Here is a 72,089-nt window from a genome sequence, read left to right on the forward strand (position 1 = left end):
TTGGAATACCTTGCTTGTCACTGGTTAAACACTTTATTTGCTGATCACAGGGAATACCTTTGACCTGTTCACCCAACATCCTATATCTGTTGTACTGTTCACGAATTGAAATATACCAAATCTTTGTGTTTCTGATGGACCCCAAAGCATGTTGATTGTTACCAACTCAGGGCGCTTGTTGTTCTTTCCTGACTTATGATACTGATGTGCTGGCTAGATCCCATTTTGTGCAATTGGGAAGCTGGTGGCGAATTTTGAAATCATTTCTCACTTATTTTGACCAAACAGACTCAGGAAGAGGAAGTAAACAAGAGTAAAGGAATAGAGTAAAGGACAAAAGAAAGAGATGATTCCTAACAAGAAAACTACAAAGTAGAAACCTATCAGATGTGGATACTAACTCTAATGACCATGACATGCACCTGTGGCCTATTCTGTTGAGCAAGTCTGATGTTCAACTCCTGTTATACCCCCTTAAACCGTGAAACTGTGCTTCAATGCTCCGATTATCCAATCTGATTCACAATCCTTATTCGACTTGTAGTGCCCGAAGGGTTTTCACCATCAAGCCTCTATCATTTTGTTCTTTCTCTCAACTTATTGTCGCCTTGCCGTGCCTGTGAGGGTTTTCTCCAATAGGACTCTCATTTTTAACTTCTCTCAGCTCCCGTCACCTTACGGTGCCCGTGAGAGTTTTCACCAATAAGACTCTCATTTTTATTTTCCTTCTTGAACCAGAGTATTGCCCCTGACATGAATTACCTTTACTTGCTCGACTTGGCATTTCTCAAAGACTGATCAGGAAGTCTTTCTTTGGACCGTAATGTGGGTTTTTGGACAGTGTTAGAAGGAAAGGGTATAAAAGGCTCAAAACAATTCAAATGGGTTTAAGTTACAACTTTCGGAATCAGGTTTCTCACAACAAACACAACTTCTGCCCCAGTTTCTTGCATGGGGTACTTTTTGATTTTTGTTTTGATGAGACCGAACCGTGAGGCTGCCTACGTATCCTTAAAAGGAATTAGGTCGAACGTAGTTCATGTCATAGAAATTACTTTGTTGTTGTGATTTTCTCTTTTCTCTTTCTTTTCTTTCTCTTTCTTTTTTTGCTTTCTTTTTCTCTTTTTGTTGTTTTTCTTCTTTTTTTTTCTTTTTCTTTTCTCTTTCTTCTTCTTTTCCATCTCTCTCTTTTCATTCTTTTTGTTTTCTCTTTTTCCTTTACTCATCTTTCACGCTTGTATTTCTGATCTTTGCTATTGATTCTGAAAAAGGGGTATGGAAGAAAATAAACAAAGCTCAAAGGGGTAACGAAGGATAAGGTATTTAGATAGCAGAACAAAATGCCTTCGTCATTCCAATCTTCAAAACATGCCAATTACAAACAGCCCAATTAAACAAACCAAAGAAAACATTCGTAACATCTTTTGATTGCGCCAGACTTGATGACCATATCCACACATCCGCATTCTACATCTGTTACATACAAAGCACCATTGGACAACACTCTCACTCTCATTATCATGAACGACTCCTGTCAATTTGGGAAAAACTTGCCTTTAGCTTCAATCCGATGCGGCATAATACATTTCAATAAGGTTTTTTTATGCTCTATCTGCCCCAGCTTCACACAATTCGGGCTTGAAGTGATCTCAAAATGCCTTTACTTATTTCCCTCAAATGTCCCTACATCTTCAACATTGTTTCATTGCTTCGGGATTAAACTAACTTTTAAAACCAGGCCAAGAATTACGCGTGCATGTCATATCACTAGAGTCAATCAGGAAAAGAAATATAAAAAGAAAAGAGAACAAAATGAAAATGACTAGAAATTACAGAAAACAGAAAATTGCATTAGATAGATGGTGAAAGGGATTGAACAAAACAGACAAACTAAATTGGGGTCACAAACCTAGAACAAACCTAGACAACACTAGACGGGCTACTATGACTAAACAAACTAGGCAAAATAAAAGGATAGAAGAGTTTGAGCCACGAGACAATGTATGGATTACAACCCTGAAATAACCCAGACAACATAAATGACAACAAAATAAACCACCAAAACTCCTCCCTGGCTAACCAAGATAGGAGCGTCTTTCCAATTGTCAAGCTCGGCATCTTAGCCACTGAATTCCGCATCAACATTATTAGGATCTTCACAAACTTCCATCACATTGTTCTTAACAAATTGCTTTTGGGTTCCCTTTGCTGGATCGTTCTTAAGATCAACCTCTGATAGCACTGAAAACTTTGCAGCGCGTGGGCCTTCGAGGATCTCAGAAGAATTCTCATATTCCTTTTCAAAATAAATCATACTCACCATATGCGTATCATTACGACCAGGCGATGGAATTTGGCTAGTGTCTGCTGCATCTGGATTTTGCACAACAATGTCACCTACATCAATAAACTTCTGAATTGCTTTCTTCAGATTCCAACACTTCTCTATGTCATGCCCCGGGGCATTTGAGCAATATGCGCACCTTTGAGAAAAATCAAACTTCTTTGGAAGAGGATTTGGCATTTTTATCTAGATCGGCTTCAACATGTCCAATTGTTTCAACTTCTGGAGTAAACTGGCGTATAACACTCCCAATAGGGTGAAAGCCTTTTCTTTTTTCAGCAACCTGTCATTCGTAAATGCTTGATTGGGCCGGAAACCTGATCTAGGGGGTTTTCGATAGGCTCGTGGGGGTGGATAGCATTTTGTGGAGCTAGGTACTGAGAGAGTGATGTACCATTTTGGGAGTTCCGTGGAAAGAAGTGGCATTGGGGAGGATCACCTGGTGCATCAGGATATCCATGGGGACGATGTCGAGGCTAGAAGTGTTGATCGAGAAAGCCCATCGGATCATCTTTTTTGTTTCTCTTTCTTCCACCCAAGCTTACTGGGGTGTTCTGAATGTCTTTCGAACAACTCATGATTTTGCCTGACTTGATTCCATCTTCTACTAGCTCCCCCATTTTTAACACATCTTTGAAAGGCTTCCCAGGGCCGGGATCAAATGACTGAAGTAGGTGGGCCCTTGGGCTCATAGGAAAAGCTCAACCATTTCTTCTTCACCAATCGGGGTATTGACTCGAGCAGCCTGTTCCCTCCATCTGAGCCCAAACTCTCTAAAGCTTTCCTCCGACTTCTTTTCCATTCTAGATAGGGAGGAATGGTTTGGGGTAACACCTGATCTGTACTGAAAGTATCGAACAAAATCTTGAGCCATGTCACCCAATGTAGGCCACTTACCAGCATCTTGACGAATATACCAGTCCAAAACTGCCCCAGTCAGGCTCTTACTGAAATATGCCATCAGCAGGTCATCTTTCTCTCCAATGTTTCTCATTTCACCGCAATAGACCCTTAGGTGGGCTACCGGATCTCCACACCCATCATACAAGTTAAATTTTGGCACTTTGAACCCCGCGGGCAGGCGAACGTCAGGGGACATAGATAGTTCTTTGTAAATCATGCTAACTTGGTCTTCCCTTCCTTGTTTGTTTTTCAAGGATTGTTCTATGCCTTTCAGCCTCCTGGGTATCCCATCTTTCCCTTCTCTTCCTGTGAACCTTTCATTTTCAACATGAAAATTATCCCGAGGGCCCTGCCTGTATGAGTTATAAACCTTGTGGGCAACCTCTGAGGGGTAATATTGGTCATCGTGAGCTTTGAGTGGGTGTTCATTGTTAGCGACTGTGGATAAGACAGGAGGGCAATTTTTGGGAAAGGTAATTGGAAGATGAGTGACGGAGCTACTGGGGTGGTTGGGAAAGCCATAGTAAGTGGGTGAATCTGGAGAGTATGGGGGATCATCTGGCACTGTGACCGGTGTTTGGGTAAGGGCAGCATTTAGGAAGCTAGGTGGTGCCTTCCCAGTCATCCAAGCCTGATACATGTCCGCCATGTGTTGTCTTAGCATCTTTACCTCTTCAACCAACCCATTGTCCTGTTCGACCAATTGCCTTTGGGCACCTGTATCAACCAACTTAGTTTTGTTGTTGTCTGCCATTGCCTTTTGACTTTATGTTGTGGAGAGGAGTTACTACTTCGAGAACCACAAACCAACCACCTTTCTGTTTGAAGATATCAAAAGAACGAAATGGGGTCATCCCGTTAGCGTTATGGCATTTAACAGCGAAAAATATCACATTGCGTGCAATGCGCCTAGCAACAATTAATGGTTCTAGAATGACTTCGAGAATCATAAGGTCACTTGGCATCATCCCAATTTCTCCATTTGAATCTTCTATTTTCTTTTCTAACACTTCATGGCTTGCTCATTTTCCTTTCTCTTCTCCTCTTTTTTTTAACCATCACTCTTTTCCTTCTCTCATTTCTCACATCCCATAATTTCATCTTTTTTTCTCTTTTTTTCTTTTTTCTTTCTTTTTTTCTTCTTTTAATAAATAAAAAAATGATTCGATCGAACCCTATGTAGGTTGTCTACGTATCATAACGCTGCATGAATCAGATCTTTGCGTAGTTCTGGAAGATCAGGAATAAAGGAAACAAACTGACGTTCTTCGTTTCTACCTTAATAACTCTGACGAGAAAAGGGAAAGAAACAAATCTCTTTTTTGGTTTTAAATTTTCTAGCCTTAATGTTCTATAACCTATTCTAAACTCAAGCTTAACGAGCATATATATATATATATATATATATATATATATATATATATATATATATATATATATATATTTTGGCTTCTTTTTTTGAAACAAACATTCCATGGGAAATTATTAAGGGAAACCCTAGAAGAGAAAACAAATATTTTTTTTTGATTCGTTTTTTTTAAGGAGGAGATCTAAACAATAAACCACAGAAACATATTTTGAATTTTTCATTTGATATCCTGACGCGATATTTCGAAATGAGCAAGATAAAAAAATATACTTTTGGGTTTTAATTTTGATTACCTAAAAAAATTCTAATGATAAACAAAAGATAAAGTATTTTTTCTATGTACAATGTCCTAAAGTTCTAATGAAAATAAAAGAAGTTTTTTCATTTTTCACTAATTTCCCAAAGAGACGCCTCAAAAGAAAATCTTTTGGATTTTGGAATTAACACCCTAAAGAAAGCTTTTAAAGAAGTATTAAAAGAAAATTCTCCTCTTCTTCTTTTTCGAATTTTGGTCCTAATATACTAAAGGAAACTTATAAACACTTCATTTTAAGTCCTAGATATTAATTGCCTAAAGGAAAACAACCTCAATATTTTCTCATTTCTAGAATTAGCATTCTAAAGAAAATTTATAACGAAATATAAAATGCAACATCTCTTTTTTTGGATTTTGAGTTACAACACATTTTTCAAACAGAAAATAACAATAATAAAAAGACTTGACATTACTGTACAAAAGTAGAAAGTAAAAGACAACATAAAATGAGGAACAAACTCAAAACATAAAAATAAAACAAATCTCCTTAAGCAACTTCTGACTGAGCGATCCTGACCGGATGGTCACGGGGTATCTGCCATGCTCAACCTTCGGTAAATAAATCCACACCTGTATGAGAAAACTTTAACCAGCACTATGTGAGATAATAACAATCTCTATTAAACACATGCAAGACATAACTGGGACTATTTTTGCAAAATGACTTATTTGGCCAAAAGGTGGCTAGAAGTGCAAAATTTGGCTAAGACCCCACAAAGCCAAGAACTTAAGATTTACTAGGAAGACCGGACCCTATGTGGGTTGCCTACGTATCCCGCCCCGAGAGACGAGAATTAGGTTCGCGTAGTTCGGGCAGATTGGATACGGGCGAGAATAATAAAAAAACTGACATATAGAAAACACATTTTTTTTCGAAAAATGATGAAACATATAAAATCTTTTTGGATTTTATTTTCTTTTTTTCTGATTTTTGAAAAAAAAAATGGTAAAAAGTGCAAAATCTTTTTGAAGTTTCCATGCTTTTTTTCTTAATAAAATGTAACAAAAATATAATTGGGCCCTACTCGCTTCATCCTCACACTTCAACCTCTTTTTTTCTCCTTTTTTCTTTTTCTTTTTCATTCGCCCTCAATTATCATTGGTCCGCCAAATGACCCTTTTACCCTTGAATAAATGCAATACGTAGCACATAGGATGCCTCAAGATGGTCTGTTATTTCGGGAACACCTATCCTAGACGGACCCAACCCCTGTGTTGAGTCCCCTAAGTCAAATGCACATGATGCAAGAAAACGTTCCTACTAGGGATCCGGCATGAGGTCTTGTTATACTAGGTTCAAAACCTGGGTTTATTGTTCTAGACCTAGCTTACCCGAGCGGACAGCTCGAGCCGGGGGGGTAGTGTACCGGGAATACAGAAGCTTCACCGACTTTGCAACTTGTCCGAACCTCGTTCTAAATTTGGAATATGACTCTAACAGAAAAGAGTCACACGAAGTGCACACTTCTTCACGATTTAGAAGACTCAGAGAGAAGAGGGATTTCACAACAGTTTATATATAGTTCACAGAATATCAAAGCGGTAAAAGCAATCAATTAGCACATTAGGCCCAAATCATGTAACAAAATCAGATAATGGATAAAGCCAACTATAACAGTTATTCTAAGCTCGAATTTCTTGAACCCTAAACCAGAGATTTTGGGTTCTAATCCCCAGCAGAGTCGCCAAAGCTGTCACACCTCCTTTTTACTACACCCTGCAGAGAGTATAAATACAAGAGAGTTTTTCCAATCAAAGGACAATCGAAATGGGATCGTTTATTTATTCGAAATCAGAGTCGCCACTTGGGATAATTTATGGTGTCCCAAGTCACCGGTTGAATCCCGAATCGAGGAAAACTTGACTCTATTTAACAGTCCGCGAACCAGAAATCTGGGTAAGGAATTCTGTTAACCCAGGAGAAGGTATTAGGCATTCCCAAGTTCCGTTGTTCTAGCACGGTCACTCAACTATTATAATTGGCCTAATTATCTGATTTTAAAATACTTTTAAACCTATGTGAATTTTTAACTTTTGAAAACCGCTTTTACTTATTTAAAGAATTAATTCAAGGTCATTTAAAACATATCGCAAGCCACACCACATGAAATGCACCCGTGGTTCACGACACGCTCTATTTAACCTTGTTAGAAATTAGAACCGGGTCACATGAAATGCACCCCCAGATTTTAAGATGCTTATTTCATTATTATTATCCAAAATTATGGCAGGGTCACATGAAATGCACACCCGAGCCCATTTAATCTAATTGACATAGTTCAGCAATCCAGTTTCTATACTGTGACAAAATCACGCTCAGTTATAACCAATTTAAGTAAACACGAGCAGATAACCGAGCGAGCAAATTAAAAATCATGGAGATCAATTACAGAATCAACGGGATCATGTCATTAAACAAATAATTAATACCAAACTTGCATAAAACAAATAGAGGGTGAAAGAGGTGAACCTCTATATAGCCGGTTCATTATTTTGAACTCAAAAATGTGACGAGTCGTGGACGGGACTCGAATTAGCACCGGAAACTCAGACTCGAATGCCTCAATAAATCTCACCCCAGTCAAACTCGAATTCAATTCTACCACCTATCTCTTTCCCTCGCTCACTGCTGATACACTCTTTAACAAGCTTTACCTTCAAATTCAATTCCCAGAACATGATTCTATTCAAACGATGCATTGGCTGATAAATGAACATCGACATGGAAATGAATGGTAATGTCCTTTCCCTTGGTACTGTTTTACATTTTTATTTGTCATTTTGTGTAAGCTCAGGAAAAAGGAAGTCCTTACAAATGGTTTTGCATTGTCAAGCAATTCATATTAGTGTTCTTTACAAGAATTTCATCGAACAACATGGCGGCTCTAGGTAAACAATGTGACTTGGCACACAAATCAACCAAAACAGAGAACATATACACGATTAAAACAAACCAGAATATCCATACAAAAGGGCGTGAATTACCTTCGAATTTGTAAGAACATGTTGCCCGTTTACAAAGAAACTCAGGCCTATGAAGCTAAACACGGACAGACCTGACCAGGAACCTCAACGAAATAAACTCGACTCTTCTGCGATGATTGAAACCAGATCGGACTGAACTCAACAGCGAGTTCAACAATTAACAACAACAAATTTTCGACTTCAATAGCTTTTGGAAACAGATCGCGACCGAGATTTTCGAATGGCAGAATCTTCGATATCAGTCGCTTCTGTCTGTCTTTTCTTTGAGTGGATTCGTCGCTGCCAGTTATTGTGAGAGATGGGAGCTCCGTTTGGTTTCTGTTAAGAAGATGAAGGGCTGTATCAGATTGAAGATAGGGGGTCAGGGGTGTGGTGGTGACGACGTTGGGCTGCTGGTTGGTAGCGTTAAGCTTCTTACATGGCTGTTTCGGGTGCCTGAAGAAGAAGCAACGCTGGGGTCGTCTCTGTGTTCAGCGACTGATTTTCTTGGTTGGATTTTTGAGTGTTTCCAGTGAAGAAGGTGATGGGTGTCTCGACGGAGACCAGTTCAGGGGGGTGGGTTCATTTGGGGAAGACGATGCGCGTGGGGGGGGGTCTCGTTTGTGCGTGCAGGAATCGTCGGAGGCGATGGAGTCGGAGGGGTGGGGTCGTTTTCTGTCAAGGCTGTGCAGCCTTTGTTTTTTCTTGTTTTCAGCCTTCCCCTTCGTTATTTTTTGTTCTTTTTTTTTGGTGTTATCTTTTTTGTTTTTCAGATATCCGATGGAGGGGAGGGTCATTTTTAGAGGTAGGGTCGGTTGGAGAAGATGACGCGCAGTGGGGGTCTATTTTTGCTCAGCTTGTTTTGTGTATTTTTTTGTCCGTTCCCTAGTCTTAAGCTTTTCTTTTTTTTTTTATATTGTAGGTTTTTTGGTAGGGTTTTAGGTTAAGGGGTATGGGCCTAGGAATTATGGGTTTGGTCATTGTGGGCTAGGTCCAAAATTAGGCTTAAAAAATGGGTTGCTCGAGCCCAAGTTCTATTCTTTCGCTGCGAACGAGATTAAAAATACTGGCCCATTTATTAATTATTCCTACTATTCAAATAATTATTAAAATAAAACTAACCATTAAAACAAATCTATTTTTGGTATTTTCAAATATCATATTAAAATAAAAATACGATACTATTGTTGTATATATTTTTTTTAAGATTTTTTTTAGATTAAAAATGACTACAAAACATTAATGAACCTATTTTTGTGATTTTGTTTTCTTGTAATAAAATTAAAGTAAAAGTGTCAAAAATACTTAAAATATCTATATTATGCCTAAATTAAATATTTTATCCTAATATATAAAAAATTTTGGGGAGGGTCAAAAATCACATGTCTACAATTATGATGGCATGCAAGTATGCAACATATATATGGCAAAGTGCCACGGTTCACGTATGGTGCGTCCATACCAAGCCGCCCACGTATCCTTTCCCAAAGCCATATGCAGATTCTAGGTACAAGTATTTTGTTAGTAATTAACAACATTAATATTCGAATAATATTTCAATATCAATGGATTTGTCTTCGTATTTTATAATATCCTGCAAAAATCAAGTCTCTAAACTATTCTTATTTTGTTTGATCCACAAGCGAGTGGTGGAAGAAAAGTATTACTGTATCTGAGTAATATTGCCTCTGGACCTGAGGCAATATTAGTAATCTCATGCTTTCACTGTAAATGAGCCTAGTGATCTTAATCCTTGCTCAAAAAATGGTAGGAATCCACTCACTTACAATTAATTTATTCCAACTTTAATACAGTATTATGGTTAGCTTCTCGACATGGAGTGTAATATACATGTGAAGAATTATTAAATTTTTAATAAATATTAAATTATAAATTCATATTTCCAAACGTGCAATGAAGTTAATGATAATGATTAAATGGTTAAACCTATCAAATTTAAATTATAAATTTGTCTTTGCTAAGACTGCTTCTACGGTCCACCCGTGGGAAAGGAGGTGCAGAAACAAGGAAAATGTAGACAGATACTACATGGAGGCAGCTCAAACATGCCTCCCCATCGTGTTAAAGGGCGGGAATAAATACTTTTAACCGGTGAATATCAAAGTCGGATGATAGAAATATTTTAGAGCTGATTTGGGGAGGGTAGTGTGTATGCAGATTTTACTCCTACCCGAGGGGTAGAGAGGCCGTTTCCGAAAGACCTTCAGCTCAAGAAGACGAAAAGAAACACTATATCAGTACCATCAACAGAAAACCAAGAAATAATGACAGAATCATAAGAACCAGAAAATAGATGCAAAGCAATAACAATAACCAATAAATAAGATCCGGTACAATGAAAATGGGAGAATAACATGAACACAACATTAACTACTAGCAGTCGAAGACAAAACCCTATTAGACTAGCCTCACACCGTACGAAGTAGAAAAAAATTCCCAACTACCCCCTAACCTACAATCCTAATGCGCGACCTCCACACCTTCTGTTGGCCCAAGTAAATGTGCAGTTTTGAAGACAGACAAAAGAATTCAGACATTGACCAGGTCCAGCTTGTGAAGCATAGTCGTGATCAACCCAAACATGTGAGATGCACGTGAAGGAGTTAAATCTAACTTATCAAAAGTAATATCTCCTGATCTGATCGAAAAGGTTGCATATTGGATAAGGAGAGAAAGACTCCTTACACGAAGAGAACACAGTTTATGAAGAGGATAAAGTTAGAGTATGAGATCAACTAGAACTCTTCTACCATTGAAGAGTAGCATATGTATCCCAGTCAATCTCTAATTACTAACCCCTTAAATATCAATGTTGTTCTCTTTTACAGGTAATGCACATAAGCAGAAGTTAAGCGTGAATTGAGAGCAAAATATCAAGGAAATTTTGCAAGCAATTTATGTGTGATTCAAGCGTGCAATCCTGAAGCTACTTGAACCAGATAGAAGAACTAGTTCCAAGTGTCTATCTTTTATTCTAGTTCAATTGTAATAGGTGATTTTACATTGTACCTTTCAACTTTTATAGAAGCAATTGTATTAGGTACTTAGAGTGTTCAAGTTAGAGTTAACTTGAAGTTGTCGCAACAATTGAGACTGTGTCCTACAACGGGATTAGAGTTTTTGTAGGTTTACAAAAGAGTTTTTGTAAATGCAGTTTTTGGCTCAGTGATTTTAGTGGAAGTTTGGGAAAATTCTACTAAGTAGTAGGTCGTGGTTTTCTTACCTTTTGAGCCAGGTGTTTTCCACGTAAAAATCTCTGTTTTCTTTATTTTCTTTACTTATTATTCCGAAAACAGTAGTAGTTGGAACACATAGAAGAAGTAGGTCCTTCTACAATCAAGTTAAGCGAAAATTTGGTACTACACAAATCGCCCCCCCCCCTCTTGTGTGGTATTGAAGTATAAAATATCAGTTGGTATCAGAGCGGATTATCCTTGAAGAGGTTAACACCTTAGGAACAGATCAAGATGAGTGCACCACCTAGAAACTGGGAAGGGCAATCCACTGCTAGGCCCCCACTCTTTAATGGTCATGTTAGTTTATATGAGTCCACCAAACTATAGAGTACCTGGTCCTATATGAGATGATGCTGAGAATGCTATAAAGACTGAAAGTAAAGAAGACACGGGATTTTTACATGGAAAAATCCCACACAAGGGGATCAAAAAACCACGACCTCCTCTTGTAGGCTTTTAACTTCACTAACTTGATCTCTCTATTATAAGCCACTTTCCAATAACCCTATTGCAAATACTTCAACTAACATGTGATGCACCCACCACAAGCCACTTTATAACTATCCTAGTTACAAAGACTTTAAACTTATGACTATTCCTAGTCACAACATAAACTCGAAAGTTTACGAATTTTTGGTTTGTTCCTAAGACAAAGCTTCTAAGAAAGCAAACTAGGAAATACAATGAAGAACAAATGACAAGATTACAACTCAACTACGGATGTACATAAACTCAATACGAATTTGATCTTTAGTGGAGTTGTCTTCTTGTTCTTGACACACCAGTGACTTCAATGCCGGATGAACACTGGTATGCTTGAGAGAATATCACTGAATGCCCAAAGATGTTGTTCCTTGCACCAGGTTGTTATATCACAAAAGACATCACAATGGATAGTGGTGTCAATTCTTGATACACGTTTCTTCCCAATGAGAAGTGACTGATGTACTGTCTGCACAGCCACTTCTGTGCATTTACGTTCCAGCTGGATACTCGACTTGTACTTTTTTCAGAGAACACTGACGGACCAGGTCCTAGTTATGTTCCTCTTCTGTAACAGTTGCGAGATTGTCACTTTCTGCTGCTACGTTCCAGGTGTACAGTTGACTTGTACTTCTGTTAGAGAACCCTAACGGACCAGGTCCATGTTGTGTTCCTCTTTATAATGATTGCGGATAGTCACTGACTTGTACTTGTGTCAGAGAACCCTAAGGGACCATGTCACCAGGTCCCTATTGTGTTCCTCCCTGTGGTCGTTCATTCATTTGCTGATTTTCAGACTTCGACCAGGTCACATGAAATGTATACCCTGTGGGCCAAGTTCTCTATCTGGTTCTTCACAACAAGTTTGTTAGATCATCAAAACATAAGAAGCATAAGGCAAAGACATTGATAATCCATCAATTTCCCCCTTTTTAATTATGACAAACTTAGGCATGGATAGTATTTGTGTAGGGCAGAAATAACCAGATAAGATACCAGAAACAACACAATGTTCCCCCTTAATCTCAGATCTCTCCTTTTGTTTTGACTACACACAAGGTTACCTTCAATTATAATTATTCCCCCTGAATCTTATATTCTTCCCCCTTTTGGTATCAAAAAGAGCACAAGCAGGTATTTAGCATAAAGAGGTCTAACGCGGCTAGCTCATTCCACATATGTGCACACAACATATCAGAAAAGAGAAGTCAGAGGAACACAGTATTGTACAGGCAAAAAGGGGAGCTGTTTTATTAATGTTTACAATGGACTGAGCAAGACAAGAGCAGTAATGGTGAATTCCAGCATTCCCTCAGAAAAACAAAAACAAACAAAATTAAAACAGCAGCCACAAAAGATTAAAGCAAAAATAGCTGGTCACTAAGAGGATCCTAGGGGACACTAGAAGAAGGAGGCTTGGAAGAAGAGACAGTAATGGCTTTGAGAACCAGGTCCAGTCGAGCATTTGCAGACAGTTGTTCTTCAAGTAATTGTGCTCGAAGTCTATCATTTTCCTTTGTCAGTCGTGCAACTTCTTCATTAACAGAATTAGGTCCTTTAACTGCTTGACTAAGCTGAGTTTCCAGTATGGCATTTCGAGCCCTCAACCTTCTAATCTCTTCAGAAGCTACATTTTGAGCATTGATCAGCTGAGAAATGGTCGAGATGCTTCCACCAACTCTTTCTATACACTCACACTCTTCTAAAGTGGTCTTAGAGAAGGTTTGCTTGCATGTGCCTACTCTGGGATTTCCCAAGGGGACCTTGTAGAATCTGAACACCTGAGTGAGGAGAAAGCCATATGGTAGCCCATGATTCTCACCTTTAAAGTTTGCCACCTTTTGTATATGATCTATCATAATTGCTGGCAGATTGGTTGGGACAAACTCATCAAGCGCTTCCATTAAGATCATATACGATTTTGTTGCAATAGATCGCTTCTCAGAATGAGGTAAGAGCACCTTATTGACCAGTTGAAAGAGACGTTGATACTCAGGAAGCAAAACCTTCTTATGCACTTGTTCCCCATACTGAATTGCTTGCTCCTTCATGATGGCTCTCCTGAAGTTTACACCACAAACACCCTTGACTGAGAATATCCCTTCACATGGAATTCTGAGAACCTTTCCCAATGTTGAGGCATCAAGTACAATGTCTACTCCATTTACTAGCGCACAAATGTGATCCCCCTCAACAATGAAGAGAGATGCGTAAAATGTTTGTATTGCATATTTGTACACCAGAGGCATGCTTCCTTCAAACAGATGTTCCCATTGTTGAAATTCCACAATCTCCAGAATTTGTTTCATAATGGCCATCTCCGAAATTGCTGGATCAAATGTACAACCCCACAAGACTTTCTGAGTTCTTAATCTCTACTGCCAGATACCACTATCATAGGGCATGATCCTCAGTGCACCAGGTTTTGTAACAGTTTCCCATTTCTATTTGCTAGACCCTTCAACAGAATTTCCTTTCCAGCTTACTATCCCCACAGTATCATCTTCAGACATAACTTGCTCAGTTTGAATCCTTTTAGACTTGCTGCTTCCCTACAAGGATGACCCTTTTTGTTGCTCAATAGTTTCATCAAAAGCTTTATCTACAAACTTTCGAGCTTTCAAATATTGTTGTACCAGGGAACCAGGTTCCCTTGGAACATTTTGTCAATCCCATCTACTGGAACACTCTTGTTAGTGAAAAATCCCTTTGATTCATTATACTTTTTTTCCTTTTCTTGACACTCCTCTTACTTTTCTGCAGTGTGGACTCAAAACTCTCTGGCTGTTGTGACCTGATAGTGGGTGACTTGGAGGAGGATTCTACAAGCTTAGAATGATCAAGAGGTGTAGGAGTGGGTTTGCATAGAAGAGAATCAGGTTCTTCAAAAGGTTTTTCTGAGAACGTCTCATGAGCCAAAGACTCAAGGAGTACTGTGATTCTTACATCTCCTAGGCATGGAGTTTTTTCCCCTTGATACCCTGATGAGAGATATGCTCCTTCACTTATCAGACTCTCAGCAATGATAGCCATAATGCTATGTGCTGCTTCCTTTTCTGGTGACTCTGAGAGAGTCACTAAATCCAGAATAGAGGAGTTCAGGTATTGATCAGGATCATCCTCAGGAACTTCTGACACTTGAGAGGTAAAACCTCCTGAGTGTACTTTGATGAAATTAGAGGAAAGGCTACACATAGGGTTTTCAAAATGAGAGAGAACATGGTTTATCAAAAAAGGGAAAACTGTAGGAAAGGAGGAGGCGCTAGGAGTGGGTAAAGTAGTAGAAGGAGTGAAATAGTGAAGCTCTAGGGATGATTTCAAGGATGATAAGGAAGTGCGAGTGGTGTTATCGCTGGGAGAAGAAAGAGATTGTTCAATTACCATTATAAGATTACTTAGAAGATAAGTAGAGTGAGAGCGAGAGATGAAGAAAGGATTATAGCTACACAAAAGAGATGAAGGTTCATGGCTTGCTGTGAGAGAGAAAGAAGGTTTTATTAGAAGAAGGGCTAATGATGAGAGGAGAGAGAGAAACAAGTTCTGAATAGTTTTGAAAACGGTGGTAGGTTTGTGGGAAAGCGTTACCGTGCAGAAGGGGTGAAGGGATTTGAAAGACAAGATAGGAGATGCAAACTTTGAAAAGTCGAATGATGTGGCAGTTGGGTTAATTTTGTTTTTAATTTTTGTTTGTTTTGAGAAGGTATGCAGAATAAGCACATTACTAACCTGGGGTACAAGAACCTGATGTCAGACCATTTTTTTGAAAAAGGTTTTAGCAGTTCCTCTCTCGTAGTTCATACTGTACCTTTAGATTCTGTGATCGTCATGCGTGTTTACCTGCAATGGTATTGATGTGAGTTAGGCTTGGTCAGAAAACACTTTAGCTAACTTTACCTGACAGTGTCTTGCATAGACAACTGATGAAGAATTAGGTTCTTCATTAGACTCTCATGACCCCATCTTCACCTTGTCTATTCTTGAATATTCTCTACTCAAGGCTTTGATGAAGATATCTGGAATTTGGTTTCAAGTTCAGCAAGACTTCCTACAGATCAACCCTTTCTCCATATTAACCCTCAGAAGATACTGTCAACCCTCAATGAGCTTGGTCCTCTTGTATTGAACTGCTTCGTGAAGACGTAACATTAGTTTCGAAGATACCCCATGGTCTTCCAGTTGCTGTTCAATTCATAGGGTTTGAGTACAGCAGGATGCTCCCGCTACAAATTCTTCTTCAATTGTTGACGTGGCCATTAAGTTTTGTTTCCTTGTCTCCCAAGGGATGAGGCATAAACATGGCAAGTGAATCGTTCCAAAAGTGCTCTTCATTTTCACAAGACAACCTGCACAATTAATATCATCATACCCAACAGGATTAAAAACTGTCACCTGAGGGGTAATACAGGACCAGGTCCTGAGTTCCCTTAAGGTATCTCAAACTTCTTTGGGCAGCCTTCAAGTAGGATTCCTAAGGACTTGACTTTGGATTTTATTCTGGAGTTGGGATACAGAAGGGACAAGAACGTTTGTTTTTTTGAGTTTTTTACAATTCTTATCTAACTCTAGAACACAAGAGAGTGATTGATCTGTCACATAGATGGGAGCTTTTGTGTTTTCAGTTTGGGAACGAGGTTTGATTGGTAGGGGAAGTTGGGAGGTTAATTTTGATTTCCCCACACTCTTGTTTCATTACTTGTGGAGTGCCATGAGCTGCATCTTCACTCTTTCTTCAGCTTCAGTGGTAGTAAGTGAAGTACTAGGTTCCTTGTGAGAGGTGGAAGATGATGTTACACTGTCTTTCACTTGTCTCCTTCATCTTACACATTATGTCAGCCTCCTTATTTGAAGCCTCAGATATTTCCCAGGGACCAGAGTTGGTTCATCATATTGATCATCAACGTTTCTTCCTTATTTTAGTGAGAAGAATTTCATGATGTTTTCAGTAACGTTTTTTGAGCATCCACAGTCCATCGCAGTCCGCTTCCTCTCACTATTCCCTGCACATGCAAATCAAAGGTTAGATTTAGGAAACTAAACTAGTCTGGGTCCTTTGTTATGATGGAAAGGATGAATAAGGGCTTTCCTAGTCCATGTAGGCAACATACGCTTCTTGCAAGTAGTACCTAGTCCTTTGTTAGTTGTCACTTTATCAGTAAACACTTTGTTTTTCTGAGCAGACTAAACCCTGGCTTGGCAATTTTCTTTAAAATGCCCATTGTTCCTACAGTGGGTACATAGCCAGTTATCAGGTACAGTGACATACTTGCTGTGAGGGTTGTAAGGAGTTTTCTCCCTTTGGAACCCAATACGATGCCTGTTCCCACTATTGTTAAGATACATGGCAGTGACAACATCTGAGGACAAGGTCCACTTCAGAGATTTCTCACGATTGATTCTTACTTTCTCCAGTTCAGCTTGAAGTTGTTGATTCTTCTCGAGCTCACTACATAGACTGGTATTCACAAAAGTTAATTCCTTTTCAAGCATGATGTGTGACTCACTAGCTACTTCCTTCCCTTTCCTAGACTCACATTCTTATGTTCTCTATTGAGTCCCTTAATGGTTTCCTCTAGATCGGCGCATATTACTAAAAGGTCATCCCTCTCTTCTTCAGTAGTTGCAATTTTTCCTTCTAAGGTATGTTTCTCATTGCTAAGACCTTCTATTGTTTCTTTTAGATCAACAACTACTACCATCAGGTCGTCTCTCTTATTTTCCACACTAGTTATTCTTTCATTCAAAGCTTCCTTTTCTTTTCAAGATTAGCTATAGTCTCATTTGGGTCTACTACACAGACCGCCAGATCATATCTAGATTGTTCGGCCTCTCCTAGTTCTATGGTCAGGATCTCCTTATCATTAACAAGGCTATAATAGGCATCAATTAGGACATTAGTTAACGACCTTAGCTTCTTAGAAGAGTAGGATTTCAGATTTCTCTAAACATCCCTGAAGTTTACCTCATCATCTTCTTCTTCTTCATCATCATCAGACTGAGCTATTAGCGCGAACAGTGAATCATACTTTGTTGCTTCAGTTTCCACTGCCATCATGGAACTGTTTTCTGCATCTGGTTCCCTTTCGGATTCACTAGAGGAGTCTCCCCAAGTAGCAAGAGCCTGCTTAACAATATTGTGAGCAACACTTTTTCGATTGAATCGTTTGTCTGGAACCAGGTTCCTTTTTGCTGCTTTGTCAGGATTTTGCTTGTATTGCTCCTCTTTCATGAGTGGGAAGTCTTTGATGAAATGCCCTGACTTTTCACATCTGTAACAGAGATTGTTGTTCCTTGCTTTACTTGAACTGCCCCACTTTGGTATACCACTATTTCTTTGAACCATCTTTTGAAATCTCTTGGTAAGATAGGTCATGTCACTATCTTCGTCATTTGGGTCACTGCTTTCAGCTTTGAGTACTAGGTTCTTTTCCTTCTTGGGCTCTCTTCTTTCACTGTCTCTCTTTCTTTTCATCTCGTATGTCTTCAGATTACCAATCTACTCATCCATGGTTAGAGTTTGTAGATCTTTAGCTTCAGTGATGACATTTACCTTACTTTACCAAGAACCAGGTAGAACACTGAGGATTTTTCTTACAAGCTTGTTTCTGGGAATGACATCTCCAAGTGAGTGAAGCTCATTTATGATGGAGGTGAATCTGGTGTGCATATCTTGTATAGACTCATCATCCTTCATCCTAAAGAGCTCATATTATGTGGTGAGCATGTCGATCTTGGACTGTTTTACCTGAGTAGTTCCTTCGTATGCGGTTTGCAACGCTTCCCATATTTCTTTGGCAATGTCACAAGTTGAGACTCTGTTGTACTCATCAGGTCCTATGCCACAAGATTTTCTTGGCACGATAGTTTTTTTCTACAGCTTTTCTATCAATGTCGTTGTAATCTTTTCTTCCTTTCGGCACTATTGGTCCTGTTTCTTAAAGCTTCTTCATGGGGACATGTGGACCATCACAAATGATGTCCTACAGTTCTGAGTCTTCTGCCATCATAAAATCATGCATGTGGGTCTTCCACCAGCCATAGTACTAACCATTGAATCTAGGAGGTATGTAGGTTGATTGTCATTCCTCGAAGTTGGGCGGAGCAGCCATTGAGATCTTTTCTAGGTGTTAACATTTTAGAAAGAACCTGCTCTGATACCAATTGTTAGTTTATATGAGTCTACCAAACTATAGAGTACCTGGATATGAGATGATGCTGAGAATGCTATAAAGACTGAAAGTAAAGAAGACACGGGATTTTTACGTGGAAAAATCCCACACAAGGGGATCATAAAACCACGACCTATTCTTGTAGGCTTTTAACTTCACTAACTTGCAATCTCTCTATTACAAGCCACTTTGCAATAACCCTATTGCAAAGACTTCAACTAACTTGTGATGCACCCACCACAAGCCACTTTATAACTATCCTAGTTACAAAGGCTTTAAACTTATGACTATTCCTAGTCACAACATAAAATCGGAAGTTTACGAATTTTTGGTTTGTTCCTAAGACAAAGCTTCTAAGAAAGCAAACTAGGAAAAACAATGAAGAACAAATGACAAGATTACAACTCAACTACGGATGTACATAAACTCAATACGAAACTGATCCTTAGTGAAGTTGTCTTCTTGTTCTTGACACACCAGTGACTTCAATGCTGGATGAACACTGTTATGCTTGAGAGAATATCACTGAATGCACAAAGATGTTGTGCCTTGCACCAGGTTGTTATATCACAAAAGACATTACAATGGATAGTGGTGTCAATTCTAGATACACGCTTCTTCCCAATGAGAAGTGACTGTTATACTGTCTGCACAACCACTTCTGTGCAGTTGCGTTCCAGCTGAATAGTCGACTTGTACTTTTGTTAGAGAACACTGACAGACCAGGTCCTAGTTGTGTTCCTCTTCTGTAACAGTTGCGAGATGGTCACTTTCTGCTGCTATGTTCCAGGTGTACTGGTGACTAGTACTTCTATTAGATAACCATAAGGGATCAGGTCCCTGTTGTGTTCCTCTTTATAATGATTGCGGACAGTCACTGACTTGTACTTGTATCGAAGAACCCTAAGGGACCAGGTCACCAGGTCCCTATTGTGTTCCTCCATGTGGTCGTTCATTCATTTGCTGATTTTCAGACTTTGACCAGGTCACATAAAATGTATACCTTATGGGCAAGGTTCTCTATCTGGTTCTTCACAACAAGTTTGTTAGATCATCAAAATATAAGAAACATAAAGTAAAGACATTGATAATCCATCAGGTCAATACTATTCTTGGTGGAAGAATAGGATGAGAGACCACATCATAGGAGAAGACAATGAACTCTGAGACATAGTCACTGATGGCCCCCTGGCTACTACAAAGAAGAATGCTGAAGGAGTGGACGTGCGAAAGACAACAGCTGGCTGTACTGCTGAAGATTTGAAGAAATGGGAAAAGAATGCCAAGGCCAAGAAATGGCTTGTGATAGGTTTTCAATATCTTTGTCTTATATTTTGAAGATCTAACAAACTTAATGTCAAGAATCAGATAGGGAACCTGACCACTTGGATTACACTACATCTAACGGATTCCGGTCAAATGTGAACTTGCTACAGCTTCAGGAGGTAGGAAAGCTTTAGAATGTAGGAACCCAGAAAAAGAACCTAATACTCTTGTGGGTTCCTCACGGTAGTACAAAGTCAATTGGACACAGCTAGAAACGAAGATTCTACCGCACAACACTGTTTATAGCGCCCACTCATTCTCTGATTAACTAAATTACAATGATTCAAGTTACTCAACTCAAGACAATCTGGGCAGTATGCACAAGTACCAGATTAGGATCCTGATCCCTTGGTGCTTCCCTGACAGAAGTACAAGTCAACTATACAGCTGGAACACAATTGCAAAAAGTGACTGTCCACAACTGTACAAAGAGGAACACAACAGGGACCTGGTCCCTTAGGGTTCTCTGACAGAAGTACAAGTCAACTATATAGCTAGAACGCAACTGAGTGACTGTCTGCAACTGTACAAAGAGGAACACAATAGGGACCTGGTCCCTTAGGGTTCTCTGACAGAAGTACAAGTCAACTACAGTAGGAAAGCAATTGCAGAAAGTGACTGCCTGCAATAGTGCATCAGTCACTTCCCATTGAGATTGGACATCACTAAGGATGTCTTGTGTAGTATAAACCTTATGCAAGGCATAAGATTCAGGTTCAACAATTGCAAAATCAGAAAACGAAAATATTCTCTCAAGTGCTCAAGAACCTCTCTCAAGAACAAAGCTGCTACAACCTCAAGAACCTGATCCAAGATCGAAGATATCTTAAGTCCTTAGGTTTGTTGAGTCTTTGTTATTTGTTCTTCATTGTAACTCTTATCCGGCTTTCTTAGAAGCGTTGATTAGGTTGAGTCAAAAGCAAAAGCCTTTGTAACCATAGTGTGACAAAGTGGCTTGTGGTGGAAACATCACAAGTTAGTCAAAGCCTTTGTAACCGTAGTGTGACAAAGTGGCTTGTGTGGAAATACCACAAGTTAGTCAAATTCTTTGTAACTAGGATAGTTATAGAGTGGCTTGTGATGAGAGCATCACAAGTTGGTTGAAGTCTTTGCAATAAGGTTATTGTAAAGTGACTTGTAATAGGGAGATTGCAAGTTAGTGAAATTAAAAGACTACAGGTGTAGGTCGTAGTTTTTTGATCCCCTTGTGTGGGATTTTTCCCTCATAAAAATTCTCTGCCTTATTTACATTCAGCTTTACCAGCATTCACAGCAAAACCCGATAAAGGACCAGGTAATCTACTATTTGGTGGACTCACACAAACTTAGCACTATACCAAACTGATATAGGACCACATCTCTATACAGTTTGGTTCATCAGTATTTTCAGAGGAAATAGATAGAGAACCCGGTTCTCTATATAGTCTGGTGGACGCACAGAAACTAACAAGTGGTATCAGAGCAGGTTCTTCCTATCAGGCTAACACCTAGGAAGGATCCTCATGGCTGCTCCACCAATTTTTGAAAAGAGAGAACCAAAGAAGGAAAAGTACCTGGTACTTAAAGCTGATAACAATAACTCAAGTGACGAAGACAGTGACATGGCTTACCTAACCAAAATATTTTTGAAGATGGTCAGAAGAAATGGGGAAATGCTAAAAAGAAGCAGCTCCAGCAAACCAAAAAACTGTGATCTCTGTCCTAAGTGTGGAAAGCCTAGATATACTTCATCAAAGACTGTCCTCTCTTGAAGCAAGAGTTCTCTAAGAATAAGTCTGAAAAAACAGCTAGGAGGAACCTGATGCCCTTCAAGGACTTCAAGAAAAAGAGACATGCTTGCAATGTGGTATATAGGCTCTTGCATTTGGTGAGTCTGAAGATGAAACTGATGCTGGTGATAGATCCATGATGGCAAATGAAGGCGAGGAAAATGAATATGACTCAACCTTTGCATTGATGGCACAACCAGATGATGATGAAGACGATGACAACAAAGAGGTAAATTTCAGGGATGTTCAGAGAAATCTGAAATCCTATTCTCCAAGAAAACTCATGTCTTTAGCTAATGTGTTAATCAATGCCTTTCATAGTTTTGTGGAGGATAAGGATTCTTTGACCTTAGAGTTAGCAAAATCTGAACAAACTAGAGACAACTTAGTGGCTATAGTTACTGACCATAAGAAAACTATTGAAATTTTCAGAAAAGAAAAGAATGATCTTTTGGTAGAAATTACAAACATAAGGGAAAAATAGTGAAACCTTGGACTAAGTTAAAACCTGAAAAATATGGAAAAGGAGAGGAGATAGCCAGTGAGGAACACATTAGGCTTGAAAATGAGTTGAAAGCTGCTAGAACTAGGATATGAGGTGAACTCGAGAAAAATAGGCATCTTCAAGCTGAATTGAAGAGAGTAAAAAGGGATTTTGAGAAATCTCTCAAGTGGACCTGGTCCTGAGATGCTGTCACTGCCATGCACTTTAATAATAGTGTAAACAGGCAGGGAATCGGGTTCCAAAAGGAGAAAACTCCTTACAACCCTCACAACAAGTACGTCACAGTTCCTGATAACTGGTTGTATATCTAATGTGGGAACAATGGGCACTTCAAAGAAAATTGCCAGGCCAAGGCTCAATCTGTTCAGAAAAACAAAGTGTTTGCTGACAAAGTGACTACTAACAGGGGACCAGGTACCGCTCGCAAGAAACCAATGTTGCATGCATGGACTAAGAAAGCCCTTATCCATCCCTTTTATCATAACAAGGGACCCAAACTAGTTTGGGTTCCTAAATCTTACCCATAATTTAGATGTGCAGGGAACAACAGGAGGAAGCGGACTGCAACAGATCATGGACAGTAGATGCTCAAAGCACATGACTGGAAATACTATGGATTTTCTCTCACTGAAAGCCCTACAAGTAAGGGATGTACCCTTTGGAAAATGGAAAGAAGGGGTACATTCTAGGTATGGGGAAGAAAACAAGGTAGAAGTTCGTGTCTAAGCTGGTGATATGAGCTGCTTGAATGCAGTTGATAATGATTCGAAGACATGGCACAAAGGATTAGGAGGATACAAGTTTCTCACTTCTAGAGATATTGATAAAGAAAGACCTGGTCCATGGTCTGCCAAAATTCAAAGCTCGAAGAACACGGAGCATGCAATTCCTATGGGAATACTGAGCAAGAGTGAAAAGAGTCGCATGATCAGACCTCTTCTGAACAAAGCCCCCTATGAGTTTCTGACTAGAAGGAAACCTAAGCTGACTCATCTGAGAACATTTGGATGAAAATTCTAAGCTTTTTTGTTCTTAATAACGGGAAGGACCAGCTTGGGAAGTTTGATGCAAAAAGCGATGAAGGAATCCTTCTGGGATACTCCCCTCAAAAGAAAGCCCACAAAGTCTACAACAAAATGGCACACTGTGTGGAAGGAAGTGTTCATGTGCTATTCAATGAGACATCCTCCTCTAAAAAGGAGAAAACAGTGATGATTAAGATAATGAACCATTTTTGGTCCCTGGGAAATATCTGAAGCTTCAAATGGGAAGGCTGATTTGATGAATAAGATGAAGGAGACAGGCGAGAGACAATGAAACATCCTTTTCTACTTCTCAAGAGGAACCTGGTACTTCCATTACTACCCCTAAAGTAGAAGAAAGAGTTAGAGATACAGTGCAAGGCACTCCTCAAGTAACTGAACAAGGAGTGCAGGGAAATCCATTTAACTTACCCAGTTTCTCTACCAATCAATCTTCAGTCCCAAATTGGAAACACAAAATCTCTCATTCACTTGATAATATAATCACCCCTTGATTCTGGAGTTCAGATAGGATCAAAAACTAGAAATTCCCTAGCCTTCTCAGCATTTATATCCCAAAAAGAATCCAAAAATATCAAGGAGGCCTTGTAGGATGCAGACTGGATTACTGAAATGCAAGAGGAACTGCATCAACTTGAAAGAAACAAGGTATGACACCTAGTACCTAGACCCTCAGACAGAACCATCATAGGGACCAGGTGGCTATTCAGGAATAAGCTAGATGAACATGGAAATTCTACAAGGAACAAAGCAAGGCTTGTTGTCCAAGGATTCAAAATTGGATAAGACACTGTACGGATTGAAGTAGGCCCCTAGAGCCTGGTACGAGAGATTATCCAAGTTTCTCTTGGAAAAATGGCTACACAAGGGGAAAGATTGACAATACATTGTCTTTGAAGAAACACGAAAGGAACCTGCTCATTGATCAAATTTATGTGGATGACATCATATTTGGAGCTACAGCTAACCCATTATGTGAAGATTTTCTAAACTCATGGGAAGTGAGTTTGAAATGAGTACGATGGGGGAACTAAATGTCTTCCTGGGTTTTCAAGTGAAGCAATCCATAAAGGGAACATGTATCAGTCAGAAATGCATCAAAGAACTCTTGAAAAGGTTTGACATGGAAGCATGGGAATCATTGGATCTATACTCTACCTTACTGCCAGCAGGCCAGACATTGTATTTGGTGTGAGATTATGTGCAAGGTTCCAATCAAATTCTAAGGAATCTCATCTGAAGGGTGCTAAGAGAATTGTGAGATATTTTAAGGGCACACAGAACCTGGTTCTGTACTATTCTTCATGAGACAATTTCAACCTTATTGGTTATGATGATGCTGATTATGTAGGCTATCTAGTGGACAGGAAAAGCACATCTGGAATGGTTCATTTCCTTGGATCATGTTTTATCTCATGGGGTACAAGAAAACAAAACTCAGTAGCTCTCTCAACAGCTGAAAGAGAATATGTTGCAGCTGCCACGTGATGTGCTCATTCACTGTGGACCAAGCGACAATGTGGAAAATAGTCTTATTTGTATAAGATTTTGTTGCACAAGAGTATTAAATTGCATATATATTCACCAAAGCTCTAAGCAGGGAACACTTTGAGAAACAAGATGGCATTGGGATTACCTAAACCTAATTAAGAACTTGGTTCTGCTGACATGACTATGATAGTCACACTAAGGTAAAATTGGCTAAAGTGTTTTCTGACCAGGCCTAACTTACATCTATACCGTTGCAGGTAAACACGCATGATGATCATAAAAGCTAAAGGTACAATGTTGAACTTCGGAGGAGAGCAGCAAAAACCCTTTTACAAAAACAAGTCAGGAACCTGGTTCCTATACCACATGTTAGTAGTAATGTATTTTTCGCATGCTTGTTCAAAGAAAAAGGATATAAAAATCAATTCAACTTCCACATTATCCGACTTTTCAGACTAGCAATTATAAACCATTGTCTCCCTCTGCATCACTTTAATTTTTCCTTCAGAATTCTCTATCACTTCTCTCACCATGGCCAACGAATAATCATCATTTTCTCTTGCCATAAACATAACCCCCACATCTCCTCCTCCCTTAACACCATCACCAGAAACCCACTTTTTCACTATCCCTGATACTACTGTACCCATACCGGTTTCCTCCTCATCTCCAGTCACCTCTACTCATCCATCAAACCCTGTCTCACTTACATGTGTTGCAAACCTTACTTCTCCTCTGTTCTTGAATCTCAGGGGGAAGAAACTCCATTCTTAGGGGATGAAAGGACTCTGGTGCTTTTTGAGTCTCCGGTTCATGACACCGTCACAGGAGAACTTGTTGAAGAACCTGATTCTCTTTAGGTGAAACAAACTAAGTGGTTGTACAAGAAAGAGGCTTTTGAGTCTGCCTTGCAGAAGAGTAAGCAGAGTATTAAGAAATAGGGGGAAGTTGTGATTGATAAACACATTTCCAGTCGTTGAGGTTGATAAATATGTTGTGGAGGAACCTAGTTCCTTAGTAAAAAAATCTACAAAAGTTTGTGGTTGAGAAAGATTTGATTTGAAAAGTGCCATTGTGGCTGTTGCAAGCAAGAATGAGAAGTTTGTTGAAATGTCTAGAAAATAAAAGTGGGAAACTGTGGGAGGATCTGGTTCAATAAAGACCATTCCAAGCGATAGTGCCCTTGGGCAGGTGTGAGCACCTAGAAAAGTCTTGTGGGGTTGGACTTTTGCTCGGCAATCTAGGATATGGCAGATATGAGACAAGTTCTTGACTTAGGCAACTAGTGGAGAACCTACGGGAGAAACTACTTGACTAACAGTTGTCTGCAACTGCCCGCATGGACCTAGCTCTCAAAACCATTGTTGCCTCCTCTTCCAAGCCTCCCTCTTCTAGTGCTCCCTAGGATCCTCTTAGTAGCCAGTTATCTTTTGCTCTGATGAGTTTGTGGCTATTGTTTTTCTTTTTTGTTTGTCTTTTTGATGGCATGTTGGATCTCACCATTGTTGTTCTTATTGAAACAGTCAAATTTCTTCTCAATAAAACAACTCTTCTTTTGCTTGTACAATGTTTATTTTCCCTTTTGCTTCTCTTTTCTATCATGGTTATGTGCACATATGTGGCATGAGTTAGCTTTGTTGGACTTCTTTATGCCTTTTTGTTCAACTGTGCCTTTTTTGTTAATGCCAAAAGGGGGAAGAATCGAGTGAATCGAGTCAGGGAGAACATATGTCAGGGATAAGAATAGAGTCGGGGGAACATATACATATGCAGTTGTTGGTACCTTATCTGGTTCAGTCAAATAGTTATCAATGTTAAAAATTTGTCATCATTAAAAATGGGGAAATTGATGGGTTAAGGTCTTTTAATCTATGTTTCGATGATCTAACAAACATTCTGTATGGAACCAAATAAAAAACCAAGAATGATAGTAAAAAGTTAGAGGGAACATATGAGGAAACATGTGTAAGTAAGGGAAAAAAGTTAGGAGGAACCTATGGTATCCAATTATTCAATCTGGATCTCTGAAATCTAACTTCTCGTATTCAATGCTAAGTTTTTTATCATCAAAACGGGGGGGGGAATAGGTTTTCAATATCTTTGTCTTATGTTTTGATGATCTAACAAACTTAATGTCAAGAACCAGATAGGGAACCTGACTCACTTGGATTACACTACATCTAACGGATTCCGGCCAAATGTGAACTTGCTACAGCTTCAGGAGGTAGGAAAGCTTCAGAAGATAGGAACCTAGAAAAGGACCTAATACTCTTGTGGGTTCCTCACGGTAGTACAAAGTCAATTGGACACAGCTAGAAACGAAGATTCTACCGCACAACACTGTTTCTAGCGCCCACTCATTCTCTGATTAACTAAAGTACAATGATTCAAGTTACTCAACTCAAGACAATCTGGGCAGTGTGCACAAGTACCAGATCAGGAACCTGATCCCTTGGTGTTTCCCTGACAGAAGTACAAGTCAACTATACAGCTGGAACCCAACTGCAAAAAGTGACTGTCCACAACTGTACAAAGAGGAACACAACAGGGACCTGGTCCCTTAGGATTCTCTAACAGAAGTACAAGTCAACTATACAACTGAAACGCAACTGAGTGACTATCTGCAACTGTACAAAGAGGAACACAACAGGGACCTGGTCTTTTAGGGTTCTCTAAAGAAAGTACAAGTCAACTATAACTGGAAAGTAATTGCAGAAAATGACTGCCTGCAATAGTGCAACAGACAGTGCAACAGCCACTTCCCATTGAGATTGGACATCACTAAGGATGTCTTGTGTAGTATAAACCTTATGCAAGGCATAAGATTCAGGTTCAACACTTGCAAAATCAGAAAACGAAAATATTCTCTCAAGTGCTCAAGAACCTCTCTCAAGAACAAAGCTGCTACAAACTCAAGGACTTGATCCAAGATCGAAGATATCTTAAGTCCTTAGATTTGTTGAGTCTTTATTATTTGTTCTTCATTATAACTTCTATCCGGCTTTCTTAGAAGCGTTGATTAGGTTGAGTCATAAGCAAAAGCCTTTATAACCATAGTGTGACAAAGTGGCTAGTGGTGGAAACATCACAAGTTAGTCAAAGCCTTTATAACCGTAGTGTGACAAAGTGGCCTGTGGTGGAAATACCAAAAGTTAGTCAAATTCTTTATAACTAGGATAGTTATAGAGTGTCTTGTGATGAGTGCATCACAAGTTAGTTGAAGTCTTTGCAATAGGGTTATTGTAAAGTGGCTTGTAATAGGGAGATTGCAAGTTAGTGAAGTTAAAAGCCTACAAGTGTAGGTCGTGGTTTTTTGATCCCCTTGTGTGGGATTTTTCCACATAAAAATCCTCTGTCTTATTTACATTCAGCTTTACCAGCAGAACCCAATAAAGGACCAGGCAATCTACTATTTGATGGACTCACACAAACTTAGCACTGTACCAAACTGATATAGGACCAGATCGTTATACAGTTTGGTTCATCAGTATTTTCAGAGGAAACAGATAGAGAACCTGGTTCTCTATACAGTCTGGTGGACACACAATAACTAACAGCTTGTGTGTGGACTAGGTCCAGACAAGTACAGCAGGATTCAAAGTTTTACCACTGCTAAGGAGATATGGGACAATCTACAAGTGGCCCATGAAGGAACTCCTCAAGTAAAGAGATCAAGAGAAACACTGTTGTATTCTCAATATGAGAATTTCACCATGAAGGAAGGAGAAACTATCCAGGAGATGTACACAAGGTTCACAACACCAACAAATAAACTTAAATCTCTTGGAAGAATTATCCTTGAAGAAAACAAGGTTGAGAAAATCTTGACAAGGGTCATACTAGTAACTTGGGAAAGCAAAATCACTGATATTCAGGAATCAAAGAACATTGCTACTCTCAAGTTGGATGAGCTAATTGGAAATCTCACTACCTATGAACTGAGAAGGTAAACCATGAAAATGGATGCATCCAAGAAGAAAAGGAGCCTGGCTCTCAGAATAGCTGAAGGTGCAGATCTAGAGGATGATGAAATGGCCATGATCACAAGGGATTTCAAGAATTACCGGATGAGAGGAAAGGGTTCTTCAAGAGGTACAACCTTCAACAAACCAAAGGCTCCTGAGAAACAGACCAACGAGGGCTACTACAAATGTGGCAAGACTGAACATATGATCAAGAATTGTCCTCCGTGGGAAATCAAATGAAGAAGGAAAGGTATGAACGAAGAAACGAGAAGAAGGAATAGGTTCAACCCAAAAGGAACAAAGGATCAACAAAGGCTATGGTTGATGCTTGGGGAGAAACCTCAAATGAGGATTCAGAAGATGAAGCTGGAGATGAACATTCACTTATGGCCATTGGAGAATCAGATGATGAATAAGAGGTCCAAGTGAAGGGAAGTAGTCAAATATGGTACATGGATAGTGGCTGCTCAAAGCATATGACTGGAAGCAATAACCAGTTCCTTTCACTTGAGGATCTAAAAGGAGGTAATGTCTCATTTGGAAATGGGAAGAAAGGCGAGATCATTGGGGTTGGAAAGGTAGATAAGACAGACTCACATTCCATTGAGAATGTATACTTGATAGATAGCTTGAAATATAGCCTAATCAGTATATCACAACTGTGTGACAGAGGTAACCTGGTAGCATTCACCTCTACCAAATGTTTTGTGATAAATCTTACCACTGACAAGATTGTTTTGTAGGGAAAAAGAGTTAACAACATTTACATTGTAGATTTGTCCACTCTTTCAGAAAATAAACTCACTTGCTTGAGTGTGTTGGACAGTGATCCCCTCCTGTGGCACAAAAGACTTGGTCATGCAAGTCTGAATCAACTCAACAAATTAGTCTCCAAGGACCTGGTGATAGGGTTACCTAACATCAAGTTCAAGGAAGATAAAGTTTGTAAGGCCTGTGCAAGGGGGAAGCATGTAAGATCATCCTTTAAAAGCAAGAAAATGGTAAGCACAACTAGGACGATGGAACTGGTTCATATGGATCTCTATGGTCCAATGAGAACGTTGAACAGAGGTGGTAAGAAATATGTGATGGTACTTGTTGATGATTATTCTAGGTTTACCTGGGTACTGTTTTTAACTTCTAAGGATGAAGCATTTGATATGTTTCCTGCCTTTGTTAGAAAAACTCAGAAACAACTAGGTAATCAACTTGCATCAAATGCTTTGTGCACAATAATGGAAAGGACTCCCTAGGTAAGTTTGATCCCAGAAGTGATGAGGGAGTATTCTTGGGATATTCTTCATATAGAAAAGCTTATAAAGTGTATAACAAAAGAACTTTGTGTGTAGAAGAAAGTGTATATGTAGTTTTTTTATGAAACTAACATTCTTTCTGAGAGACAGGAACATGAAGATGAAGCTATTGGGCTGGTAAAAGAATTGAGCGAAGACACAGCTCAAGCTGAAGATGCACCAAAAGAAGGAATAGGTGATGGAACGGGTTCTTTCATCCAGGCAACCTGACAAGGGGAATTAAACAAAGAAGAACTAAAACCAATCCCCTAATGGAACCTGTCCATGAGCCTGTTCCTCAGCAACAGAACATGGGAGAAACATCAAACAGAAGCCAGTTGGTTGTGAAACCTTACAAGTATCAAAGTTCTCATCCCATTGAGAACATAATTACTGATCCAACATTTGGAGTTAAAACTAGATCACAATTAAAGATCTTTGTGCTTTTGATGCTTTCTTATCTCTTATTGAACCTAAAAATGTTGTCGAGGCTTTGCAGGATGCAGATTGGGTAAATGCAATGCAAGATGAACTTAATCAGTTTGAGAGAAGTCAAGTTTGGCATCTAGTTCCAAGGCCCAAGGACAGATCAGTAATTGGCACTAAATGGGTCTTCAGAAACAAGCTTGATGAAGATGTAACAGTTACAAGGAACAAGGCAAGATTGGTGGTCCAAGGCTATAGCCAAGAGGAGGGCATAGATTATAATGAGACATTTGCTCCAGTTGCAAGACTGGAGGCAATAAGACTCCTCATAGCTTTTGCAGCACACATGGAATTCACTCTTCACCAGATAGATGACAAAAGTGCTTTCCTGATTGGCTACCTAAAAGAAGAAGTGTTTGTCAAACAACCTCCAAGGTTTGAGAGCAAAGAGTATCCGAATGTGTACAAATTATACAAGGCTCTCTATGGACTCAAGTAGGCTCCTAGAGCATGGTATGAACGACTGTCCAAATTCCTGGTTGAACATGGCTACAAGAGAGGTAAAATTGACAGTACTGTATTCCTGAGGGAAAAAGGTAAGGATCTTCTTGTAGTACAAATATATGTTGATGACATAATATTTGGGGCAACCACTGACAAACTAAGTAAGGACTTTGCCAAATTAATGGGGAGTGAGTTTGAAATGAGTATGATGGGTGAGCGTAACTTTTTCTTAGTCTTACAGATCAAACAAAACCCAAATGGAACCATGATCCATCAATAGAAATATGCAAAAGAGTTTATTAAGAAGTTCAAAATGGATGAATCAAAGGAAATAGACACACCCATTGCAACAGCTACTAAATTAGATATAGATGAACCTGGTTCATCTGATGATCAGAAGTTGTATAGGGGTATGATTGGTTCACTTTTGTACCTTACTGCTAGCAGACTTGACATAGTTTTCAGTGTAGGGCTTTGTGCTCGTTTTCAGGCAAATCCTAAGGAATCTCACTTGACTGATGTCAAGAGGACACTGAGATATTTGAAAGGCAATACTGATCTTTGTCTTTGGTATCCAAAAAGTAGTAACTTTAATCTAGTGGGATATGCTGATGATGGATATGCACGTTTCCTTGTGGATAGGAAGAGCACCTCAGGTGTGGATCATTTTCTTGGTTCATGTCTTGTATCATGGGCCACTAAAAAGCATATTTCAGTGGCCTTATCCACTGCTGAGGCTGAATATGTTGTTGCTGCCTCTTGTTGTGCTCAATTGTTGTGGATCACACAACAGCTGATAGATTTTGGCATTTAAGTTGGTTGCATTCCTATCTTTTGTGATAACACTAGTGTTATAAGTATGACAAAGAACCTAGTTAATCATAAGAGGACTAAGCACATAGATGTTAGACATCACTTCTTAAGGGACAACTATGAGAAAGGATTGATTACTATAGAATTCTATGCTACTAATAAATAAATTGCTGACATCTTTACTAAAGCACTGAGTAGAGAAAGCTTTAAAAGGAATAGGTTAGAATTAGGGATGATTAAGATCACCTAATGGGACCAACTTAGAATGCACAATGAAAAAAATTATGAAAAAGGGAAAAAATTGAAAAACAAATTTGGCTAGTAATCTGGAACTTGTGAAAATATCTAGATTAATTTTTACTCAACTTCTTACTGTAAATAGTATAATCCTATGACATGTGTTAATATGACTCACTTATCTCTAACAAAATTTTCTCTATTGTAGTAAATTGAAGCATGATCAAGAGAATTCTAAATGAAGAACCTGGTTCATCAGTATTGGTACATTTTAATGACAAGGTATGTTTTCTATACTCTGCAGAATTAGAAATATAAATATTTAAATCATGAGCAGAGTCCTACCATTGTTCAACACATTAGAAAATTCTATCCGTTTGTTTTTTAACCAGTTCCGTCCTTATTAGAATTCTCACCACAAAAAATGCCTAAAATCTAAGGAAGCCTAACTGCTCGTTCAACCTGCAATTTCATGTTGATTAGACCTCTAATTGACTGCTAAAGCTACCCGTTATCCATTAAATGACTCTTTCTCTTTAAATACCCATTATTACCTTCTGCCACCCTCATTATTTTAAACCGTCAAAAATCCTCTTTCACTCTAAATTGTTTTCTTCTCCAAAAGCATAATTCCCAAACTCTCTCAAGTCATCAGCTACAATGTCGAACCCTTAAGATAACTCAGGGACTCCTCCACTACCATCCCCTTCTGGTTCCTCCACACCTCCTCCACCCAGTACAAACCCCTAGCCTAAGAAAAGACATGTTAAAATGCTAGCACAAAAAATTGTAACCATGGGTGAATTGTCAAATAAATTAAACGCACAATTGAAGGCTGCCCAAGCCCAAAATTCTGAGAACTGAGACGATTCATTCAAATCTGCGAGTGAGGGGGAAGAACCTGGGTCTTCTGACTCTAAGAAGACTCAAAACTCCCCTTCTAAGGTAAGTTCTGCTTTGGCTGAAAATTTAGAAAATAGGTTTGTTTTGGTTGGACCTGTTAGGGATGTAGAAATGCCTAAATTGGGAAGGAGTGGAGGTAAAAAGAATATTGAAAAAGAAAAAGAGAGAGAGGGTGTATGTGGTGATGTGAAGGGAAAAAGGAAAAGGAGTGGCTGGTTCTTCACCTACTTTTAAATTGCCGTTACAAGCTATTTGTGGGGTTGTACATGCAACTGTGGAAGAAAGTGGCAAGAAGTCAGGGGAAAGTGGTTCTGGGGAGGCTGTTGAAGGGTTTGTTAATCTAAGTTCACTGGCAGATGAACCTGGTTCATCTAAAAAAGAGATCCTAGCAGACCTTATAAAGAAAGTATGTGCCAGTTTTGATCCAAAGAAAAGGAGAACTCCCACATCAAAAGCCCCCACTGCTGCTAAACCTTCCAAAAAACGAAAGGCTTCCTCCCCAACAACTACTAAAACTCCCTTGCCAAAGGGAAGAGCCACAAGAAGCAGGGTGAAACAGAGTGAGAGTGAGCTACAACAGGCTTTGGCTGAAAGTAAGAAGAAGAGGATGAAGAAAGGAAAAGGTAAGGTTGCAGAGTCCTCTGAAGCTATTGATGTTGAGGAGATAGAACAAGTCCATCAAGAGGACCATACAATAGTGGAGGTTCAGACCCCCAAGCCTTAGGAATTCTAGCCTTTATCTCATGAACCTGTCTAGTACTTTCAGTGACCCGGATTAGGGATTTTTCTTTCTTTTTGCTCATGTTTTGAATATTTTTGCTTTCTGGTTATGGATTGTGGTAGCAACATATTTTCTATCAATAATATCTACTAATTTTGCTCTTGTTGAATGTTAATATTTCCTTGATAATTTAAATATGTTTGCTTGATTACTGATGATTAATCCATGATTGCACTTGCAGTTGCCCCAGTGGCCATGAGTACTTATTAAAATCTGGGACTCACACTTTGTTTATGCAACTTTTCGATGATGCCAAAAGGGGGAAGAGATAGTGTGCTTGACATATTCTGAATAAGTGATATTTATAACCTAATTAATATGGTCCTTGATGATAAATGAATTTTTCTAAACTTTGTATTGATGCTATAAGTGAGTAAAAGGCACAGAGTTTGTCATCATTAAAAAGGGAAAATTTGTTGGCCCAAGTAAATGTGAAGTTTTGAAGACTGACAAAAGAACTCAGACATGGACCAGGTCCATCTTGTGAAGCATAGTCGTGATCAACCCAAACATGTGAGATGCACGTAAAGGAGATAAATCTAACTTATCATAAGTAATATCTCCTGATCTGATCGAAAATATTGCATATTGGATAAGGAGATAAAGACTCCTTACACGAAGAGAACACGGTTTATGAAGAGGATAGAGTTAGAGTATGAGATCAACTAGAACTCTTCTACCATAGAAGAGTAGCATTTGTATCCTAGTCAATCTCTAATTACTAACCCCTTAAATATCAATGTTGTTCTCCTTTACAGGTAATGCACATGAGCATAAGTTAAACGTGAATTGAGAGCAAAATAGCAAGGCAATTTTGCAAACAATTTATGTGTGATTCAAGCTTGCAATCCTGAAGCTACTTGAACCAGATAGAAGAACCAGTTCCAAGTGTCTATCTTTTATTCTAGTTCAATTGTAGTAGGTGATTTTACATTGTACCTTTCAACTTTTATAGAAGCAATTGTATTAGGTACTTAGAGTGTTCAAGTTAGAGTTAACTTGAAGTTGTCGCAATAGTTGAGGCTGTGTGCCACAACGGGATTTGAGTTAATCCTAGGTTTACAAAAGCGTTTTTGTAAATGCAGTTTTTGGCTCAGTGATTTTAGTGGAAGTTTGGAAAAATCCTACTGAGTAGTAGGTCGTGGTTTTTTCACCTTTTGAGCCAGGTGTTTTCCACGTAAAAATCTCTTTGTTTTTCATTTTTTTTTACTTATTATTCCGCAAACAGTAGTAGTTGGAACACATAGAAGAACCAGGTCTTTCTATAATCAAGTTAAGCAAAAACTGGATACCACACAAATCACCCCCCTCTTGTGTGGTATTGAAGTATAAAACATTACCTTTCTATCAAGGGTTATGTCCTCGAAAATTTGAAGTCACGCCATGTCCTGTCTGAAGACAAGAGTTCTTATTGATGCTGTAAACTCCACAAAGTTTGTTAGCATTTGGGGTAAAGGAGCAGAATTGAGAATTCTCATTAAAGTACATTATTTATGATAAGAAATACTTACACACAAGAGAGCCACAAACAGAATACAAACAGTGCTGCAACCATGATACCAACACAATTATAACAAACAGAGATTTTCTGCTTAGTAATTAAAATTAGTCATAAAACTTTGCGACTAGACAAAGAGGAATCTTCTTGTGCATAGTGAGACCTGGCAAAGTATTGGTATCAATATCTTGTTTCACCATTCCAAAAGGCAGTTCCCAATCAAATGCATAAAGAAGATTGGCAAGTGCAAGCTCCACTGTTGCTACTCCTAGTGAAATCCCAGGACACCCTCTTCTACCACCTCCAAATGGAACCATTTCAAATTCCACTGACTTGTAGTCGACGTCGATATCGTTGCTGGTTACACTACTGCAGAATCTCTCAGGAATGAACTCCTCTGGATTTTTCCAACATTCAGGATCTCTACCTATGGACCATGCATTGAAGAAAACCAGAGTATTTGGTTGAATTTCATATCCATCTATGTTGCACTTTTCAATGGTTTCTCTAGGCAAAAGAAGAGGAGCTGGTGGATATAATCTCAATGTCTCCTTTATCACTGCCTTGAGATAGGGAAGCTTTTGGATATCATCTTCATCTACTCTTCCTTTTTTACCAACCAATTCTCTTATATTCTCTTGTAATTTTTTCATTGCCTTTGGCTCCTTCATCAAAGCTGTCATTGCCCATACTACTGCAGCTGCGGTCGTGTCCGTTCCAGCAATAAATACATCCTGAATTGTATACATTGGTTAAACTATATATGTATCATCAAAGTTTAAGAATGTAAATTAAACAAGACTTTTAAATACCATAGCATCTGAATCTTGCGGTCTTAAATATGTCGTGTAAGTCACTAAGCATAAATGAAAACTTTGAAAGTTAAAACCTACTAAATATAGAAATGTGTCATTCTTTTTTGAACAGATTAAAACAGAAAGCAAGACACATAAATTAAAAAAGAGGGAGTAACTACCATTAGCACTGCTTTGATATGATCCCAAGTGAGAATCAAAGATGATGACAATGTTTGATCTCGCAAGACAATTAAGGTATCAAGAATATCACCATCCATTGATTTTGGCCTAGTTGGGCTGAGGTGCTCCTCAATGAGTTCTTGATAGAATAAGTCCAATTCATTGTAAATCTTTTCAAGTCTAGCACCCTTTCCATTGACTTTATCAACCCAACCAAAAATTGGGAAAAAATCAGAGACAAAAAAATCTCCAAGCACAGCTTCTGCATCACGTAGAAGTTTGTGAAACCTCCTCTTTTCATCACCTTTCTCATCATATCTCTTTCCAAATCCAACTCTACAAATCATACTGCTTGATAAAGACAATATAATCTCACTAAGATTAACCAATTTCGACGATAAAGCAAGTTCTTTTGACATGATCGATCATCCTGGACACTTCATCTGCACGAATTGGACGAAAAGATTGCACCTTTTTGGTGTTAAACAGATGCATGACACAAATTTTTCTTATTTCCCTCCAATAAGCACCATAAGATGAGAAGCTAACATCCAAGCCGTTATACGATAATTTTTGTAGGCCAAGAAATGATGGTTTGCCAGAACATGCAATGTCATGAGTTTTCATGGCTTCTTTAGCAATTCTTGCTGATGAAATTACTACTACTTGAGAAAAACCAAGTTTCATGGACATTAAGGGACCATATTTGTTTGAAAGTTGCCATAGGTATTTATGAAGGGATTCTTTATCTAATTGATGTAAGTTTCCTACAAGTGGAAGTCCAGGGGGACCTGGTGGATGATTATGTGCCTTGACTCCAACTTTTTTGAAGTTTTTTAAAAGGAAAATTACAAGTGCAGGTATAGCTATTAGGAAGAGGAACAACATTTCTGTTTTCCTTTATTGTTTTTTCAATGAATTCTCTCAATGAACATTGGGATAATATATAAAAAAACCCTCGACTTGTCTCGAGTTTCCGATTGAACACTAAATTTTGCGGCTCTCATACGGCCACTTAGTGTATCTTACCACCAATCACATTTTTCCACGTATTTTTTCCTTTTCATACTTTGTTATTTTCTTTTGCAATTTTTACAACGTCTTTTATCGATATATTTTCTTTTTCTTCTTTCATTTTCTTAATTCTTCCCTTAGCTTATAAGTTATATGTAAGGGTGGGCATAGTTTGGGCAAACCCGAAATCCGAATTTTTTGAATTTTTTGTTTGGATTTTCGGATTACGGATTGAATTTTGGATTTAATTTCTAAAATTGTTGGATTTCGGATTGGATATTGGATTTAATATTTCAAATTTTTGGATATCCGAAATTCTTATGCTCTATATATTTAGTTCATTATCCTTATGGCAATAGTAATAAATTCAATACCCTACCCATTATATATTATCTCATATATTAAATATTAACTACTAAGTTACGGTGAGAATACTTTCTATTGGACATGATTTTACTATTTCTACTTTTTATCTACATTATTAATGTCTCTATTGTATTTTTTTGATAATAAGTTCATTACTTGAATACTTCATTTGTATGATTGCGATGCAAGCGCGGAACTTTTCAGGCAATTTAACATGAGTACTTCATTTGGATATTCATTTTTATAAAAAGAAGAAACATCTCAACTTATAAGCTAAAAACGGAAAATTCAAAATATCCAAACTAATTAATCCGAAACAAAATTTTAAAAATACGATCTAACCTGAACTTATTTTGATTGGATTTGGATCATTATTTTTTCAAATCAAAAATCCAAACCAAAATTTTCATATGCAATCCAAACTGCCCGAACACCCACCCTAATTATATGTCGTCTTTATCTCAGTGGAAGGATGGAAATCATCTCCAAAATGAGAACAAACACCCAGCAAGATCTCGGTTTTCCTTTAGATAACCACAAATATTCACACCACAAGAATCAAACCCAAGAGAAGACAAAATATTTGAGGAAATTTTTGCGTCAAACTAAAAGCTTGGGTAACGTAAAGGAAGTGTCTGAGAATTATTTTTTTCTGGGTTCAAAAGGTAGTATTTATGGATACTACAAAATTTAGGTGTTCAACTAAAAATTTGATATAACTACAAAAAGATTTTTACGTATTATCTAAAACACATTAATTAGATACTAACGAATTGAAGAATAATATTATACTGCGCCGAAAATTTCCTTTTATCTTATAAACTCTACAGGCGATCAATTGTCGTTACAAAAATAGGACGAAGGTACAAATGCATAACTTGAAAATGTGGCAACAATAAACAATATACCAGTTTATTCCTACGATGTGGGGCCTAAGGAGGGTAGTGTATACACAAACCCTTCTCTTCCCTTGTGAAGATAGAGAGGTTGTTTTCGATAAACTCCCGGCTCAAGAAAAGCATTTCTTAGCAGGTTTGAAAAGAAAAAACAGTTATGAAATTAAAGTCATATTGAGAGTAATGAAGACAACAATAATAACAACAACAAAATAACAAAGCAATAAAATAACTAAAGCAAGAAAAACAATATGTAGTAATAAAAATATAAGAATAAGATAATAAGGGAGAAAAAAATGATAATTGTATAGGTTAAAAATATGCTATGCTAAGTAACTGAATAAGAGAATGACGTGTGGAGCCGAAGACAGAGGATAGAAACCGAAGACAACTGTTCCATTTGTTACCAAAAAGAATGATGCTCATAAAGATACAATAAATGTTTGTCACCCGGTAGCATTTAATGGAAAATATTCTGCAGCATTTAGTACATTCACCGTTATAAAGAATTTGTCATTTATGATCACCGTTACACATTCTTCAATGGCCCTCAAAATTGACGTTAAAGAAGGACATGATCCTAGGACCTTGTTCCTTAGGTGCAGCTATAAATAGTGAGCTCTATTATAATTCTAAAGGACACGAATTTTCTGGCAAACTTATGCTATAATCTATTCAAAGCTCTATATAATTTTATCTTCTTACTTTTTGATTTCATTAGTACTGTTGTGCTTGGAAGCCTCGCTCCCAGAATTACTATTTCTGCTATTTCATCTTCATATCAAGGCTAAGTATTACATATTTCTTCAATTCTTTTATTATTTCAGGATCGAATTAATTCACTTGTCTATAAACTACGTATAAATTCAACTGTACTGTTTTACGGGTAAACACTTTGGCGTCCACCGTGAGGCCTAGACAGTCGTGTATTAAGTTGGTCATTGCCTCTTTTACTAACGTGTTTTGATTATTTGTTCCTAGCAAAAGATCATAGAAAATGGAAGATAATGGTGCTAACAACACACACAATTTCGAGGCCCAAGGAGACCATCCTTAATAGGAGAATTCAATCAGTGACATATGCAATGAGGGAAACGATGCTACGCCGGTCCATGGAAGGCGGTACCCGCGACATGTTCGGAAGGCGACTCCCGAGGATACTGAAGATGAGCATGTTGTTGAAGCAGTAAGGGTCCTGCAGTAGCACCGAGAGGTCATTCTAGGCCATCTCACACGGCAGGATAAGGTTATGGCAGAAATAAAGCAGGCGTTGTCAGGTGCTTCCAATAACGCAAATAGACGAGGACTAGTTCCTCCCGGTGTTCCCGCAAATCAAACAATGCAGAAGGCCGCCAATAAAATCCCCGAAGGGCGAGGTTGGCTCTGATGAGGCCGGGGGGAGTGGTTCCGGTCATAACAACGAGAGCAATCCCTTCAAAAGCGAGCTCAAGCAATTTATGAGGGAAGTGAACGCCTGCATGGACCAAATTTTGGGTGCACCACCGGTGCTAAAAAGGTCGGATTTAAAGAAGTATACTCAGTTGCCATACAAACCAAGCGCGGCACCATAATTGATTTCGAAGCGGTTTGAAATGCCTGACGTGCCGAAATATGATGGAACTTCAAACCCTCAGGAGCATATTACCACTTATACAATGGCGGTGAGGGGGAACGATTTAGCTCCCCACGAGATTGAATATGTTTTTCTAAAGAAATTCGGAGAGATTCTCACGAGGGGAGCCTTGACGTGGTATTTGGTGTTACCCGAGCATTCCATAGATTCCTTTGAGATGCTCACGGATTCTTTTATTAAGGCCCATGTCGGGGCTAGAAAGGTACAGTTCCGAAAGGCCGACATATTCATAATTGCACAAGGAGAGTCTGAGTTGCTATAGGAATTCGTCACCCGGTTCCAAAAGGAGAGGATGTTGATTCTGACTGTTCTGGATGAATGGGCGGCTAAAGAATTCACCAAGAGTCTGAATCTGAGAAGTTCTGATGCTTCTCAGAACTTGAAGGAAATCTTGATTGAGTTCCAAGCAATGACTTGGGCGGATGTTCACAATTGGTATGAGTCTAAGATAAGGATTGAAGATGATCAGATTGGCTTCCCGGTGTCGGCAAAAGGTAGGGAGAAGAATAAAGAAAAATCAAATGGCTATTTCGACACAGATAAGCGGTCATCGAGGGTCCAATTTTTCCCCTATAAATAAGCCGAAGGATGCAGCAAAGGTTTTCGATCGGCAAAAATGTTTGTTACCTGCAGAAGAAATGATTGCAGTCGGAACAACTCATTGCAGGACAAAGAAGCGTCAGGTACACGGGATCCTTCCTACCCCAAGCTATCAGAATAAACCTTCAACATCAGTGTAGTAGAGGTTTTATCGGCTATGAGGAACTTTAAAGAAGCACGATTCCCGAAGCCGATAAGGTCCGATCCCAGCCAGAGGAATCCCAATTTTTAGTTGCGAATACCATAGGACAAATGGCCACCGGACTGGGGACTGTCTATATCTGCATGAAGAAGTGGCGACACTAGTGAAAATGACCATCTCAGGGAATTCTTAAATTACCGGGCCAAGAACAATTATGGTCGCAACCGTGATAATGCGGAGAACTCAAAAATAGGAGATTACCCCCCACACCAGACGATTAACATGATCTTCGAAAGAGGGGACAAGATCAACGGGGTCACCTTCTCGGTAGCAAAAAAAATGAAGGTATCAATAACCCATAGCAACAGACTCTGAGAAGCCGCTGAAGACGACATCACTTTCACGGAGGATGATACAGATGGATTGTTGCTACCACACAACTACGCTTTGGTAATTTCTTTAAATGTACTAGATTTTAAAATCAAATGTGTTTTGGTGGATCCAAGAAGTTCGGCCAATATCATACAATGGAGGGTATTAAAGCAAGCCAAACTCACCAGAAGCATCATTTAAGTCACAAAACTCCTCGCCGGATTCAACCCTGCAAGCGTGACAACCCGGGGAGTGATCATGCTGCCCACGAAAGCCGAAGGGGTGATGAAGACGACTCTTTTCAAAGTTATGGACAGTGATATGAGTTATAACATTATTCTGGGAAGACCGTGGTTGCACAAAATGAGAGCCATACCATCAACATATCATTAGTTGCTAAAATTCCCAACACCCGAAGGAATCAAACAGATAAAAGGCTACCAACCGGCGGTAAAGGAGATGAATCTTATTTCGGTCTCCAGTAGCAAAAGGGAAGGAGCATATGGTGTAGCAATTACAGGAACCGGCGCCTGCTCTCGAATCGAATGAAGTTATCCAGGGAGGAGAAGCGTCGGTATCTTATCAAGTGCTGAGATATTTCAAAGTACCAGAAGAGACAGATGCAACAAAATCCACAGCGGAAGAGCTCAAGCAAGTCGCATTGCTTGAAAAGTTCTTGGAGATGAAATTCCACTTGGGGACAGGACTGCACCCCGAGCTTAGGTTTGGCTTTATTGATTTTCTTAAATATAATGTTGATTATTTTGCATGGTTGCATGCGAATATGACAGGTGTCCCAATGGAAGTGGTCATACACAAGCTAAGTTTGGATCCCAACATCCCTCCGGTAAGACAAAAGTAATGCCCTATTGTGGAGGCTAGGAATAAATTCAACAAAGAAGATGCAACTCGCTTACATGATATCGATTCGATCCGGGAGTTAAAGCATACAGACTGGCTAGCTAATGTAGTAGTAGTTCCTAAGAAGAATAACAAATTTCACATGTATGTAGATTATAAGGACTTGAATAAGGCGTGCCCAAAAGACTTGTTCCCTCTTCCACACATCGATCAAATGATTGATACAATGGTCGGGCACGAGTTAATGAGTTTCCTCGATGCTTATTCCAGGTACAAAATTAAGATGAACTCGGAGGATCAAGAAAAGACTTAGTTCATAACGAATTCTGGCATATATTGCTATAATGTGATACCTTTCATGCTAAAGAACATTGGAGCCACTTATCAACGGCTCGTAAACAAGATGTTTGAAAAACAGATAGGGAAAACCATGGAAGTTTTTATAGACAATATGCTTGTTAAGTCTTTGAACGCAGATGATCATCTTAAGCATTAGCAAAAACTTTTGACATCCTAAAGAAGCATAATATGAAGCTTAACCCTAAGAAATACACGTTTCGGGTCAGCTCCGGCAAGTTCTTAGGATTTCTGGTATCACAAAGGGGAATTGAGATAAACCCCGATAAGATCAAAGCCATCGAAGACACCCCGGGCCAGCTATCAAGTGTGAAAGAAGTTTAAAGGCTCACAGGGAGATTGACCGCTTTGAGCAGGTTTATTTCCCGGTCATAAGAGAAATGCCACCGTTTCTTCATGCTGCTCAAAAAGAAAAACAACATCGAATGGACCCCGATATGCCAACAGGCTTTAAGAGATTTGAAAAGGTACTTTTCAAGCCCTCTGTTACTATTAAAATTGAAGGAAGGCGAAACACTATTAGTTTACCTAGCAGTCTTAGAGGTAGCGATAAGCGCCATTGTAGTCCGTGAGGATGAAGGTACACAATCTCGCATTTATTACATTAGTACAATTCCAACAGGAGCAGAAACTCGCTACCCGTATTTGGAGAAGCTGACATTAGCTCTCGTAGTCTCCGCTTAGAAGATGAGGCCTTGCTTCTAATGTCACCCGATAGCTGTGGTGACCACTTTTCCCCTGCGGAATATCCTTCACAAACCCGAGCTCTCAGGTAGATTGGCCAAATGAGCCGCCAAAATGAGTGAATTCGACATAGAGTATAAACCGAGGACGACGATTAAGTCACAAATTTTGGTTGACTTTGTGGCCGATTTCAGTCCGGGATTGCTGCCTCTAGCAACCAAATAAGAAGTGATGGTGTCAGAGTCGACATCAAAAATATAAACCTTATTTACAGACGGAGCTTCCAATATAAAGAGGTCCGGGGTTGGCATAGTATTAACCACGCTTTCGGGAGAAATCCTAAGGCAGGCCATAAGAATGATTCCTTTAACTAACAACGAAGCAGAGTATGAAGCTTTGATTGCAGGACTCGAACTGGACCAGGGACTAGATTCTGAGGTCATAGAAATCAAATGCGACTCCCAGTAGGTGGTGACCCAGGTTTACAGGATCTTTGAAACCAAAGAGGAGCGCATAAAACAATACATAGTGAAGGTCCAGGCTCTACTAGCTCGATTTTGGGAGTGGACGCCGACTCATATCCCGAGGGAAGAAAATGCAGAAATAGTTGCATTAGCTAACCTCGGTTCATCAATGGAAATGAAATTATTGGATTCTGAGAGGGTAGTACAGCTCATGCACTCGGTTCTGGACGCAGATAGCTACTATGAGGTAAATACGACTAATCTGGTCTGGGACTTGAAGAATGATATCATTGATTATCTCGAGCACGAGAAGTTTCACGTAGATCCCAAGGCGTCCCGGGCACTGCGCGCCAAAGCAGCACGATATAGCTTCAAAGGAGGCCAACTGTATATGAAATCTTTCTAAGGCCCGCTGGCCCAATGCTTGGGAGCGTCCGAAGCTAATTATGTTATGTGAGAAGCCCATGAAGGGATATGTGGAAATCATTCGGGCAGATTCCTTAGTGCTAAAACTGGTAAGGGCAGGATATTATTGGCCTCGAATTGAATAAGACACCAAAGCTTTTGTGCAAAAATGCAATAAGTGCCAACGTAACATATCACTGGTACACCAACCAGCAGAACCGTTACATTCAGTCCTATCTCTATGGCCGTTCATGAAGTGGGGAATGGATATCGTCAGACCACTGCCGCGGGCCTCTGGTAAGGTTTCTTTTAATATTAACTGACTATTTTTCTAAGTGGATTGAAGCAGGTCCTTATCAGAAGATCGGCAAACGTGAAATGGTGGATTTCTTGTGGGAAAACATAATTTATAGATTTGGAATATCAAAAAAGATAGCCTGCGATAATGAGCCACAATTTATGGGCGCAAAGATCACAAAGTTGCTTGAAGATTTGAAAATCAAGAGAATCACATATTCACCTTATCATCCGAGCGCAAATGGTCATGCAGAATCAACAAACAAAGTGATTATAAAAAATCCCAAGAAGAGGTTGGAAGCGACTAAAGGTAAATGGCCTAAGGAACTACCTGGAATGCTATGGGCGTACCGAACCACGACCAAATCGAGCATAGGAGAAACTCCTTTTTGCCTTGTGTATGGAGCAGAAGCCTTAATCTCGATAGAAGTAGGAGAACCTACCTCGAGATATTTCCAAGCAAGTGAAAAGACAAACAACTAAGCGATATTAGTCAACTTAGAGCTACTCGATGAGCGCAGGAACTTGGCACATATAAGAATGGCAGCCCAAAGCAGAGAATGGAAAGATATTATAATCGAAGAGTCAATCACATTTTTCCACGTATTTTTTCCTTTTCATACTATTTTTATTTTCTTTTGCAATTTTTACAACGTCTTTTATCAATATATTTTCTTTTTCTTATTATTTTTACTGGAAATTGGATTTGGTACTTCGGGTTTTTGGATATCTGAAATTCTTATAGTTTATGTTTAGTCCACTATCCATATGTCAATAGTAGTAAGTTCAATACGCTACCCATTATATTATCTCATATATTAAATATTAATTACTAAGTTACGGTGAGAATACTTTTTATTTGGACATGGTTTTAATATTTCTACTTCTTATCTGCTGTATTAATGTCTCTATTGTATTTTTTGATAATAATTTCAATACTTGAATACTTCATTTGGATGATTACAATGCACGCGGAACTTTTTAGGGCAATTTAACATGAGTATGTCATTTGGCTATTTATTTGTAAAAAGAAGAAACATCTCAACTTATAAGCTCAAAAAACCGAAAATTTAAAATATTCAAACTCGAAACTGAACTTAAAAAATCCTATCTAATCCAAACTTATTTGGATTGGATTTAGATTTTCATTTCTTCAATCCGAAAATCAAAACTTCAAACCGAAATTTTCATATGCAATCCGAACGGCCTGAACGCCCACCCTAATTATATGGGGTCTTTATCTCACCGGAAGGATGGAAATCATCTCCAACCCGAGAACAAAAACCCAGCAAGATCTAGGTTTTCCTTTTGATAACCACAAATTTTCACACCACAAGAATCAAACCCAAGAGAAGACAATATTTGAGGAAATTGTTGCGTCAAAGTAAAAGCTTGGGTAATGTAAAGGAAGTGTCAGAGAATTATTTTTTCGTGGGTTCAAAAGATAAATACTACCAAATTTTGGTGTTCAACTGAAAATTTGATATAACTACAAAAAGATTTTGACCTATTATCTAAAACACATTTATTAGATACTAACGAATTGAACTATAATATTATAGTACGTCGAAAATTTCCTTTTATCTTTTAAACTCTATAGGCGATCAATTGTCGTTACAAAAATAGGATGAAGGTACAAATGCATATCTTGAAAATGTGTCAACAATAAACAAAACAATAATATACCAGTTTATTTCTGCAAGACGAGGTTTGAGGAGAGTAGTGTGTAGGCAGATCCTACTCTTATCTTGTGAAGGTAGAGAAGTTGTTTCCGATAAACTGTCACGATCCCAATTTTCCTCCGTAGAATATCGTGATGGCACCTAGTCTTAAGGACTAGGTAAGCCTAACACTTACTGAATTAATGGCAAACTCAACCAAAAACTATTAAGCATGAATATAATTTTTTTTATACAAAGCAAACAATCCCGAACTCGATAGTATAAGTCATAAGCCTTACGAAGTTTACTAGAAGACCTTTATGTACAACTGTTCCGGAATAGAAATAAACAGTACAAAGTAAACTTTCAGAAAGTGACTCCGAGGCCTGCGAACGCAACGTTAGATATACCTTGAGTCTCCACTACAATGTCCGATCAACTAGTTAATAATCAACAAACTCCGAGTACCTGGATCTGTACAAAAATGTGCAGAAATGTAGCATGAGTATACCACGACAGTACCCAATAAGTATCAAGACTAACCTCGGTAGAGTAATGACGAGGGACAGTCAAGATACCTGCTAGACTTAATAACCTGTACAAGTATGAATGTGAAGCTAATATGGAACAATATCAATCTAAAGCTAAGCATGATAACAATAATGAAACAATGCTGGTAATAGGAAACTAAAATCAGCAATTAGCAACGAGACACAACAGGTAATAACGTCGTGGAGTAAGCTGAATATAGTTTAAGTCCGATGTAATCAAGTAAGGAAAAACACGTAACACTCAATAAGAGCAACCACTTTCTCAAGAGATTTGTTCAAGGACTTTTCCGAGGTACTTCACCTCTTAGTCACATTTCACGGGCCCCAACTCATGAACCCTAATCACTTGTATTTTGTGCCCACATTATCATTCATAACTGTACTGACGACTCACATGCCAAGGGAGTGACAATATCTAATATCCGCACAGATAATTCACGTGCCAACAATAATAATGATTTCATAACTCACGTGCCAATAGAACAACTCTCATACAGAAGGCAAGTAAACGGGAGTACATGTAAATGGTCAATAACATGGGGATTCATCTTCTTAAACCAATATGGGTGATTAATTATGTGTATGTTTGTGCAAGTATTCTATCCCAATTCAAGTCAATAAGTTAGAGTAGAGACAATGAATGGCACATAAGAAATGATCACCACAAAATGTACAAGGTATAACTCACACAGAGTAGGCACACCACTACACAAGTATCAACAATAACAATGCTCATAGACCATCACAAGTCATCACAAATCATTTTCCAACATAGCCAACCTTGTCTCGCCACATACGCAACAATAAAGTAAATGCCCGCCTTGTCTCGCCACACGCACATAATAATATTCCCACTGTGTCTCATGCGTAAACCTACATATATAGTCCATCTTGCCATGCTACATGTGTAAATATCAATAATAACAACAACACGGACAACTCACGTGCGAATACCCCGACAAAATCCTCTCAACAATACCACGTGTGCCAAAACATAACAATACAATAAAATGACTTTCACGACATGTTCTCATATGCCACAATATTTTCTCAAAACAGTTTCAATACCACAGCCACGCATAGCCCCCAGCTCAACAACACTGAGTACAACAACAACAACAACAACAACAATAACACAAGGGTACGACAATTAAACCAACACAAAAACTTCAGAACACAAAGAAATGGAAGAACAAGATCACAAAGAAAGAAACAACGGGGAGTAATGGTCTCAACAAGAATAGCTCAACAAAGGAGAGATAATGTGTAATATGATTCCACAAAAGTGCAATTTGACGATAAGAGATATAGCATGAATCAATGACCCCAAATAAGAATATGTCAACAATAAACGGGATAATAGAACTTCAATTAAAGCTAAGCAATTACGGAAGACATAATAATAATTTCAATTAAGGTTAAGCAACTACGGAAGAGAAAACAAGGCAATAAAGAAGCAACAACTTCAATTAAGGCACATAAGGGTCTAATTGGCAACAAGGGTAGAACATGAATCAATAAATTCCAAATAACACATGTAGGGGTGAATTTAGTAAATGGAAGATTTAACATGCTAAAACAACTTCACTTCTAATTAATATAAGAACCTAAGAGCCCTAAATGGTCAAATTTCCATAAATAAGACTGAGTACGTACTCGTCACCTCACATACACAGCCTTCACATGACACAATTAGCACAAATGACTCAAATCCTAAGGGGTAGCTTCCCCCACACAAAGTTAGGCAAGATATTTACCTCAAAGAAGCTATATCCTTACTCTAAAATGACCTTCTCGAGTGAAACAACGTCTGGACTGCTCAAATCTTGCCAAAATAACTTCGAATCATAAATGAAACTCATAGGAAATAAATCCGGATAATAAAGCTTCAATCTTTAACAAAAACTAAAAAGTCAACACAAAAGTCAGCCCTAGGCCCGCACCTTGGAACTCGATAAAATCCACAAAATCCGGACACTCATTCCGATACGAGTTCAAACATACTAATATTATCAATTTCCTATATCGAATCGCCTTCAAATCCTCATTTTATATTTTTGAAAGATTTTTATAAAATTTCTTATTTTCTTCCATTCAATTCACTAATTTAATGATATAAATAAGTATGAAATCATGAAATATAATCAATTTCAGATATAGAGCACTTACCCCAATCGAACACGTGAAGAATCCCTCAAAAATCGCTCAAATCCGAGGTCTACAACTCAAAGTATATTAAAAATGGTGAAACCCCTGTTTTTAGAAACCTCTCCAGCAAATCGCATTTGACACTTGAGATTCACACCTCAGACTTATAAATCTCATTTCACACCTGAGACTTATAAATCGCATTTGACACGTACGATTTGCCTCTGTTCCCTCAAACACCAGAAAACAACAGTCTTTTCCGACACGGAAATTGGCATAACTCTCTCATACGATCTCGAAATGCGACAATTCTTGTTGCTATAGTTCTGTTATTCCGACACGGATCTGACGGTTCAATCGAATCACAAATCAAAGGCCGTGTGCACAATGTGGTATCTTTTATGCCAAAAAACTATGCCGAAATATCAAAAAAGAGCGCGGCACAATCAAAACCCATCCGAAACTCACCCGAGTCCCATGGGACACTCCCAAAGCTTGATATGAACTTGATCGAAGCCTCGAATTGCCTCTAACAATACTAGAATCACGAATCGCGCAAAAATTCAAGCTTAAGAAACTTATGAACTTTCGAATTCCAAAACAAATGACGATTCATACCAAACCAACTCCGATTGACATTAAATTTTGCACACAAGTTATAAATGATAGTATGGACCTATTTCAACTTTCGAAACTGGGATCCGACCCTGACATCAATAAAGGCAACTCCTGGTCAAACTTTTCAAAATCTTCCATTTTTTCCAACTTTCACCAATTCATGTCGAGACAACCTACGAACCTCTAAATCAACATTCGAACACGCTCATAAGACCAACATCACCCTACGGAGCTATTGGAATCATCAAAATACCATTCTGGAGTCGTCTACAAAAAAGTAAAACTCTGATCAACTCTTTTCACTTAAACTTCTAAAATAAGAACTGTTCTTCCAAATTGATCCTGAATCATCCGAAAATCGAACTCGACCATGCACGCATGTCATACCACATAATACAAGTTGGTCGAGACCTTAAGCCACCAAACGGGATGCTAATCCTCAAAACGACTGTCAGGTCGTTACATAAACCCTCGACTTAAGAAAAGCATTTCTCAGCAGGTTTGAAAAAACAGTTGTGAAAAGCCATATTGAGAGTAATGAAGATAACAACAGCAAAATAATGAAGCAATAAGATAACTAAACCAAGGAAAACAACATGGAGTGATAAAATATAAGAATAAGATAATAAGAGAGAGAGAAAATGATAATGTGTCATGTAAATAAATATTGTTACGTAAAGAAAAGGTCATGTTGAGAGCAATGAAGATAAGAACGATAACAACAGCAACAAAAATAAAGGGATAAGATAATTGACATGTAATAATAGAAATGTAAAAATAAGATAATATTATTCAAATAGCTATATATATATATATATATATATATATATATGCAGCTTTCCGGTGTATAGCTAAAAATGCTTTGAAAAAGTTAGCTTGCAGAAGAAATGTGGATTGCCTTTGTAGAGGAGGAATAATTGATTTAAACATATTGAAATCCAAATAGCCATTCAATGCAGTGGTAAGTGGTACATGATTTTACAAAGCACTGAAGTCATGAAACTTTATGTGTAGAGGAAGTTTCTGAAAAGCTCTTATTCCTTACTTACAGCTTAATGATATGACATGTCAACTCTTGAGGCGTACATGAGTGAAGACGTGGACATATTGTGTAATATCTTCCCTGATTTGGATCAGCAGTAACTTATCTGTTACCATCATAAATTTGCCTCGATACTCAAGTGACAACTAAGTTGAAACTACTAGAGAATAATTCAAGTTCTTACTCATGTGATGTGGCTGTTCAATTGGAAACGCCACAGTATAAAGCAACTGAACTTGGTTGTCGCATCCTGAATACTCTCTGTAAGGTTTGAGCATGGCTTTTCTCCATCCAGGGATCAACATACACCCTATATAGAGAAAATAAAACTTGTGGGAATTAAACAGTTCTTAAGTGAGTGATAAAATCTATCGGTTCTTCTACCGTGAATAGCATATAAAATGAGAGAAGGTGAAGTTGAGAGAGAAAGGAGGAAGAAGAAGAAATCAACTGTTCTTTTAATTTAGTATAGAGGGAGGGGGTCGTTTATATTGTTGGTCAGTGGTTGACAGCTGTACCTATTAACCACTTAACCGACTAACCTTTAATTACACAATACACACACATACACTTCTGTAACTATATGAATACAGCTATGTATTCAATACTCCCCTCAAGTTGGAGGGTGAAAAGGATCAAACACTCCAAACGTGGATAAAAGGAATTGATGTTGTGCAGAACCAAGACCTTTTGTCATCAAATCAGCTAGTTGTAAGCTTGTAGGGATGTATTGAGGACTGATCAATCCTGCCTTGAACTTTTCACGAACAAAATAACAATCGATCTCGATGTATTTGGTTCGCTCGTGGAATATTGGATTGACAGCTATTTGTAAAGTTGCCTTGCTATCACAATACAGATTGACCGGAACATCTACGGCAACTTGTAACTCCTTGAGCAATCCTAGAACCCCAAGTAATTTCTGTAGTTGCTGCTGCAAGACTGCGATATTCTGCCTGTGCTGAACTCCTGCTAACTGTAGGTTGTTTCTTTGACTTCCACGAGAGCAGTGAATCCCCAAGTTCGACAATGTAACCAGTTACTGATCTCCTCGTATTTGGACATCCTGCCCAATCAGAGTCACAATATACAGAAAGATGGTTTATGGGAGAGTTATGTAGAAGAATACCAACGCCTGGAGCACCTTTAACATATCTGACCACTCACATATCTCCATCCTAATGGGACTGTTTGGGATGATGTATAAATTGACTCAGTACCTAGACTGCAAAACACAATTTTGGCCTGGTAACTGTTAGGTAGAGAAGTTTTCCAGTGAGTCTTTGGTAGCTACATGCGTCCTGCAATTCTGCATCACCAGTATGCCAACATGTGTGTCATAATCAATGGTTGTTAACTTTTAATTGAGCTCTATAGGTGTGTTAATGGGTTTAGCATCTGCAAGTCCAACATCTGATATTAACTGGAGTGCATATTTCCTTTGAGTAAGAAGCACCCCTTTGTTTGACCTCAAAACTTCAATCCCAAGAAAATACATAAGTTTTCCTAGATCTTTTACCTTGAATGAACTATGTAGTGTTTATTGGGCTGTCTCTACAAGAATAGAATTGCTTCCAGTGATGAGCAAGTCGTCTACATAGACTAGGATAATGACAATATCTGAGCCTACTGTCTTTGTGAACAATGAGTGATCATAGGGACTTTGTGTATAATCAGATGCTAAAAGTGCTTCAGTCAGTTTAATATTCCACTATTTTGATGCCTGTTTTAACCCATACAAAGATTTCAGTAGCATGCACACCTTCTGCTCCCCCTGCTTGTTGAACCCTTGAGGCAAGCACATGTAGATCTTTTCATAAAGATCACCCTGTAGGAAGACATTGTTGTCATCCATTTGAAATAGGTTCCATCCCTTAGAGGCTGCTATATTAATGATGGTCCTGATAGTGACCATTTTTGCAACAGGAGAGAAAGTCGCATGATAATCCAATCCTTCTTGTTGTGTGTACCCTTTTGCTACCGACCTTGCTTTGAACCTTTCTACTTCCCCCATTCCCTTATATTTAATTTTGAACACCCATTTTGAGCCTATAGCTTTCTTCCCTAGAGAAAGATCTACCACTTCCCAGGTTGCATTGTCTTCAAGTGATTTAATTTCTGCTTCCATTGCTTCTACCCAAGCTTTATCAAGACAAGCTTCCTTGAATGACTTAGGTTTAGTAAGTTCTGAGAATGATCACAGAAAGGATTTGTAGTTCTCAGAAAGATGATCATAAGTGATGAAATTTGAGATAGTGTAAGATGTATCCTTGGTTGATTTGACTGTAGTCACATAATCTTTGAGCCAAATGGAAGGTTTGGAAGGTCTGCCATACTTTCTAGTAGACACTACAAGTAAAAGATGGTCTTGATGTATTGGATTTTCAGCTGGTGTTTCCTATGAGGAAACTACTGATTCTGTTTGGTTTGCATCTGGTTCCTGCAAGACAGGTAATGCAGAAGTTTCTACTAGTGGTTTCAGTGTAGCCGATGGTGAGGTAGGTGATTCTGATACAGCTTGTTCAGCAACATGAATTTCAGCAGGAGCAAGAGCAGGAGGATTAGCAGCAGCATTGCCATTGCTATGGTCAGGTTGAGTTGTCTCTTCAGAACTAATCCCCACTGGCTCACAAGGAAAAAATCTTCATTTGCATCTGTTGCTTCCTTAAATGGAAAAAGATGTTCTCTGAATGTGACATCTCTACTCACTATCACTCTTCTGGAGTCTAACTCATATAACCTGTACCCTTTTTGAGTCTCTGAGTATCCTATAAGAATACATGTCTTTGCCTAGCTGTAAATTTATCTCCTCTTGGTAGGTTGCTTATAAAACACAAACAACCAAAAACTCTTAAATGGTGTAGCTTGGCAGGTTTGTTGTGCAATATCTCATAAGGACACTTCCTCTCCAAGGTCTCAGTAGGCAACTTGTTAATAAAATATACAGCAGTTTTAATGCGGTCACCCCAAAATCTAATTGGTACTGCACTCTGAAACTTCAGGGCCCTTACAACTTGCAAAATATGTCTATATTTTCTTTCCACAGTTCCATTTGTTGTGGCATGTATGGACAACTACTTTGGTGTAAGATTCCAAGAGAAGCCAATAATTCATCACATTGAGAGTTACAGAATTCAGTACCATTGTCTGTCATGGGTACCTTAATTCCGACATCAAATTGATTTTTTATCATTGCAAAGTTTCTTATTACAATAGCTACTTCACATTTGGATTGAATCAAACATATCCAATTCTACCTACTATAGTCATCCACAATGGTGACAAAATAATTCTTTCTATCATATGTAGGAACTTTGTGAGCCCCCCATACATCTAGATGGACTAATTGAAAACAACTAGTAGATTTACTATGGCTAATAGGAAACTTCAACCTACATTGCTTAGCCAAAGGATAAACTTCACAGTTTTGTTGAATTTGAGAATCAACTTTATTCCTAAGAGCTGGTATATTCTCCATTGCCTTTATTGATACATGTCCTAGTCTCATATGCCAAAGTTCACTGTTAACTCCTTGATGCACAAAAAATTCTGCTGCTGCTAGTGTTATGTTCTCCTTTAGTAGATATAACTCATTGTGCTCTTTACCAATCCACATCACCCTGGCACTGTAAAGATCCTGAAATATACAAAAATCAGGAAAAAAGTGATAGAACACCACAAATCTTTGGTGAGTTTAGACACATATAGCAGACTGAACTTAAAATCTGGCACATACAACATATTCTTCATTGTCTTATTTTCTAATATAGTTAAATTTCTTGTGTGAGTGATTTTTTATTTGTTTCCTATAGGAATCTGTACTCCTTGTATTCCTTGGCTATCAGCACTTTTAATATCCTTTAGAACATCCTTACAGAAAGTGACATGATGAGTTACTCCTGAATCTATCACCCAATCACAATTATCTGCAATAGACAATAGAGAAATTATACCTGTCATGTTTACAGAACATTCCCCTGCATTAGGTTTTGATAGCAAATTGACCAATTGCTTGTACTGCTCTTTTGTAAAGAATTGTCCTGGTGTTTGCATTGTTGGCAATGCCTTTTCTTCCTTTGCAGTAGTTGTGTTTGCATTTGCATTATTGGCATATGATTTCCCTCCAGCTGTCTGATTCTTCCTTTTGCTTTTGAAATCACGTGGATATCCAATTATCTTAAAATAATTCTCCTTCTCATGTCCTTTATACCCACAATAATCACATATTAACCCGGGCTTCCTAGGTCTATAGTCTTGACCTTTACATGCTAACATTGTGAGTGGATCTCTGTGGGTATCTATGACACCTAAGGTTCTCTGACTCTCCTCTTGACTAACTATAGCATAAGCCTCATTAACAGTAACAACTGGCCTTTTTCCCAACACATAACTGCGTATATTGCTGAAACTTTCATTTAATCCCATAAGAAATTTCAATAGCCTTATGTTTTTCAAATGATCTACAGAAGGTCTAGATTCCTCACAATCACAAGAAGAAATAGGGGCTAATACATCAAGTTCATCCCATAAATCCTTCATTTTCGTGTAATAGCTGGTGACAGAATCCATACATTGCCTTAGAGTCGCAATTGCACTCCACAGATGATAAATTCTGGCGACATTAGATTTGTCAAATATCTCCTGAAAATCACTCCAAACTTTCTTCATATTTAACACATACACAATATTCGGCATCAATTCACTTGATACGATGCTTCCAATCCATGATAATACAATTGCATTGCATTTTTTCCATTGCTCTTCCAATTCTCCTTTGTAACTGCTTTTCACACAAGTACCATCGACAAAACCAAGCTTACTCTTTCGAGGTCTTGGAACACAGAAATGAAGGCTAAAACTCAAAGTGACCTTTCAGGTCATCACATTTTCCACCTCTAAAATAAATGTTCGTCCTCGAATGGACATAGAAAGGTATCTAGATTGGTGAAATGGTTTGGGTATCTACTCCGCATGTCCGACTTGGAATCCCACATGGTTGCCTCAACCAGCTAACCTCTCCACTGCACTCGAACTGAAGGATAACTCTTAGACCTCAACTTTCAAAATTGCTGGGCTAGAATGGCCACTGGCTCCTCCTCATAAGTCAAATCCTTGTCCAACTGGACTGAGCTAAAATTTAACACATAGCATGTATCACCGTGATAATTCTGAAGCATGGACACATGGAACACCACATGGACTGTTGATAAAGTAGGTGGCAATGCAAGCCTGTAGGCCACCTCACCCACTCTCTCAAGAATCTCAAAGGGTCCGATATACCTAGGGCTCAACTTGCCCTTCTTTCTGAACCTCATCACACCCTTCATGGATGAAACTCAGAGTAGAACTCTCTCCCCAAACATGAATGCAACGTCACGAACTCTATGATCGACATAACTCTTTTGTCTAGACTGAGCTGTGCAAAGTCGATACTGAATCATATTGAATTTTTCCAAGGCATCCTGAACCAAATCGGTACCCAACACTTGAGCCTCTCCCGACTCGAACCATCCAACTAGTGAACGGTATCGCCTCCCATATAATGCCTCATAGGGAGCCATCTAAATGCTTGACTGGTAACTGTTATTGTAGGCAAACTCCAATATCTTAATAGTGTGCTCGGACTGCCCGTCCGTCTAGGGTTGAAATGCTATACTCAACTCGTCCCATGTATCTAACTTACGCTGTATGACCCTCCAAAAGTCTAAGGTGAACTGTGTACCTCAATCATAAATGATGGAAATGGACACACTGTGAAGATAGACGATCTCACGGATGTTGATCTCAGCTAACCACTCTGACGAATAGGTAACTGACACTAGAATGAAATGTGTCGACTTGGTCAACCTGTCCATAATGACCTATACCGCCTCAAACTTCTTCTGAGTCCGTGGGAGACCAACAACAAAATTCATGGTAATACGCTCCGACTTCCACTAAGGAATCTCCAGCCTCTAAAGCAAACTACCAGGCCTTTGATGCTCGTACTTTACTTGCTGACAATTCAGACACCGAGCTACATATGCAACTATATCCTTTTTCATTCTGCTCCACCAATAGTGTTGCCGCAAGTTCTAATATATCTTGGTGGCATCCGGATGAATACCGAGAATTTTGGGCCTCCTCAAGAATCAACTCATGAAGCCTATCCATATTGGGCACACAAATCTGACCCTACATCCGCAAAACCCCATCATCTCAAATAGTGACCTGCTTGGTACCACCGTGCCACACCGTGTCCTTAAGGACAAGCAAATAGGGGTCGTCATACTAATGCTCTCCTATGCGCTCATACAAGGAAGACCGAGAAATCGTGTAAGATAAAACACAACTGAGCTCCGTAACATCTAACTTGACGAACCGATTGACCAAAGCCTATACATATGACGCTAGTGGCCTCTCCCCAATGGGAATATATGCAAGGCTACCCATACTCACCGCCTTACTACTCAAGGAATCAGCCACCACATTGGCCTTCCCGTGATGATACAAAATGGTGATATTACAGTCTTTCAAAAGCTCAAACCACCTTCTCTACCTCAAGTTGATATCCTTTTGCTTGAACAAATATTGTAGACTCCGATAATACGTGAACACTCACATGACATGTCATAGAGGTAATGCCACCAAATCGTCAGTGCAAGAACAATGGTTGAAAACTCTAGGTCATGAAAAGGGTAATTCTTCTCATGAACCTTCAACTTCCGCGATGTGTATGCAATCACCCTGCCATCCTGCATCAATACTACACCGAACCCAATATGAGATGCAACACAATACAATGTGTAGGTGTCATGACCCAAAATCCAACTAGTCATAATGGCACCTAGCGCAACCAGGTAAGCTAATTAACAACTATCCAATTTAATAAGATTTATTGAGATAAATAAATGATAAAATAACTTAACCTTAATACATTTTTCAAAGACTTGTAGTACAAATCATGAGCTTCTAAGATTTAAAATTTACAAAGTTGGTATGAAATAAAGTACATCATCTATAAATATACGTGAATAGATTAAAATTCTAGATCTACTAAGATCAAGAGGCAGCTATGACCAGAACACAGGTATGCCTTCAATGCTAGCTCCTGTTATACACAACAATGTCAGCAATCCAAATCTACACACAAGGTGTAGAAGTGTAGTATGAGTACAACCGACCCCATGTACACAATACGTAACAAACCTAACCTTAGGTGAAAGTAGTGACGAGCTGGGACAGAGGTCAGAGTCCAACACCAATAGCCAACAACAGTTCATAACAAAATAATAATAATAATAATAATAATAATAATAATAATAATAATAATAATAATGGTACAAGAAACATACTCATATTTAAGATGCTCAACTCATTCATAGTTCCGGAAAAATAGGCATGATTTCCAAGTATATTATATAGTGAAAACCCAACTCTTATACCAAAATCAAAAAAATGTTAGTAGGTTTGTAAAACTGTGATTTTTCCCAAAACTTTTCAACAACAGATAAGATGTTTCATTATCAAATAGCATGGAAAAAATACATCTCTATGCCTACATGTCAATGTGTGTATGCCAACTGTAATAGAATGCAGTGATAAAACCATATACATACTATCGGTGTATCAATTTACTCAGTCCTCCCAATAACTCAATCCTCATAGTTACTCAGTCCTCACAGTCACTCAATCCTCCCAATCACTCGACACTCACATTTAGTAGGTACCTGCACTCGTTGGGGGTGTATACAGACTCTAGAGGATATCCTTCAGCCCAAGCGTTATAATAAGCCAATCATGGCATAAATCAATAATATATGTTGTAGCGTGAAGCCCGATCCCATCAATATCCTCACAATTAGGCCTTCAGCCTCGCTTAGTCATCAATGTTTCCAGTCTCTCGGGCTCACAATGTCATGAAAAATCAGCCCAAAAATAATAATGTGATGTATCAATAAATGGTAACAGAGACTGAGATATGATATACATATGAATGTGTATGACTGAGTATGTAATTTCAATGTAAGCAAATAACTCAACAGCAGAAATGAACTCAGTGGGTCCCAACAGTATAAGCATGTATCCTAGACATGGTTTCTAACATGGATCATAGCTCAATAGCCCTAGTAAGTAGAGATTTCATGGTTGCGGATAAGATCAGGTAACTACACAGTACGGCAGAAATAACGGAGTCATAATTCACACGATGCACGCCTACACGCCTATCAACTAGCATGTGCGTCATCTCAACACCAAACATATAATACGTATATTCAGGGTTCATACCCTCAGCACCAAGTTTAGAAGTGTTACTTACCTCGAACAAGCCAAATCCAATACCGAGCAAGCCAAACGATGCTCCAAAGATGCTATCACACACGTACCGACCTCTGAATGGCTCGAAACTAGCCAAAAGCAATTCAAATACATCAAATAATGCCAAAGAAAACATTCCCAATCGATAAAGGACGATTATTTAATCAAAATCTCAAAATTGACCAAATCGTCAAACCTAGGCCCGCGCTTGGGAACCCGAAAAAACTCATAAAATCTGAGAATCCATTAAATTACGAGTCCAACCATACTAGTTTTACCCCAAATCCGACTCTGAATCGATGTTCAAAACTCAAAAATTTACTCCATGAAACTTCGGACAACCCTCCCCCCCCATTTTCTCTTTAAAATTCACAATCCAATTATAAAAAACAAAGATAGATTCATGAAATATAACCAAAACCGAGTAGAGAACAATTATCCCAATTCAAATGGTGAAAATAGCCTCAAAAATTGCGCACATCCAAGCTCACTAACTCAAAGTATGACCAAATGAACAAACCCTTGATATTAAATATTTTTGCCCAACTGTTCTGCCTCATTTCATGTGACGAACAATCCTAAAACTCACTTTTGATGCCCCCAATGGATTTCTTGTGAAATTTCAGTCATGTTAGGCTTTTGAATCATTCCATTTGACCTTATAATGAAGAAGATGTGCTGGTTTCATTATTTGGAAATAGTGCAGATTTTTAAATACGAAGTCAGAGAGAATTTCATAATTAATTTAAAAAAATTGGCAACCTATTTCTTAGTAAAATGACCATAAACTCCTCATACGATGTCCAAATTAGACGATTATTTTTGTTATGGCTCCAAAATTACGATACAGATCTAATGCTTCATAAAACGGAAATTGGAGCTCATTTTCTTAATGTGGTACCATTTATGCTTGAAGAAACAACGTCGAAACATCAAAAACGAGCAACACAACCCAAACCTATCTGAAACTCACCCAAGACCCTTGGGTCCCTGTCCAAAGATACCAACAAGTCCCATAACATAATACAGACCTACTCGAGGCCTCAAATCATGCATAACAACATCAAAACGATGAATTGCACCTCAAATCAAACTTAATAAACTTTCGACTTCAAAAAACCCGCGCCGAAACATATCAAATCAACTCGGAATGAACTCAAATTTTGCACACAACTCCCAAATGACATTATGAAGCTATTCCAATTCCTTGAACCAAAATTCGAATCAAATTTCCAACTTTTGCTAATTAATTCTGAATCTTTCTAGAAATATCCAATTGCAAATTCGGGCATATGTCCGAGTCCAAAATCATCATCCGGACCTAACGGAACCATCGAAACTCTGTTTCGGAGTCAAATTCACAAAAGTAAAACTTGGACAACTCTTCCAACTTAAAGCTTCAGCAATGAAATTCATTCTTCCGAATCGATTTCGAATAGCCTGAAAACCAAAACTGACTATTCACACAAGTCATAATACATCATGCGGAGATACTCGTGCCCTCAAACTTCCAAGTGATGTACAAATGCTCAAAACGACCAGTCGAGTTGTTAAAGTAGGATCCTGAACCTGTGGGCAACACAACACTGGCGTCGTAATCAAAGTAGTCTTGAGCTTCTGAAAGCTCAACTCACACTCATCGGACCACCTGAACGGAGCTCCCTTCTGGGTCAATCTAGTCAATGGGGCTTCTATGGATGAAAACCCCTCCACAAACTGGTGATAATTGTCACGACTCAAACTGTTGGGATGCGATAGGCACCTGGTACCTTACTCAACCGAGTACCTATATAACGTCTCTTTTGTATCATACTATCATAGGTAAATGAGCAAGAGAGGTTGTTGTGAGATAAGTAGAATAAACATTAGAGAATACTTGACATAGAACGACCCAACCTTATATAGAAGCTTACTTACGCGACATACAGGCCTATAAGGCCAACATGATCATTTGTAGACTCAAAACATAGGCCGACAAGGTCATACAAGTATCCGTATATATGACATCTATCTACAAGCCTCCAAGAGTACATAAATATCATAAAGGTCGGGATAGGGCCCCTTCATACCAATCAATACAAGTCCTAATCACACTGACAACATAAGCAACTCCGAAGCAAATGGAGTGCATCAATACCTTCCGCTGAGCTGATAGCCTACTTGGAGGACTCTCAACCTATCTATCGGGACCTGCGAGCATGAAACGCAGCATCCCCAGGCAAAAGGGACGTTAGTACAAATAATGTACTAAGTATGTAAGGAATGAAAATCAGTAAATAATAGACAATAGACATGAGAGAAACATGGAGTAAAAGACTCGACATGTAAGTCTGAATAGCTCTATGAATTATTTAATACTTATAATGTCATGTTATGCGTATAAATGTCATATCGTGCATCGGTACATGTGATCATAACATTATCAAGCCTCTGAAGGCATCCCATCATATCATCTTGGCCATTGTGGGCAAAATCATCAATGTCTACGAGCTGATCAGGTGGTGGTGGTGTGTGTGTCTGTATGTGTGTGTGTGTGTGTATATATATATATATATATATATATATATATATATATATATATATATACACGCGTATATAACGACATCTGGTCATGGGTCAATGTACATGTATAAATGAATGCAATACATGAGAAAGTACGTCAATAAAATCTCTCGGAATATCATAAGACCATTATGCCTCAGATTAATATCATGAAATAAAATTTATCAACTTATGTATTTTCTGAGACCCATGAATAGATAATAGAATAATAAGACATATGAGAATCAAGAACATAAGCATTTCTAGCATTTCTATGAATAGACTCATTTATGGAAGTTGTGCATTTCTTGTTTCGTTTGCATCGTATGCATCATGCCAAAAGGAAAGAAGGGATAGCCTTAACATACCTGAGCCGGTTTTCTTGACAATTCCTCTAATACACGTCAATTGCGACAATATATAATCAATAAAATCGGAGTAGGAAAAAATTCGTACGATATTCTTGAGAAATATTGCACTGTACTCCCTTAGAATTGCAAATTCCCGTTGCTATTATGCTAAGATGACTCGTATGAATTCTTGTTGAAGTAACTCACGTTACTTATCATACATGTTCTTGTATGTATTTGTTGAAGCCTCCTCCATTACTTAGCACCATAGCTCCTTATTTTAATGATGTATGGAGATGTCTTATTTTTGTGGATTAAAGAGATTTTAAGTCTTGGTGTGAGCCTCACTTTGTAAGACTTGGCCACCCAAAATCCCTCCAATTTTGCCACCTTTTACATGTATTAAGAGTCAATTGATCAAGACTTTATGTGCTTCCACGTTGGGAGGATCATTAATCTTAAATCTCTTAATTAATTAGTTAATCTCCCACTAAAATCAATAATTACCCAATTATTCATATAATTAGGAATTATTTCAAATTATTTAAAATACTACTCACTTTTAACACACTTTGTACACCTTACTATCATGGCCATGTGGTACCTTGTATATCACTAGTCCATAAATACGGGGTATTATAGCTTGGACTGTATTTTATCCCGAATTGTCAATGTTCGATGAAAACTCACTTTCTTTGATTCACTTTCACGAATTTACTTTTCACTTGTTTGAAATAGCATAATATTTATAATCTCTAAATAATCTTGTCCTTGAACCTAGGTCAATTATCTTACAACAATTTCAACGTACAATACTACAGGGTGTAACATCGTTGTAATATAATATTGCGGGGTACATCGACAAAACACTGCAAGGCGTAGCATCATCGTAATATAATACTACGGGGCATAACATCATTGTAATATAATACTGCAGGGCATAATATCGACGTAATACTGTGGGGCATAACAATAATAACCTGCCAAACCCAGAAAACTCCGGATCTCTATAGCTGAAGTGGGTCTAGGCCAGTTCTGAACTGCCTCAATCTTCTTAGGATCCACTTTTATTCCCTTTGTCAATACAACATGTCCCAAAAAGGCGACTGAGTCTAACTAAAACTCACACTTTGAAAACTTGGCATATAACTGACTATCTCTTAAAGTCTAAAGTACAATCCGAATATGCTACTCATGCTTTAATCGACTGCGAGAGTAGATCAAGATATCATCAATGAATACGATCACAAAAGAATCCAAATTGGGCTTGAATACTCGGTTCATCAAATCCATAAATACTGCTGGGGCATTTTCAACCCAAATGACATCACTAGGAACTCATAATGCTCATACCGAGTCCGAAAAGCCGTCTTAGGGATATTTGATGCCCTAATTTTCAACTGATGGTAGTCAGACCTCAAATCAATCTTCAAAAACACGTTGGCACCCTGAAGCTGATCAAATAAGTCATCAATCCTCGAAAATGGATACTTGTTCTAGTGACTTTGTTCAACTACCAATAATCTATACACATCCTCATGGACCCATTTTTCTTTACGAACAACACAGGCGCACCCTAGGGCGAGATGCGAGGTCTAATGAATCCCTTATCAAGCAAATCTTGCAACTGCTCCTTTAATTCTTTCAACTGCGACGGGCCATACGGTATGGTGGAATGGAAATGGACTGAGTACCCGGAGCCAAATCAATGCAGAAGTCAATATCTCTGTCGGGTGGCATCCATGATAGATCTTCAGGAAACACCTGTGGAAATCACGCACAACTGATACTGAATCCATGAAAGGAACCTCCGCGCTCGAATCACGAACATAGACCAAATATGCTAGACACCCCTTCTCGGTCATACGCGGAGCCTTTACATAAGAAGTAACCATGCTGGTAAAATGGCCAGGAGTCCCTCGCCAATCTAATCGAGGAAACTCTGGCATAGTTAAGGTCACCATCTTGGCATGACAACCTAATATAATATGATAAGGTGACAACTAATCCATGCCTAAAATAACATCAAACTCTACCATATCAAGAAGTAGGAGATCTATACTAGTTTCAAGACTCCCACTATTAATCACACACGAGCGATAGACACGATATACAACAATATAATATCCCATAGGCGAGGACACATACATAGGAACACTCAAAGAATCATGAGGCACAACGAGAAATGAAGCAAAATAGGATGACATGTAGGAATAAGTAGAGTCCGGATCAAATAGAACTGAAGCATCTTTATGGAAAACTAGAACGATACCTGTGATGACGACGTTAGATGACTCGGCCTCAAGTTTAGCTGGGAATGCATAAAATTGGGGCTGAGCCCTACCACCCTGACTTTTGTCTCTCGGACGGCCTCTAGTTGGCTAGCATCCACCTCTAATGGCCTGACCTCCACCTCTAATTGTCTGATCTCCACCTCTGACTGCTTGGCCCCTGTCTCTAGCTAGCTGAGCGGGTGGTGGAGCAATCGGTGCCGGGACCATGGAACGAGAACTCTGATGTGGCATGCCGCTCAAAGCACACATTTTGTTGTTGTGGCTACTGAAGCTGGAACTGGCCCGATTAGGAAGGATAACCACGATGGTAGCTATGGATCGGAGGTACACGAATAGGAGTTGATAGTACAATGTAGGCTGACTTCCCAGAATGAGGCACATAAGGACCACGAATACCCAAAGCACTGTGGGATGCCTGAAGTGCTGATTAAAATGGCCTAGGAGGATGGCCACTACCAAAAGTACCCATGCCTCCAGGTGAGGCACCACTGAAACCACCAGAATGACGAGGCTTCTTATCAGACATAGGCCTCCTCTCCTGACCACGAACCATATCGATCCGTCTAGCAATATCTACAGCCCTCAAAAAAGAAATATCATCTCTGATCTCCTTGTCCATCTATAGCATGATAGTGATAGTGAGCCCATCAATAAATCTCCTCACTCTCTCCCTCTCAGTAAGGAGCAAGATAATGGTGTGGTGATCTAGGTCCACAAATTTAGTCTCATACTAGGTAACAGTCATACTACCCTGCTGAAAATGCTCAAACTACCTCTGTTAATCCTCTCTCAAAGTGATAGGAATGAACTTCTTTAGAAATACCTGTGAAAAGTGATCCCAGATAATTGTAGGGGAACCAGCCAATCTAGTCAAATATAATCTCTCCACTATCTCGTGGCAGAACCAGTCATCTAAAATACTGCAAAGTCGACTCCATTGGTCTAAACAATACCCATATTGCGCAACACCGCATGGCAACAATCCAAGTAATCATGTGGGTCCTTAGAAGATGCACCACTAAAATGAACATAAAAGAGCTTGGTAAACTTATCCAACCTCAATAAGGCCTCAAAAGACATAGTGGGCCTATTATCCACTTGTACCGCAACAACCAACTGAACCACCCCAATTGGCGGGGCTACTAGAGTCTTATATAGGGGAGTCACCTTCTCCGGGGTGTGAGTAGCAGTAGTCTGTGCTCCTCCCCCAACTCGAGATATAGCTGGTGCCACCGGAAATGCACCGGTTTGGGCCATACTCTCTATAAGACCCACCAAGCGGACTAGAGAGTCCTGAAGCACTAGAGTGGCTATGAACCCCTCTGGGACCTGAGCTGGTCTGATGGGTACGTTCTGAGCCGGGACCTCCTCCTCGTGAACAACCTAAGGCTCTACTGCGGGTGTTGATGCTCGAGCTCTAGGCTGAGCTCTGCCACTGCCTCGGCCTTTAGCTCGACCTCAGGCCTCGGCCTTTGCCCTGGTAGTAGCTGTCACAAGGGGCTCCGACTCTTGTCTAGCTGTGGATGTTGTGCGTGTTTTTGCCATCTGCGTGAGAACAAGAATAGAATAGGTCAATCATCAATGATAGAATACAATTACACGATAGAGAAGGAAAGAAGTGAATTTTTTCCTAAACTCCATAGCCTGTGGAAGATAAGTACAGACGCCTCTGTACTGATCCTCTATGCTCTACTAAGCTTGCTCGTGACTCGTGAGACCTAGGCAACCTAGTGATTTGATACTAACTTGTCACGACCCGGAATTCTCACCCTCAGGACCGTGATGTCGCCTAATATTTCACTTGCTAGGCAAATCATATATAGTTATAAGCCCTTTTTAACATTCAAATTAAATAAAACCCAATAAGTTGAATAAACTAAAATATAGTGTATAAACTAAAATAAAAATGATATCCAGATACAATCCCAGAACTAATGTCACAAGTATACGAGCATCTAGAGTACTACAAATAATAGTCTGAATGAAAGCATAACTGTCTGAAACGAAATAAACAGCTAGAGTAATGTAGAAGAGGACTTCAGGGCTGAGAACGTTATGCAGTTGTACCTCAAGTCTCCATCAAGCACCGGACCCGAGCAATCTGCTGACCGCCGCCAGGACCAACTCCAAAATTTACACAAGAAGTGCAGAGTATAGTATGAGTACAACCGATCCCGTGTACTTTGAAAGTGTCAAGCGTAACCTCGACGAAGTAGTGACAAGGCTAAGGCGAGTCACTTAAAATAACATGTACGCAATATAATAATAATAATAATAATAATAATAATAATAATAATAATAATAATAGGAAAGGAACACAGGAAAAGTAACACAATTAACTTATGATAAAGAACTCAATTCTTGTAAGTAGAGAACCCGAAATAACCGATCTCATAATTTCATATAGCAACACCGGAAATCAACACAATAACAACAATGAATACATCATACAAAATCTGTTGCAGCGCGCAACACGATCCCATTGTACACACACAATCCTCCCTTATTTTACCATATCAATATCAAGAATCACAAACAAAATTCATTGCAGTGCGCAACATGATCCCACCATATCATCATAATCAATATCATAATCCTCCCTTATTTCACCATATCAAAATCACATATAAAATCCATTGCAGCATGCAACCCTATCCTACCATATCATCATAATCAATATCATAATCTTCCCTTATTTCACCATATCAAAATCACATGTAAAATCCATTGCGGCGTGCAACCCGATCCCACCATATCAATATTAAATCCTCCCTTATTCCACCATATCACAACCACTGTAGCGTGCAATCCGATCCATAAACAAATTCAATAAGTGTAATCAACCCAACAACTCAATTCACAAGAATCTCTATGATAAAATAATATAAAAGCAAAGCAATAAAGGAACTCCATACCAAAATAAGGAATACTACAATTAACACAAAAGCAACAAGACAGGCCAAATATATGACAGTCAACGTGTACAAGTAAGATAATTAAGGCAAGTAGCAATTAATAATGGAGTCATGGAAGAAACGAATATTTCAATGCAAAAACAATTAATGACAAGTAAGAAGTTACGATATAGAAGCACTTAAAACACGCAACAATTAAGACATGGAATAAGATAACTCATGAAATACGAGAAGGCATGGAAACGATTAATTTGACGGTGTATATACACTCGTCACCTCCCATATATACCATTACACATGTAATTCACATAACATATAGTTGAGAGGTTCCTAATTCCCTCAAATTAAGATTAGACCCAACACTTACCTCGCTCCGCAGTCAACTCAAAGCTCAACCAGGGCTTTTCCTTTAAAATTCGCCTCTAAACCAATCAAATCTAACTAAAATAGACTTAATTTCATCCAATAATACTATAAAATAGATAAAGCAAAGATCTTTACACGTTTTCCAAAAAGTCAGCAAAAGTCAACCCTAGCCTGCATGGTTAAAACCCGAGATTCGGATCAAAATTCAATTACTCATTCGACCCCCGAGCCCAATTATGTGATTAGTTTCGTAATCTCACCTCAATTTGAGGTCTAAATCTCAATTTTACCAACCTCAATTTGAGGTCTAAATCTCAATTTTACAAACCCCCCTCTAGTTCTATCTGAATCCCTAATTTTCTACCATAAAAGAGAATTAATTAAGGTTAAAAATTAATGGGTGTTGATGAAAATGGAAGAAAACGAGCTAAAGTATACTAACCTATGAAATGGGGATGAAATTCCTCTTCAAAATCACCTCTAGGCCGAGCTCTAATGTGAAGATGGTGAAAAATAAAAGAAATCCCGTCTTTGGGAGATTTAAATCACTGGGTGTCAGGCCTTCTTCGCGATCGCGAAGTGCAGCGGCCCAAGTAGCTTTCGCGTTCGTGAGGGACGCAACGCATTCGCGATGGCCTGTCCCTCCTGGCCTTCGCCTTTGCGAGCCTGGGCTCGCATTCGCATAGAGATACTTACCAACTCCCCCCAAAATCCCACAAACCTTCGTGTTCGCGAGAGGGTGGTCGTGTTCGTGAAGGGTAAGCCCCCCAATGCTTCGCTTTCGCGATCGATTCCCTATGTTCGCGTAGAAGTATACAACCCCAGCCCCAAGTTGCCTTTCGTGAGAGTGGCTTCGCGATCGCGAAGTGCAATGCACCAGATATTAGAATCCCTGAAACCAGCAATTGCCTAAGTCCAAAAATCCCTTTGTAGCCTATCTGAAACTCACACGAGTCCCTCGGGCTCTAAACCAAATATGCACACAAGTGTAATAACATCATACAAACTTGCTCATGAGATCAAAATACTAAAGTAACACCTAGAACTATGAATCGGACATCAAAATGAATGATATCTTTAAAGATACTCAAGAACATGCAAATTTACAACCGGGCGTCTGAATAACGTCAAATCAACTTCGTTTTGCATCAAATTTTACACATAAGTCATAAATAGTAAAATGAACCTATATTAAGTCCTGGAATCGAAATCCAAACCCGGTAGCAACAAAGTCAAACTACGGTCAAACTTAGGAATTCTTTAAGCCTTCAAATTACTAGTTTTCAACCAATCATGTTAAATCAAGTTAGGAACTTCCAAATTCGATTTCGGGCATACGCTCAAGTCCCAAATCTGGGTCCATTTACACAAAATATTGATAGTAGTCAACTCAAATCATTTTTAAGGTTAAAATTCATATTTTCTTCAATTCACATAAAAATTTCTGGAAAAAGACACGGATTATGCACGTAAATCGAGAAAGGCTAAACGGAGCTATTCGAGTTCTCGGAACATAGACATAAAGGCTAAAACTCAGACTGACCTATCCGATCATCACAATTCTGCCGTATATGCTTTCTTTTGCCTTGATAGCAAGTTCCAACAATATGGGAGATTTACCACTAAATTTATCTCAACCAATGTACTCCAATTTTTCTCTTTTTTTAAACATCATGTAACTCCATGAAAGATGGCAGCAACCAAATTTGTCATTGCATACTTCTGCCTGTTTTGACAAAAGCTAATTCCTTCCACAACAAATGATTTATTTTGTACTCAAGCTCTACCATTATTTCAGAAGCTTTCAACCACAGAGATTCAGAATAGGAACAATCACACAGTGAAATAATTTATTCAGACAAATAAGCAAACATCTTAGGGTCATCTCTTACACTATCCTATTTAAAGAAGAGAGCTCACATTCTTCTAGCATGACAGATTTTCAGATAAAAGGAACCAACAGTATTTTTTTTATTTTTAAAATCACATAAATAAATCATCATCCCAAAACCATCTATCTTTAACCTGCAACCTGAAAATTAAAATAGACACTGGCGTGCCAACTACTTTACCAGATTTAAACAATTTTAATTCAGTAATAATTTCGGAAAATAACAAAATTAAGAATACCAAAACTCCTAATTTTCTCTCATTACGTATTCGTCGTTCCTCATTTTCTTTATAAATATATTTTTAAATTTATAAACTTTTGTAAAAAAAATAACAAAAGAACATCTTATCGGGATTTTTCTTTACAAATATTCAACTGTTTATTATTAGTTTCGATACTTATATCCAATAATGTAACTGCTTGTTTATAAAATTGATTCCAAAACTTACATGTTTTTCAACACTTCAAACTTATCAGTTATTTATAATCAACTAATTCAAATGGGCTATAAGTAATATACACCATTGTCAATGTAAAGAATTGTTCAAGTGATTTAAACAAGATAAATTTTCATAAAGCATTATCTTTTAGTGGTAATTAGTTATCTATAGATACCATTTGCTATATTACGGATTGTAGATACGTTTTCTGTTGTTATAAGATGTATTTGATGTATTTAAGCTACTATATTCATGAATATAGTAGCAAAAGTCGGCGCGAAACATGGGGCTACAACTGGATAGATGAATGTATGTGGGTGTATGTGACTGTATTCGACTGTATGTCATAACGTAAACTGCGCAATTTCAGGTCTATTCAGATTTTTTTAACGAAAAGTGTATAAATTAACATAATTGTAACGACCCGACTGGTCATTTTGCTTTTTAGAACCATGTTTCCCTAAATAAAACTTCTCGCGCTTGCTTTAACTAATTTATGACCCGTAGAGATGGTTGGTTCGGGAATTGAAAGAATTTTGGTTGAAATATGTTCATTTAATTCCTTACGATTTTCTTAAAAGGCTGAGTTTGACTTTGGTAAACATTTTGTATGCCCGGAATCGAATTCCGAGGTCCCTAGGCCGAGTAATAAATTTTTATTAGAAATTGTTAAACTGAAATTCTAAAAATTTAAAGAAACTAAATAATGACTGATCACATGGGTATCGGGCTCGTATGTTAGTTCCGGAGCCCGGTACAGGTCCAATATAACATTTAAGATTTGCCCACAAATTTAGTGTCAATCCGAGTAGTTTAAGGGCTTTTCGGCTCGTTAGAGGAAAATTAAGAACTTAAAGTTTATAAGTTTGATTCAATTGGTATTAGGGGGCGATTCTTAGATTTAGCGTTATTTCGGGCGTTCCGAAGGTTCGAGTAGGTACGTTTCATGCTTTCAGACTTGTCGGTATGTTCGGGTGGGGCCCGGGAGCCCTGAGCGTCAATCGGACGAGGCCCGAGTGGAGTTGGAAATGTTGAGAAGTGCTGAAGCATCTGCTTCTGTCAACCGCACCTGCGGTTGGTCGACCGCAGGTGCGAGACCGCAGAAGCGGTCCGCCTATCGCAGATGCGGCCAAAGTAGACCAGGCCCAGAACTACAGAAACGGCTCCACAGAAGCGGCTTCAAGACCGCCGAAGCGGTCGCAGCCCACTTGGCCGGTTCCACAGACGCGCCCAATCTCTCGTAGAAGCGGGACCACAGATGCGGTTCCCTGACCGCAGATGTGGAAATCACTGAAGCAGTGAACTTCATTTAATACGGGTTCTAAGTCATTTTTGCCATTTTGACTCCTCCATTGGCGATTTTTGGAGCTTTTGAGAGAAGACTTCCACCTAGCATCTTGAGGTAAGTTTATCCCACCTATTTTTAGTTTAATACTTGTGTCTTAGGTTGATTGGATACTAGTATTTAGGTAAAATCATGGGGTTAGAGCAAAACCTAGGGTTTTGATAAAACTTATATTTTTCCACGAAATTGGGTATGGAGCGAAGTAGAAGTTATATATTATTGATCCTTAGGTTACAAAGAACAACTTACTTCGAAAAATTTCGGAATCCGAGCACGCGGGCCCGGGGTCGGATTTAGGAAACTTGTGTTTAAGGTTGGCAAATTGATTTAATAGTTAGGATGTGATCTTGTGAGCTTGTATTGACTAGTTCCTACCTCATTTATCTAGTTTGGGATCGCTCAGCTCCAAATTGAGAGTTCGGGCTCGTTCTTGGCTTCGGATGTGCACTTTGGAGCAAGGTGAGTCTCCTATCTAACCTTGTAAGAGGGAATTGTCCCCATAGGTGATGTAATCTAATAATTTGCCATTAAATGTGGGGGCTACGTACGCACTAGGTGACGAGAGTCCGTGCGTAGCTACTATTATGCTAAGTCCGGGTAGTTTAGGGCCCAGAAGCATGCTTTATGTAGTATTCTTGCAACACTATGTTTAATTTGAATTGCTTAAATCATGGTGATTATGATAAATGAGACTAGTTAAGAGGAACATGATCTTTCTTGACCTTTTTAAAGAGAAGTTGATAACTCAATGAGTAATTTCTCCCCAGTTATGTGTTCTTGTTTGCTTGTTGCCGTGTTTAATCACATTGACCACGTCACATGGTTGATTCGCGAGAGGGGTAATAGATGCATCTATGGTTCGTGCCATTCGACTCTCGGCAGTGCACAATTTACTTTTATGTTGGATCGGGCCGTACGACCTCGGCACTACTTGTGCATGCTTTACTCGGTATTATTCTATGACTTGAGTTTATTATTTGTTTTGGAATGGGAGTTGCCAGCTGTGACATTATTTAGGAGGAGACTTGTTAGTTCTTGCTATACACTGCTAATTATTTATTTTATCCATGCTCAGTATAATTATCTCTCATATTATTTGGCCCTAGTAAGTGTCAAGTCGACTTCTCGTCTCTACTTCTTCGAGATTAGACATGATACTTATTGGGTACATATTGTTTATGTGCTCATACTACACTTCTGTACTTA

General features: G+C 38.7%; 2 protein-coding genes across 2 annotated transcripts; both read right to left on the reverse strand.

Annotated features, from left to right (window-relative positions):
- Positions 1-35,308: 35,308 nt before the first annotated feature.
- LOC104224549 (5-OH-xanthotoxin synthase-like) lies at positions 35,309-37,231 on the reverse strand. Its single transcript, XM_070162749.1, has 2 exons — positions 36,332-37,231; positions 35,309-36,089 (listed from the first exon to the last, which is right to left on the reverse strand). Exons 1-2 carry the CDS (start codon positions 36,749-36,751, stop codon positions 35,463-35,465), a joined length of 1,047 nt encoding a protein of 348 aa, XP_070018850.1. The 5' UTR covers positions 36,752-37,231; the 3' UTR covers positions 35,309-35,462.
- Positions 37,232-52,841: 15,610 nt separating this feature from the next.
- Positions 52,842-56,596, reverse strand: LOC138881391 (uncharacterized). Its single transcript, XM_070161613.1, has 4 exons — positions 56,412-56,596; positions 54,266-55,295; positions 53,840-54,080; positions 52,842-53,065 (listed from the first exon to the last, which is right to left on the reverse strand). The coding sequence occupies exons 1-4, from the start codon at positions 56,594-56,596 to the stop codon at positions 52,842-52,844; spliced, it is 1,680 nt and encodes a 559-aa protein (XP_070017714.1).
- Between the last annotated feature and the right edge of the window lie 15,493 nt (positions 56,597-72,089).

Source organism: Nicotiana sylvestris, chromosome 11 (assembly GCF_000393655.2).
Source record: "Nicotiana sylvestris chromosome 11, ASM39365v2, whole genome shotgun sequence".
NCBI lineage: Eukaryota > Viridiplantae > Streptophyta > Magnoliopsida > Solanales > Solanaceae > Nicotiana > Nicotiana sylvestris.

Bases quoted from the DNA above. Each gene is read 5' to 3' on its own strand.
- LOC138881391 (XM_070161613.1), bottom strand. From the start codon at position 56,596: ATGGATAGGCTTCATGAGTTGATTCTTGAGGAGGCCCAAAATTCTCGG. The intron at 55,296-56,411 runs GTAGTTTGCTTT...TTTGAGTTTTAG, and splicing joins GTACGAGCATCAAAGGCCTG to CCTTCATTTCTGTGTTCCAA. The intron at 54,081-54,265 runs GTACAGATTCCT...TGTATATTTCAG, and splicing joins ATAGCCAAGGAATACAAGGA to GATCTTTACAGTGCCAGGGT.
- LOC104224549 (XM_070162749.1), bottom strand. From the start codon at position 36,751: ATGTCAAAAGAACTTGCTTTATCGTCGAAATTGGTTAATCTTAGTGAG. The intron at 36,090-36,331 runs GTAGTTACTCCC...TATACAATTCAG, and splicing joins ATATCAAAGCAGTGCTAATG to GATGTATTTATTGCTGGAAC.